Source organism: Uloborus diversus, chromosome 9 (genome assembly GCF_026930045.1).
Source record: "Uloborus diversus isolate 005 chromosome 9, Udiv.v.3.1, whole genome shotgun sequence".
Lineage (NCBI taxonomy): Eukaryota > Metazoa > Arthropoda > Arachnida > Araneae > Uloboridae > Uloborus > Uloborus diversus.
Genome location: NC_072739.1, coordinates 92,456,743 through 92,528,831, shown reverse-complemented (window position 1 = coordinate 92,528,831; position 72,089 = coordinate 92,456,743). Strand labels below are relative to the sequence as shown.

Here is a 72,089-nt window from a genome sequence, read left to right as displayed (position 1 = left end):
TCGGCGTGGGCTCTCACAAAGTTTTTTGCATTGTCACTGTACAGAACTGAGCATTTACCTCTTCTGGCAAAAAATCGTTTTAGAGAAGCTATAAATGATTCTGTCGTTAAATCCGAAACTACTTCAAAGTGAACCGCTTTAGTCGATAAGCACTCAAAAATAGCGACATAAATCTTGTTTAAAACCCCCTTTCTCAGACCCTTATATTTTACGTAAAATGGGCCGCAGAAATCTACTCCAGTATGTTGGAAAGGAAAACTGGGGTTTACGCGCGTTTCAGGCAGAGATCCTATGAGTTGTTCCGTTAAAGAGGGATTTGCCTTATAACAAGTGATACAACTATGCACAATTTTTCGGCACTGATTCCTACCATTCAGGGGCCAAAATCTTTCTCTTACAAAATATAATAAGGACTGTGGTCCAACATGTAAATTTTTTACGTGAAAATGCTTTATAATAATTTGAGTTAGCTTGTGCTTAGCAGGGAGTATCGCAGGATGCTTTTGAGAATAACAGAGGTTCGAATTTCTTAAACGACCACCTACTCTAAGGACGTTATTTTTATCTAAGAAGGGGTTTAGAGATCTTAATTTACTATTACCTGTTACGAAATTTCCCTTTGATAAGTTCGTTATTTCCGTTTCGAATTCTGTCCTTTGAACAGCCTGAATAAGAAATGTTTCCGCCTTCATTAACTCTTGCGTCTTGATTGGGCCAGATGTTCTTTGATCTGGGTACCTGCAGTTTTGAATAAATCTAAACATAAAACTTAGAGTTCTCACAAGTTTTGTAAAGTTATTAGAGATTCCTAGAATGTGATTAAGAAATGAATTGTTATCTATCGTAACAGTCAATGAAATGTTCGATAGTTCATTAGGAGTTTGTCTCTCAGCTTCAATCTTGTTCCCCGAGTGTCTCCTAAACTCTTGAGAGTATTCTGCAACATCAGCTGGGGTGCAGATCTTAACAGTTGACAGTAGGATAGCTTTACGACTTGAAAGTAAACAAGTGTCTCTGTCCTTCCCCCGCTCGAGTGAGGGGTTTTCAACACCTGTATTGCTTGAGGCAAATTGTGGCGAAAAAATTGTGCTTCGTTCGCCATGGGGGTTGAGGATGAATGCATGGGAATTTCCGGTCGAGCTGTCCTTGTGTAGTAAAGAGTGGTGCCTTTGTGAGCACTGTCGGCAGCTGTTCTTAGATTTGCAATCTTGTACTCGGTGAGATAATCCAAAACAATTTAAGCACAAATTGTTTTTCCGCACTAGGTCATACCTTTGTTTGACATTTAGACGCTTGAATTCTTCACAATTATGCAGATTATGTGAATCACTGCACAATTTACAACTGTTCAATGGCAATGGCTTATTTACACTGCTTATAGATGTTTTTTGGGTTAATCTGGGTTCTATTTGTGAAGTGTATTGAATTTGAGAGTTCTCCAAAAAATGATGCCTCTTTTCTAAGAGTTGAACAAAATTGCTCCATTTTGGGAGGTCTGTAGAGGTTAAGGACATCTCAAATTGTTTTCGTGATTCTGCATCCACCTTTTGAAGAAATATGTTGAGGAGTAAAACGTCTGTAAAATCATTACATTGCAGATCCATTTGCCGGAGTGCACGCAGATGCTTATGAATCTTGTCCACAAGATTTCTCAGCTCATCTGCAGACTCATGAGTAATTTTCTGGATGTTTAACAGCTCTTGTATATGACTGTTCACAATTAGTCTCTTATTTTCGAACCTCTCAGTCAAGGCCTTCCACAGGGACTGGTAGGTATCATCTATTGTTTCTATTTCTTTGGCGCGGCCGATAAGTGATGATTTCAGGTAATACAGTTTTTGTGAATCTGAGAGGGAAGAGTTGCTATTGATGATGGAGTTAAATTGTTCTTTGAAGAGGAACCATTCTTCATATTTACCGTTAAATTTTGGAAGTGATATTTCGGGAAGCCGGATACTGATTGTTGAATTAGGTGGTGCATTATTAAAGGAGCGGGAAATATTGTTGTTCAGCTGCTTGAACTTGCGCTTGAGGGCGACTTCTATTTTTTCTAATTCTTCTTCGAGATCAATGAAAATCTTTTCATTTTCGTCCAATTCCTCATCCTTCAGCACTGAATAGTAATCCAATTTCAGCTGCTCGAATTTGGTTTTTAGAGCTTGCACATGTTCAAGTTTGCACTCGATTTCCGTCGAGTCCATTGCGTCGATATCACTTCCTATAAATGATAGCAACCGCGTGACTTGTCCTTTGAGACCTCCTCGTCTTCGGTTCAAAATGTTGAGGTCCGTCATCTCGTTAAGTAGAAAGTCCGTTAAGAAATCAAATACGCTGATTCTCCTCCGGTGAGACTTGACCAAAAATGAAGCCGCCTGGCTTCAGGGGGAAAAACTAATTTTCCAGCAGTGGACTGTATATTGAGAATATTGACTGCATTGATGAGTCGTGGTTAAAACAACAACAATTAAATTTATTTACAATTAGAGTATGAGCATAATATTAAAGTAAGACAAGGATACGCATGTATCCTTACAAGGGATTGGGAGCGAGAGCCCTATGGCTGCATCCGCTAGCTACCACGTTGGAAGTGCATCTCCAAGGGGTGGTTTCCCACGCTCCTCTCACAATGGAGGCTTTAGGGTTGCTTGGCAAAGCCAAGACCCCAAGCGTTGCTCCTTATCGCTCGGGGACCCGCGCAGAGGCGTTAACATTGGTTAAAGTGAATATTCATTGGTTTATAGTGGATGATTGGAGAATCATTTTCAGGGTGATTCTGAGCTTTGAAAGAGATCGTGAAATTTTATTCTATGTACTTAGGATTTTTCTTCCCCAGCTAGTGTTAAAACCTAGTTTGATTTATTTTTTAAGTTCACAGGAAGTTGTTTTAGTATTGTGACTCCTAATCCTATGAGAGTTAAGAATGACTAACGCTGGTGAAAATCATTCTGAAACTTTGAAGCCTGAAGATGAACAGATGGCATGCAACGAACATGAAAATGAACATTGAGGCTTCTCCACAGCCTGATGATATGATACACTTGGGTGATTGTATTTTCACTTTAGGTGAATACTTTTCGGAAACGTACACGCGTGCATATTAGAAGATATACGTGTGGGAAAGATGGTATTCTTCGACCAACTATGGATGGTATTTCCTTAGAACCAGATGTGTGGAGATCACTTATTTCAAGCCTACGTAAAAATATAAATCAAAAATTAATCGAAGACCGTGATTTCGCTTTTGTTACAAAAAAGGAGAGTCGAGTGCGAATGGTAACATCTGTGTTAGTGTGCAAAGATTGTTCAAACTGAAACGAGAAGTGTTCCAGTTGATGCCTGATAGAGTTCTACTTTTGGAAAGCCAGATTGACAAATTGTGTTACGCGTCCCCTTGTATCTCACGTAGTGTCAAAGACAAACTTATGACTTATACTCTAAAAGAGTACATCCTTTCGGAAATTGAGAAAAAATATCCCTGTGATTGTCGATGTGATAAAATCAGCACATATACATCACAAGAAGTTGGTAAACTGGCTGATTCTCTACGTAAGTGACTATTTGATGAGCTCATATGCAACATAAACTACCTTTCTAAAAAGAATGTGTGGATTGTAAAAATGGATTCATTTTTTACATGAGAGTGCATGAACGTGAATCATTAACAAGGGGTCGAAAGTTCGACACTTTTTTCGAACAGGCTCTTTTTAATGTTAATTGGGAAAACTTGACTCGTGACTTCGTTACTTTGAATGTTGATATTCCATGTTTAAAATGTCATGTGTCTGATTTATTTGATGCAATCGATGTTAAAAATATGCTTGAAAGTTTTGAAGAGTTTTACTTAAAGATGTAAGTTTATTTAATTGTCTTTTACTGTGTGTGTGAATAAATTGTGTTTATCATTTTAAAAGAGACTTGTGTTTTTATTGAGTTGTTGAATATGGTTGATGGATTATACTTTGAAATCACTCTTACATATATTTTTTATATGCACTTTCTTGTAAGTAATCTTTATACTATCGGTGTTGTCTTCATCATGGTTTTGTAATTAAGACTGAATGAAAATATAATTTTTGTGATATTTCTATAGTTTAATACATGCGAAGGACTTCAAATAATGCTAAGTGGAAAGTCAAAATTAGAACCGTAAAGCTTAAACATGACAATGGTTTGAAAACAATACACAGTTATATTCACATACACAAACTCGTACGTATCAATACACTTACATTAAAGAGAAATATTAAAGACTTATAAATTCTCATATGAGATAAGAACGCTCTTTCTTAACTTAGTTGGTCACATGATCGATAAAAGATCCTCACCTATTTGTGATTTGTCATGAAATAATATACATCGATAGATATGTTACTAAGTGTGTAATAGTTTTTATTTTTCTTAAATTCAAAGTTAAAACCAATTTGTTAATTGTAGGATTATATTAAGTGCTAAAAAATGCGATATTTTCGCTTATAATTTCGGTTGATAAGTAAAGTTTTATTACAAGTTCCCTCACACGAATGAACAATAACATGCTAGATGGATATTTGAAAGCTTGAGTGAATGATTTGTAAGTATCTTAAACATTATTATTATTATTTGTAATGCGTGTGTGTTAATTAATACTTAGAGTGCAAAGAGTAAATGGTTAAGTGCTATTGGTTATTAATACTAAGAGTAAAGTGATATTGAGTTTTAAATTTAATTAAATCATTTCGTTTGAAGATTCAGTTGAAAAAATTTTATTTTGTAAGTTTGAAAATTTTTGAAAAAAAAAAAAAAAGAGATTGAAGAGAAAAAAAAATAATGTTACAAAAGTATTATTATTATTATTATTTTGTTTTGAAAAAAATATTTTTGCGGAAAAATTTATTGTTGTAAGATTAAAAATTTATTTTTATATGATTGAAAAAAAAAATTGATTTTTTTTAATTAGTGGAAAAATATTACAAGTTTGAGAAATTATTTCTTAAAAACATTTTATATGATTAAAGAAAACAAAAATTTTTGATTTCATTTTCTAAGTAGAAAAATATTACAAGTTTGAAAAAATACTGTTTTGAATCAAAAATCTGTTTTTGAAAGAAATATTCTTACAAGCTGGAAATTTTTTATATAAGTTTGAAATGAAAAAGAAATTAATTCGAAACTACGAATTAAAATCTAAAATTTTGTTTGGAAAACCAGACACCAGGCTATTGTCGATCTATGTGCTTGATATTTGAGAAACGTGAACTAATTTTAATTGGTCAGAAACAGTGACATCACTTGAAAGACGTAGGCCAGGTGGTGAATAATACTCGCACGTGGGGTTTGTTATCTGTTATCGGTAAAGGGGTAGATAGCAATATTGATAAAGTCATTTTCTCAATTCGCATCGGTGTGTGTGGACGATGCGAAGTTCTTTGGGATTACGGCTGTTTTTTTCAACAGCCGCGTTGATTTGCGATTTCACGGCATGCCTTCTGCAAATCGACGATGGGCAAACAGCCGTATGCAGCGATTTCAAATAAAACATGCGTGTAGTTGTAATTTGTGAGATTGAGTTATAATTAACAATCCACTTATTACAATTTCATTCACTGTTTTTAAATAACTTCGCGATAGCTGGTACTTGAGGGATTTCACCCCAAAAAGGTTAGTCTTTTGTACTTAATTTTAGTCAGTATTTAGCTATAACTTAATTTGTCAAAATTTAGATTAAGTTTCTTAATTTAACGTATAGCTGTCCATTTGAATGTATCGTTCGAAAAGGATAAAGACTAAAATAAATGATATCGATTTTGTTAAAGAAATTAGTTGTTAAAGTAAAATATTATTGGGAAAATGAAATAGTCAAAGTGATTCTAATTCATGAAGGTTGAAAATTTTGTTTTATTCTAACAAGAGTGCTTGTATGAAAAAAAAAAATAATAATAAAGTAAAACACTATGCGATAAAATGACTAAGTTAAATACTAATCAAAAAACAATTAATAGAGTTGATTAAATAAAATGTGATAAATTAAATGAAACTCTTGAAAAGCATATAAAGTGATGAAATGTAACTTGGGTGCGAAATTTGCTTACTGGAAAAAAATTAAATAAGTTGATTTTTTTTAAATCGTGAAAATTTATTAATGATAAGTGTTAATTACTACTAAGAGTAAATTGATTGCAAGTTTTTAAAATAAATTAGTTGGATGAAAATTGTAGACCTGATAATGTTTCGAAAAATTTGTGGGTTCGATTCCTGTTACTAATTGTGAAAAATTTCTAAGTTTAAAAATAACGGGAAAAAAAACGATAAAGTAAAAACAAGCAAGAAAATGATTAAGTTAAATACTAAGCGATAAAATGACTAAGTTTAATACTAATCAAAAAATAATTAAATAAAATGTGATAAATTCAATAAAACTCTTGAAAAGCATATGTAGTGATAAAATGTAACTTGAGTGCGAAATTTGCTTACTGGAAAAAATTAAATAAGTTGATTTTTAAAATCCATGAAAATTTCTTAATGATAAGTGTTTATTAATGCTAAGAGTAAATTGATTCCAAGTTTTGAAATGAATTTCAGTAGAAGTTATTTTTCGGTAAGTCTATTTTTAAAATTTGCTGACATGAAGTTTTGATACTCGACTTATAATTTTAACATTTCTCGGGTTCTTCATTGATGTTTAACTTTTTTATGTGATGTGTTTTATTTTACCGTAGGTAAAAATAATTAAATAAAAGTGAAATTTATAAATTGTAATGAAAATTCTGTTAATGAAATTAGTTGGTTGTAAAGTAATATTTTGGAAAAGCTGTAATGAATGATAAATAGTAAAACGCAGTAAGTAAAATAGTAAAGTATGGTAAAGTAAAATAAAATAGTCAGAGGGGATTTAATTCATGAAAGTTGAAAATTTTATTTTATTCCATCAAGAGTGTTTGCATGAAAAAAAAAATAAAGAAAGGAAAATATGATTAACTTAAATATCGATGATAAAAAATAATTATTAGAGTTAATTAAATGAAATGCGATAAATTAAATGAAACTCATGAAAAGCATATGTAGTGATAAAATATAACTTGAGTGGGAAATTTGGTTACAGTAAAAAATTATTTAAGAAGATAATTTTTAAAATTCATGAAAATATTTGATAGTGATAAGTGTTAATTAATACGAAGAGTAAATTGATTGTAGATTTTGGAAAATTAAATGGATAAATGTATAAAAATAATAACGTATGTGATAATGTAAAATAATAATAATGAAAAAGAATCAAAGACGATTAAATGAATCTAAATCGTAAATGAGTTGCTATTTTAGTAAACTCAAACTAGAGTGAAAAGCATTTTAGTAGGAACATGTTAATATCTCTTGTGCTAAGAAAAATAAATAACTTTTAAGCATAATTTTGTAACTGGAATAAATGTATGATAAAATGATTAAGTTAAGTATTAATGAAAAAGTAATTATTAGAGTTAATTAAATGAAAAAGTAATTATTAGAGTTAATTAAATGGTACGTGATAAATTCAATGAAACTCTTGAAACGTATATGCAGTGTTGGAATGTAACTTGAGTGCGAAATTTGCTTACTGGAAAAAAATTAAATAAGTTGATTTTTTTTAAATCCGTGAAAATTTGTTAATGATAAGTGTTAATTACTACTAAGAGTAAATTGATTGCAAGTTTTTAAAATAAATTAGTTGGATGAAAATTGTAGACCTGATAATGTTTCGAAAAATTTGAGGTTTCGATTCCTGTCACTAATTGCGAAAAATTTCTAAGTTTAAAAATATCGGGAAAAAAACGATAAAGTAAAAACAAGCGAGAAAATGATCAAACTCTAAAATATACTAAAAAAAAAAATCGAAATCACGAAAAAATAATTTAAGTCTGAAATGCTTGAAATTAGTTAAAGACTAAAAAGCTAAGAAAATAGTTGAAGACTGAAAATAATTGAAAAACGCTAAAATAGTGAAAAAAAAAATAATCAAAGTGCTAAATGACAGGAAAAAACGTTAAAGTTCAAAATGTATGAAAGAATATTTAAGTTAATTATTTCTTAGAAAATTTAACAAATAAGAAAAAATATTTTGTTGTATGAAAGTAAAAAAAAAAAAAAATAGTTAAGAAAATTATTTCTTCGAAATTTTTACAAGTTAGAAAAATTATTTGTAAATTTGACAAAGAAAAAAGAAATAAGTTAAGAAAATTTAACAAGTTAGAAAAAATATTTTGTTGTATAAAAGTAAAAAAGAAAAAAACATATTTAAGATGATTTTAAAAAATTCCGTGAAAATTTGTTAATGATAAGTGTTAATTAATGCTAAGAGTAAATTGATTGCAAGTTTTGAAATTCATGCAAAGAATCAATGTTGTAAAAAAAAAATGATAAAATTTGAAATGCATGAAAAAGAAAGTCAAAGTTTAAAATATATTTCAAGTCCACAAAGCATTGAAATAAATCTAAAATCTCGAATGGGTTGTATTTAAATAAATCTTTACTTAAGTGAAAAACATTGTTATTATGAAAAATAATAATAATGATGATAGTTTCAATTATGAGCTGAAATTTAGTTAATGATGTGTCTTGATTAGTACTAAAGAGTAAATTAATTGATGGTTTTAAAATTAATTAAATTGTAATATTCGTTGTCATGGTACAGATTCACATTAAGACTGAAAGAGTAATGGAAAATATAGCATAGTGGTTAGCATAAGTTTTTGCTAACTCAAAGTTTGGGTGTTCGATTCCCGACACTCTGTAAAATAAAAATAATTAAATTCGCAGAAATATTCTAAGTCCAGAAAAAAATATTCAAAGTCCCGATAGATGGCGCCACGAACGTTCTTAAAAGTAAAAATCGAAAAGTAAAAACATAGAAACAAGTGTTGCCACTCGAAAACTGGTGTTGCCATCCAAAAAGTAAAAAACGACAAAGTGTGAAAACGCGGTCATGTGAAAACGCGGCCGTGCGAAAACATGCTCGTGCGAAAACGCGGCCGTGCGAAAACGTGGTCGTGCGAAAACCTTCGTATAAGGTTAGAAGAAAAAACGACAAAGTCCAAAAACGCGAGAAAATATTCAAAAACGCGGAAAAAAATCCCGTAACCTTCTAGGAGTCCTCGCGGCGGCCCCAGGAGGCGGTGTTACCCAAGGTCACAGGCGGATCAACCCAAGGTCAGAGGGGCAATGGACGGCGGCTATGAGCCGGAGAGCCGCCGGCTGGCGTTGAACCGGCCTTTTTCTACTACTTATTTAGCTGTCATAAACTGAGGGACTGCCCATAAATGATGTCAGCCCCTTTTTTTTCAATAAATTTGTACTCCTTTCCCCACCTTCCCCCTACTTTGTCACAAAGTTTCACGCTTCACCTTTTTCCTTTTTTTTAACGGTACCTTCAAAAAATATTCACCCTCCCCCCTTAACTGACGATTTTCATATTCTATTGCTGATACTTCGAAATTCCGGAGTACAAAAGTATAACCGTAAGCCTTTTAGCTAGTCGCTGGGAACCGTGGAATTATCTTGCCTTTTCAAAACTTTTGTTTTTCAGTGTTTTTTTGAGCAATCACGATTGCTTATTGCTTTCATTTGACTGTTTTTGGCGTTCCTTTGATTTTATTCTCCCGCCAGCACACTCTGCCAGCACCACCGTCGCGTCGACCGGCATCACGATGCTGCTCCTCTTGTGAAAACCGTCTCCAGAACGCGCCTATATCCTACACACACACGCATACACACGCTCATGCCAGCGCACAAGCACAAACACACACTCCTACACACACACACATACATACACATACACACACTCATGCCTGCACACAGACACCAACACATATGCCTACATACACACACACACGAACGCCTACACATACAGCACTGCATACACAACACGCACACACATGCATACATACACACGTGCCTACACAAACACACACGCGCATTCATACACACACACGCTCGTGATTGCGAAAAACATAATTTGAATTCAAGATGCCAAAAATTCAAATTAATATATATATATATATATATATATATATATATATATATATATATTTCAAACATCTCTCTGGTAGAGCAGTGTCCCCCCCCTCCCTGGATGAAGTCACTGCCCTTCCCTAAAAACTCTGTTTACACTAACGTACACAGAAAATAAAATGAAACTAAACAAAAATATTTAAAAAAAAATACAATGAGCGAATAAAAATAAAATAAATGATCACAAAATCGAACCAAAACTTCGAAATTTGTCGGGATGTGGGGGAAAGGGGAGGGCATTAACGATGGCTTGCGATTGAGTTTTTAATACATCAATTTCATAAAAGTTCTGGGGTTGAGTCCGTGAACAAGATTTCTTCTCTTAACGTCATCAAGCCAAATATCGCCTACAGTTGCATTTTTAAAGCTTCAATTTTGAAAAATTCCAAGTAGGATCCTGAATCGCATTCATCTCCCTAAGGGGCTGTTCGTATAAATGATGTCACACTTTTTTTCAACATTTTTGGCTTCTCCTCCTTTGTCACAAAGAATCATACTTCAATTTACCCCCTCCCCACCCCCTTGTCACGCTGTTTTTCATAAGTATATTGTTCTAAAAAATGCAGGCTGTCACAATTTCGCGAAAGCACCTTCTTCCCTCAAAGCGTGGCATAATTTTAAAACAGTTCCTTAAACCATTTTCAAGAAGTGAGAATTGTCTTAGACCAACAGTCAAACAACTGGCAGACTGCGGTCCAGATCCGAACCGCGATCGGTCAAAATGGACAGCCAAAACTATTTTGAAAGTATAACTTACACGAATAAATTACTGTAAAATAGTCTGTAGATAACAATGGGTGCTTTAATTACTTAAAAATATTCTATTCTAGACAACAATACCTTTGGCTCCACCCAGGGACAAACCGGCATGTTGGTCACCCCCCCCCCCCCTTCGCCCCGTGTTTTTTTTTTTTTTTTTTGCGACCTCGAATACGTGTGCTTTTTGGGTGTCAAGGTTAGCGCTGTTTTTTGGGACCCGGTCCGCCCCTGGCATATTTTTTTCTAATATATGCTAAATTATTAATTTACTGATTTGAGGCATTTTTTTTGGCCACCATTTGAGGTTCACTTTCGTGCAGGAATCTTTTGAAGAACAAATACTGCTCAAAATAGATGGCTCCCACCTTGAATTCTTTCCTGCTCCTTCCGTGAACATCTCTTGAAAATCTCGAGACCGTAAATGTAATTTCTCCCGTTGATTTTTGAATCCAAATATTTCTTACGATGGTAATTAATATTAATTTGGGAGTGAAAATTAAAATTTAAAAAACTGTACGGCCTATTTTTTCTTTGGAACTCGATAATTACTTGAAGATCCCTGATTTAAACTTGAAACTTCCGTTTGTAGAAACATGTTGCAGTATTTCCAGAGGAGCGGCAAGTTTATCTCCTTGCTCCTCCTCCCCTCCTTAATCTTTTGCATGCTTTCATGTCCCTGAATTGAACAGTGCATCTTTGTTTTCGTACGTTATTGTGTTGAATTTTCAAATTCTTGAAATTGAACGTTTGCAGCTAAACCAGTGATTTCCGAAATGTGTGTTGTGTACCGCGACTTCCCGGGAGCTGTGAAGTCTTTCTTAGGCAAAAGAAATTTTGCAATAACTTCAAAAATAATTAAAGACTAATTAATTATGGGACCCTTTCAGTATTTTTCAGCACCCTCTGCAGTATAAATGAGCGCTATGCGGTGCTGGTACGAGTTTTGTTTCTTTTTGCATGTTACCTACTTGATTAGGGATCCTTTTTCTTAGGGATGTGCGTCACGGAAAAATCTTGATTCCAAAAAAGCACCTTGACTCAAAAAAAAGTTTGGGAACCATTGAGCAATTGATAAATTACTCAATTTAAATGCTCAATCGCAATTGCAATGTGTTGAATTTGCAATTGCAGTAACACTAATTCAATTTGCAATGTTGTAATAAATTGTCAATTGCTACATTTTGCAAGATGTAGTAGCTTATAAAAGTTTGATATTTTTTCAGTTTTGTATTCATTTTTTTTAGAAAATAAATTTTATGTAAAAGAATAGTTACTTCTGATCACGAGATTGCCTTTTAACGCTGAATCAGTACAATAAAAAGTAAAGTATTTTTTTAAAACCCCAGTTTGATGAACATATTAGCTTCTGTCAGCTAGAGATCTTTGTCTTGCACTCGTTGCAGAGAATGCGTGCAAAATTAAAGTTTGAAAATTTTTCTCCCGATTTGTAAAACTATTGCTTTACTTTTTGCTAAGTCGCAGGGCGCCGCGGGAATTACTTGGGGCTTTTCCTAGGCCGCTTTGTAAAGACGTCGCGACACAACTGTCCTGGCAGTTTGCCATTGACCTTCGACTGGCAAAAACATGGCTAATCAATATTCCCCGGGCCTAATCGCCAAATCGGTCGCCAACCCACTCAGGGCTGCCGCGCATTTCTGCAACCGTCTGCGCCTGTGAAGGTATTTTCCTCTCCCTCCACAATCGCAAACAGTGTGCGTTTCCACGTGTTGACAAAATTCTGTAGCTTAATGGAGTCAGGATTTATTTGAGGGGTGTGCGGAGTTTTTTGGAAGGAGGCATGGAACAATTTGATGATTGCGTCTCTTTGTTTTTTTCTTTAATTTTTAATTTACAGGGTGGTAAACTAGTTCACGGGACCTCGATTGGCGGGGGTACAGTACATTTATGTTGGATTCTACTCTTGAACTGGGCTCCCGCACTTCTCAACAATTAAAAAAAAATCGTTTTGTATGCAATATTAAAAAATCGTTTCGTAACAATCGTCTCGTAAACGATTAAAAATTACATCCAAAGCGGTATAAAAAATCATTTCCTGACAATTTCGAAAAGGGCAAAAAAATATATTAATGTATTAGCTAAGTGAAAGCATTTTGATTGGTTCAAAAATCTCTGTCTCATTACGCTTGTTTTTACAGTCGTTTATTCCTATAATTGGGGCAGAAGTTGACCTGGCAGCTTAGTAATATTGTGATCAGGATATGCGTAGCCTTCACAACGTTGCCAGGTTAGGTTTGCCTCAACTAGTATTCATGTTACTACCAGGAGGTCCCACAGCCTTTTGTAAATTTATTAAATGCAGGCCTTTTACTATCATTAAGAATCCTGCATTTTTATGTAAAGCGATTTAGGTCTTGGAAGTGTCTAATATTTATCACACACACCAAGGTACTTAGATTTCAAGGTAGCGGGGAAGAGGGGAATATCTTCCTTAAGGTAAAAAAAAAAAACTCATTGCAATATAAAGCCTGGAATTTTAAACTTTGGCCTATGTAAAAATAAACTCTTTAATTTAAGAGCTAAAAATAATCTCTTTAATTTAAGAAAAGGAAAATCTCCTTTTTTTTCTCCCTAATTTTGTTAAAAGCTTTATTTTATTTAAATGTGACAATCTTCATACGCTGTCAATATTTTCTTTAAAAATACAGAAAACGAAACAAGAATATCTTAAATTACTTAATTACTCCTTCAGAAGCTGCTACGGATAAAGTTTCTTGGTAATAGTTTTATAGAAAACGTGTTTTCTTCCCGCAATCTGTAAAAAATACAGGGTAAAAAAGCAACAATCTCTGTTAAAGTGTGATAATGTCGATTGCATACCACTTGCTGTTCCAAATAAGACTCTTAAAAGTCATTTAGACATTTTCAACATGCCTTTGTATGGAAGCCTAGTTTTTTAAATTTTTTATTTGTTTTAATTGCGCGTACTTCTGTTGGCATTTCCTTTTTTTTCCACAGCGTTTGAAGTATATTTTCGAATTTGCTTAGATCGGAGAGTTTATCTGTTTTAATTTATGGCTACACAAATTAACTAAGTGGAGTCACATGAATTGGGGGCCATTCGTTCTTGGTCAAAAAGGCAGCTATATTTTTTGCCGTATCACCCACGAACCTCATGTGTTGTATGAAAAAGGGTACCGTCATGTTGCAACCAGAAATTTTTGAACCCCATACATTCTCTGGGAATAAATCTTTTTCCAAAACGTCAGTTTTAGTGTGCATTACCCCAGTTACCATATTTTCCCCCATTCTCAATGAAAACTAACGGGAGTTTTCTCATTTTTAAACGGCCCCGAAATCTACGTGTTTCGATATAGCAGATCTTAATTCTCTTTCACAAGGATGTATTCAAGTTCAATTAAGAGAAACTGACCATATTCTATCTCATATTTTTGTTTCTAATCCCTAGTTAGCATGACAGAAACTCAAACCAACTCCATGACTAATAAACTCCCCAGAAAATCCAAAAACTCAAGAGGTTTTGCAAACACCTCATCTCATCCAATTTAAAATCCATACAATTTGAAAGATGCTCAAGTGAAACCTGAGCAATCTTAAACTTGTTGCATGTCTTAAGAATTTTCCATTCTTGTTCAAAAGAGGGACACCTCAAATGTTCACTGGAAAAAAGTGAAATACGAGCCTGTTGGTATCTGTTGCCCTCGAAAAATATAGCACCACCAGGACGGTTTCGTGAATTCTATAACTTTGGGGATTGATACTTCCCTGTAAAACGAATGGTTTCGTGTCTGAAAAGGAAAGCTCATCCACAGCGTGACAAGCAAGAATATTTTCTACTTCCCTATCTTCCTTTTCATCTTAGCAGCCTCTGAAATTTGCGAATTTTGCTTTTTCTACAAGTTTTGTTTCCTAGATCCTTTCTCAGAATGTTTAACTTTGAATCGCTCGATATTTCTCGCTCTCGTGCTAGTTTTCTTGCAAATTTTCGTCGTAACTTTTCCCTGACCTTTTTCATGGTCTCTTTTGCATGAACGAACCGAAATATGCCATACCTTCTTCTGTCGTAGACAGAGGTCATCCCACTAAACGATTTAGAGGAAACCTGGAATGAAAGTGAACCTACAAAAAAAAAAAAAAAAAAAAAAAAAAAAAAAAAAAAAAAGAGTGCTGATTCAATTTTCGTGTTTATCGCTCTGTTCTCAAAGCATTTGATTACTCCAATTATAAAGTAACCAAAAAAATACCCGGCGTTGCCTGGGTCAGAAATAAATGTAAGAAACAATCGCTACTTCCTTTCGTTTTCTGTTTTAACTGAAAGAACTCAAAACATATCACTCTGACGTGATTAAAAATCGAGCTTCTTCCTTACCCATTAGAGTAAAATAGCAATAAGTATGAAGAACGAACGAATATTCATTTAGAAACGAAAGCACGAATTTAAGCATATAAAAATTTGAAGAATTTCCAAAATATGCACTAACAAAAACAAAGATCACTGAAAAAACCGTGCGCTTTATTTAATTAAATAGTACACACTCAAAAGAAAAAACAAGCTCTCTACTATGTTTCTTTAAGGATGCAAAAAGTAGAGTTTCCAAATGTTTAAACGACTTTAAACTCATGTCTGCTCCGGAGAAGCCATGATTCAAAAATTTCATTATGATTACTTTTATTATTGCTGCTGTTAGGCAACGAATTTTTGTAACAATGGGTTTTATATTCGCAACTTCAAAGCTCGAATACACTACCTTGCGGTGATTACCAATACTAAAAAAAAATGTAAAACATTCCATTCCACGAGTTTTCTTTGGGGTAAATTTCCGGCTTCAAGCAGTTTGTGGTGTAATGTAATTTCGAAAGAATAAAAAAGAAAGCTTCGCACAAATACGATGAAAAAGTACTGTCATTCGCTAAACGTCAAAGCAAGTTATAAGTTATGGTATTTGTTTAATTCACCTTTTTTCTTCCGCCATTAGACAGTGGCTGCTGCGCCCCCTATAATTTATTGGAGTTGCGAATTTAATTATTTAATGGGGAAATGATATGAAATTTACTGTTTTCCACCATAAATTTTTACAACTAAGTTTTTAAGGAATAAATTACAGCCTAAGTTGCTCCCTCATAATGTATCTATCTATGGTGAAAAAAATGGTTAAAATCCGTCCAGTAGTTTTGAAGTTTTCCCCGGACATCCGGACAGAGATTAGCCCTTTATGTATAAAGATGAGGATGCAATTCCTAAGAAAGCAATGTCATGCTTGCTCCAGAGAGGCCTTGCTTTGAAATTTACATTATGATTACTTTTAATGTTGCTGTTGTTAGGCAACGAATTTTCGAAACAATGGGTTTCATCTTTAATCATTTGATGTGGAAATTACATGACATTCACAGTTTTCGATCACGACGTTCTTAAACTAAGTTTTTTAGCAATAAATCATAGCCTAAGTTGTTCCCCGATAATGTAGCTATCTATGGTGAAAAAATGGTTAAAATCCGTCCAGCAATTTTGAAATTTACCCCGGACATCCGGACAGAGATTAGCCCTTTATGTATTCGGAACTCCAGCGCTCGAATACGCTACCTTGCGGTGATTTATAAAACTGCGAATGCAACTAAAGCATTGCCACGTTGCGCTTCACGTGTATCTGTTGACGTAAACGCGATCAGTTTGTTCTGAGTAACGCATTCAACATGTCTAATAAGAACGCCTTCAACAACAGAAATTAATTCGTCCCTTAGTAGTATTCTCGAGCTTCTCAAAATAGTGTTAGTTTTCCTTATTTCTTTCAAAAAAGTATTAAATGGTGGAAGAGTAAACAAGAAAACTCTGGATTAACAAAATTGGATAACGTTATACCAGGTAAAATTTTTTATTGTTTTGTATGAATTTGTAAGAATATGAGTTTTTTTTAATCTTAAATTAATTTAACTAATCATATTTTACAGCAGCATTTAGTTGGAATGGACAGTATGCAAAATATTTTCTTGAATTTATTATCGTAGAACAAAATGAAAAATGTTTAACCGAGAAAGAATTTACTTTATTCCTTTTATTCTCAGCTGAAAGGTTTCGCCAAATTTGTTTAGGGTTATAGTTTTGGAATTGTGCGGGCAAAGTAGCCTTGGCAAGATTTCGCGTTTTTAGTTAAACCATTTTTAATTTTTATCATGAGTGGAATAAAATGATAGTAAGATTACAGAATTCGATAAGTAAAAAGAAATAATGGTCAATCAAGTGAAAAGAAAACTACCACCATATATAAACTGTGAGTACACATTTTATTTATTTTGTTCTGAGTGAATTTGAATAAATATCAGTTTTTCAATTCGATGAAAAAAAAAACGAACTTAATAACATTGACTGGACACTTTTCCTTAACCTAATTCCACATAAATGATTTAAATAACCTTTGTTACTACAGTATCCTACTGAAATAGAAAGTATGCAAATAAATTTTCTTGAAAATATTTATCGTAGAACAGATTGAAAAATCCAGAAAGAACGTTAAGAATTTGAACAATAAAAAATAAAAGTTCACCAAAAATCTGTTTATAAGGTTATGGTTTTAAAATGGTGTGAAAGAATAATGTATCTTGACAAGATTTCGCATATCAGGTAAATCATTACCATGACGAATGAATTAAATGCATGATTTCTTTAGATATCCAATCATATAGTCATAGAAATAAATTATTTAGTGTTAAACGTTACGCTTGAAAGTCTGCCACGTATGTGCACTACGTGACAAAAATGTCAACAAATGCCGGAAATGTCACGAAACTGAACTTAATATGTACTAATGTATAGAAAAAACGGTACAAAATGAAAATGCCGTTCGAAGCGAACCAAAAATTTATGAATTCCGAATTCAACATCGTGAAAATGGCTGCTTCAGAACAACTTACTGTGTGTTCTGCATTAATTGTTTACTTTCGTAATACTTTTTGGTTTCTAATCTCTTTCTATATGGGTCAGAATAACCAAAAGACTCTGAAAAATCTTTTCAAATGAATAAAGCGAAAAAATCATACATAACAACAAAAATCACAACACTTTTAGCATTTTCTTCGTTACCACATGCGTTTGTTTTAGTTTTTAATTCCGCCATTAGACAGTGACTGCAGTGCCCCCTATAGTTCGTTGGAGTTGCGAATAAAGATGAGGATGCAATTCCTAAGACAGCAATGTCATTCTTGCTCCAGAGAGGCCTTGTTTCAAAATTTACATTATGATTACTTTTAATCTTGCTGTTGTTAGGCAACGAATTTTCGAAACAATGGGTTTAATCTTTAATCATTTGATTGTGGAAATTACATGACACTTAATGTTTTCGTTCACGACGTTTTTAGACAAAGTTTTTTAGCGATAAATTATAGCCTAAGTTGCTCCCTCATAATGTATCTATCTATGGTGAAAAAATGGTTAAAATCCGTCCAGTAGTTTTGAAGTTTACCCCGGACATCCGGACAGAGATTAGCCCTTTATGTATAAAGATAAGGATGCAACTCCTAAGAAAGCAATAAATATTATGCTTGCTCCAGAGAGGCCTTGATTCAAAATTTACATTAAGATTACTTTTAATGTTGCTGTCGTTAGGCAACGAATTTTCCAAACAATGGGTTAAATCTTTAATCATTTGATGTGGAAATTACATGAAATTTACTGTTTTCGATCACGACGTTTTTAAACCAAGTTTTTGAGCGATAAATTATAGCCTAAGTTGCCTCTGATAATGTAGCTATCTATGTGGAAAAAATGGTTAAAATCCGTCCAGTAGTTTTGAAGTTTACCCCGGACATCCGGACAGAGACTAGCCCTTTATGTATAAAGATTTGCCAAGTTTTAAATCTATTATCAAAGAAAGTGAAATAAATAAATAAATAAATTGAGAAACATGGGAAAATCCAACATCTATGAGGAACTGCTATCAAACTTGGTACCCGTTTAAAATTGAACTCTTTTGTCAGTGTTACACCGCCAGTGGCGGCTCTAGGGGTGGGGCAAGGGGGGCAATTCCCCCCTTTGTCGGAGACCTCTTGCCCCCTCCATCGGGGAAAACTCCTAGTTCCGTCGGGGAACTTCAAAAAACGACAATGCAAAAAATTGAATTGCTAAAGAATTGCTCTTTCAATCACATGTTCGTTCAATGGGTATAACTTTGATATACACCCCCAAAAATTACGCACCAAATCTAGCATTTCCTACGGACTTTTTAGGGTTGCTTTTTCTTATTTTGGTGTTGCCAATTTAGGTTTTTTCCGCTTTTAGGTTTTTGCTGTTGCCAAATTTAGTATTTTCTTGTATTTTGTACCATTTTTTGAGTTTTTTTTAAAGTTTTGTGGCAACATAGTTTTGTGTCACCAAAAACAAAAAAAGTCGCCAAATTTCCGATTTGGGGGGTATATCAAAGTAGTTCCGTTCAATGTTGCTGAAATTCGCTATTTGCCACTTCCAACGAGTTGTGCATCTCATGACTTCCTTTTACACCAATTTAAAGGCATTATTGGCAATTTTAATGTGATTCAACAGTTAACTCTCTAAATATCACCAACGATGGCCAAATTGAAACCAGATTTATAAAAAAAATCACCAAATTGATCGCCGACCAAAAGCTTGGCGATATATTGCCAAGGGTTTGCATAAATTATAACACCACTTGAGTTTGCATTGAAATTAACATTGATTTCCCCCCAAAAAGGTGTAAAAGACCCTCTTGGAACATCCGAATGCAATCGAAAAGGGAGGTGCACAACTAGACAACACTAGGAGTCTACGTACCAAATTGGTTTTTTGTGCCGTCTCGTTGTTTGGCGAAACGGCACAACAAATATACTCTAAATATTTTATCTTAATATATAAAAATCTTCTGTGCGAACGTTTGTCACCATAAGGCTTTTAAACGGCTGGACCGATTTTCATCAAATTTTTTCTGTGTAATTAGGTTGTGGCAAGCATGGTTTCGAAGCGCGATGAATCGAATCGGAAACATTTTTGTTAATTAATAAATTAATTTAAACATTGGATGGTTATATCTCCCAAATGATTAATATTTATTTAAACCTTTTGTTGAGCGAGAACTGAAATAAATATTTATCCCGTTGACAAAGGACAGTAAGAAAGCCAGCTCTGCTTTTTGTAATAAAATTTCCTACTGTGATATGTCAATTGGTAATAGATAAAACGTAGAGAGAGAGAGAGTGAAACCTACATTTCTTGAAAGCAACGATTTTAGGTCCCGAGATATATTTTAAAGTATAAAGTACTGGAAGGTTCACTCAAAAGTGTTCTGTCGTCGTAGTTGAACTATGTGATCGGATCGGTGCTTCAGGTTTTCCTAACCAAATGATCAGAAAGTACCGTACCTAGCAACATTTGTTTCTCGGCTCAAATCCGTCTGAGATCTGACATCGATGTCAAGAATACTTTAAGGATTATCAAACTAATCAGTACATTATTAAAGGAAAAGATGATATACTTTAAAGAGACGGAACAAATTTTATTTTTGTCCAGATAAATTACAACGGGGTAGTTCTGTACGCAAAAGATGAGTGCAGTAGAAGATTGGGGATATTTCGATAATTAGGAATCTGGCGCGGTCATCTCATTTTTGGCGTTAATAACTTTATTTTGGTAATCCTGCTGATTTATAGTAGCCCTATGTAAATAGATGTTTCCGTTCTCTTTGTTTAACTTTGCAACGAAAAATACCTCTCGCGCAGGCGCTGGAGCCAGAAATTGACGCCAATGAAAAAAGATCGTCATATTCCCAATAATCGAAATATCCCCGGAAGATCTTTATCTTTGGTGGAAAGAACAAATTAGGCAATATATTAAGTTTTAAAAGTTTTCGTTCAAAAGATCGGACTGCTAATCGGTCAGAGTTGATTTCGCTCACTGATCGGCTGGATTACAGTAACGTGGTGGCTTGGCGACTTTGGCTATAAACAATAGAGTTGCATGATCATTTGTTTACATTTTAAAGCTACTGTTAATGTAATTTATTGTATTTTTTGTTTATTTTGGCGAAATATTTCAAATTGCAAAGAATTGTTTTTCGTTTATAAAGAGTTTTTAGTCATTTTAGTTGAAGAATGTTTATTTTACATCGGAAGGGGGGGGGAGGTTGAGTGATTTTCGCTCATTCAGAGAATTGTTTTTACCTTTATCATTTTCCTAAACGATATCCTTTCGATTGTTTTATTCTTTTTCATGTGGGGGATGTTGCATCGAGATTTCTCGTTTGTTCTAGATAGGCAGTTACATAGTTTTCTACACTTAATATTTTAGGACGCTTTTTATCGTTTGAGTATGGCTGAAGGAACAAACCATCAAGTACGGGGGAAAAAATAGTTAATAAAACAACTGCTCAGTGGGCATTAGATAAATCAAGTTGTAATAAATATACGCATTCTGACACCAAGCAGCTTAAATCATTTTCTTTTTACTTATTTTTTTTTTCAAAAAAAAAACGGTTCAAACACTTGATGGTTTATTGAAATTTTTTAACTTTTCAATTTACAAAGTTTGAACAGAACGACATCTGTCGAGTCCTCTAGTATACACTAAATATAGCATACATAGCATACTAAATATAGCATGCACTAAATATATAGAGTATACTCCCAACATACTCTAAATATAATATACACTAAATATTACTTGACAAGATAATATTTAGAAATTATATATTGTCTTGGAAATTTGCATAGAGGAAAAGCATAAATATGTTCCACGAATTCAAAACTATTTTCAGATACTTACATAATTATAATTGCAAAGAATTTTTAAAAGAAAGCTAAAACGAATAAAAGAAACCAACAAGATCAAATTTGGTCAAGTTTATCGTAAATTTAAAACCAAAGGGCTAATAAAAAGTAAACACAAACCTCTCTTGTTCAAGAGAAAATGATGTTAATATTGGAAAAGTATTGTCTCTCTGGAAAGAAAATTCAACTAGCTTTAAATTAAAAAAATAATAGAAATACGCACAATGTGAAAGAAACACACACACACAAAGTTTTATCCCAAAATGACATGCAACATACCGATTTTTTTTAAGACAAAATACTTTTAGGCAATTAAATTGGAGGAGATCATGCATTGTTAACAGTACCACCGACCTGCGTGAATTCAGAAAGAGTAGTTTCAACTGTAGGAAAGTTGAGCTTTAAAGTCAGTTCCAGTCTTAGAGACAATTCAACAGATGCATTATGTTTTTTATTATGACATTTGTTCCATTCATTTTATACTTGTTCACAATATGTTTTCATAATAATACAATTTTTGTACAAAATTATGAAATGTGGCGACGAAGCAATATGTTTTCAAGCCATTTTTGAGAAATTTCAAATATCGGTATTAATACCGGTATTCTGGTATCACGTTTTAAAAGTACCGAATACCGATATTGAATTTTTGGTCCGGTATTGCAATCCCTAATCGTGAGGATTAAGTTACTTGCAGTGGCCTAAACTACTAATTATTAGTCCCTCTAGCTCTCTAGGGACCAAACTCGGCTTAAAGCTACATATGCTTGACCTTTTGCAAAAATGTGCGAACTTAAGTCAAAGGTGACCCCCTCCTTAAGGTAATTGCGCACCCCCATATACCAAAAACCCTCTCAAATTGGAACCCCCCTCCCCCCCAAAAGTGGGGAAAATATCGCTCAAAACAGCCCACACCCCCCCACCCCTAAAAATTTCAATGGCGCAGTCTGCGCCATAATCCCCCCCCCCTAGGTGGGCACCCCTGCTTAAGTCACCCACAGCTGTATAAACGGGTGGAGTGAAAAAAAAAAAAAAGACTCCCATTTGACTTTGAATTTTAAGTAATTACGATGATTTTTCACCAAACTGGCGAAAATGGAATGATTAAATAGAATTGCCTCTTATTTGAAACTTTTGAGTGTTTGAAATTATCGCTTAAAATGAATGTAAAACAAAGTCACCAAAAACTAAACACTGATGGTTCTGCGTTGAGCTTCAACCACCTTTAAAAAAAAATAAATAAATAAAAATGGGATATTTCTGGAACAAAGAGGCCAAAGAGTGAGAGAGAGAGAGTTTGGCTGAAATTTTTCTGACACAAGGGTACATTTATATCTATTATCTGTTCATATCAGAAGTCAAATAAAGAATGATCTTTAAAACACCTTTTAGGGAACTGTCTGCGATTAAGTAAATGAACTTTTTTCTTATAGTAAAATGAGAAAGATATGTTGTTTTAAGTCTTCTTGGAAAGGATTACGAGCCTACCTGTTTGATAAAGATATATTGCCTGCATTAATCGTTTGATTGCTGAAGAATTTTCTTGTGCTATAAATGCGGAGTAAAATGCGTATATTGTAAAATAGTAGAAGCCTCTATCTTCAAAATACGCATTTACTCTACTTTTTACACAAAAGGTAATTTTTAACAAAACAAATATTTTTTTGCGCACTTACCACAAAAGACATTTTCTTCACAAATTTCATAAATTCCTTATTTACGTAGAGCGCAAATAAAGTTGCGGGGATAAATTCTGCGCTGATTTTTTTTTTTTTTTTCAGCGTAAACTTAACAGTGCAAAACTTTCACCCACGAAACCTTTTTATAAAAATCAATTTTTGATACTTCCTGTGGTTCTTGGGTTGCTAGCTATTCTTTCCTTTCTCGACAATAAAGCTGGAAGTAAATTGTAGAATAATGTAGTGTGAAAATTATAGCAACAAACAACAGCGTGATCTCACTTCTATGCATTTTTAACTCAACACAAGATCAGAACGATAGCTCTTCCTCGGACTCTAATTAATGATAAAGAAACTAAACATCAAAATATTTTATACACTCGCATATGCTCTATGTAATGCTTTCATCACGTTCAATCAATCTTTCCGATCAAAAGCTTCTGATTAAAAGAACGCTTTCAAATTATTTCATCTGAAGACATTGTATTCATAAGTAGAGTTTTTTCAGCATGACTTCAGGGCTATCATTCTCAATAGAAGCCCTAAAACCGGCGCTTTGCAATGACAGACTAAATTATTTAAATGTAAAATGTGTCAGGAAGTACGCAAATATTTTAATGATAAGAGTATCGGATATGCGAGAGACAAATAAATAAAAAAGGAGCAAAATTTGATTGCAACCGCTTGAACTTTAACTTTTTTGACTTTATCAGAAACGGGCATATTAAAACTCCGCCATTACAATATTTTTTTTCGCGAACCACCGGTTAGGAACCGCTGTTCTAGTTGGTTGTCTCTCTCTTTTTAAGTAGTTCATTTAGTTTGAAATATTTCAAACCATTAAAGTTATTACTTCAAATATAAATGAAGGCGCTGTTTTTACATATAAACAACTTGAAAGTAGAAAAACACAATTAAAAGTCAAAGTGTAGCATGGGATGATGACTCCGATAGATCGGCATCAATTCTTCTCAAAGCTGCTTTAAGGGGAGCAGCTAAATACTTTTTAAAAAAAATTTTATTTTTATATATTTTGAAACTCCATTTCAATACCTTTTTAATGATACAAATTTCTTGATCGTGCTCATATTAAAAGTAAGTTAAAAAGAGCTTTAAAAAAATGTAAACCTATTTTGATGAGGTATGATTTTCCCCTTTAAATTGCAATATCTCGAAATGGTATTTTTGAAACTAAATGTTCCTTTTTCTCAGAAACTAAATTGTGTTAGGCTTTGAAATTTTTACCACCTATTCCATACATCTAATTGCATATACTGAAGTAAATTTTCTCATATTCGAAAAATAGTTTTTTATAAAGCTGATTTCGTGTTGCAAAATGGCATTTTTTGAAAAAAATACAGTGACTTACACATTAGATATTTTTTTTTTAAAAAACTAACCTTTCTTTCTGGAACATTTTACTTCAGTATAGAGAAAAGAGTCTACTTAAGGTACAGAAAAAATTCATAATTGTATCTTTAATATATTTTCAGGAAAAGGTACATGAGCCTGTGCAAATAAACATTGACAGTATAGGGGGTACTGACTCCCCTTAAAAAATATATGAGTTTTGAAGGATCTCATCTTTAGTAATTAGTATGCTGTTCAGTTTCAGTCTTCTTCATAGGCGTCGGAACCAGGGGAGCTGGGGGAGCTTGAGCTCCCCCTGGAATATATCAAACCGGCTCAGCTCCCCCGAAAAATTCTAGCACTGCAGCTTATTGCCGTACATTGATTTCCTCAAACCTGATTTCAAAAATGTGATCTGCCTTATCTAGGAATTTTGGAATTTCCACCCAATAAGCAACAAAATCAGGGGGCAGATGGAGTGGTCAGCGCACTTGAATTCACTTTTACCCTTTTTTTTTTACTGTTAAAACATCTCTTGATTCCAGAAATACGGAAAAGTGGGCTCTACCCCGCGGCCTGCGAAAATCAGTACCAGTACCAATATGGATTTGCTCTCCACCTTGAGCTCGTGTTTCGGCTTTCGAGAGCGGCATTGCAGTTCAGTTCATATTCTTATTAATTTTGCATGCGGTTTATTTGTCCAATGCGGTGGCGAATCCAGAATTTTGTTCTGGGGACGGCTGAAGTAGTTAAAATTCTTGCTGAGGTCTCCTTGTCATTACCAAAGTTAATTGATGTAAACGAAAGTGTTCTGTATCATTATCTGCTATCTAGGGGTGTTAATGACTAATGAATCTTTCTGAGTTACATTTGAAATTATCTAAAATTTGGTATTCACTGTTAAAATTCTAAATTTCAAATGTATATTCAAAGTTTTATCATTTGTTTAGACATATTTGTTATGCAATTTGAAGGCAAAATTTTCAATTCTTGTCAAGGATGCAAAACAATTACGCTGACACAAGGTGATGTAAATGAAATAGAAGAAAGAAAAGCTGAAAGATGTTAAACGAATAGTGAAAAACAGCGAGAAAGAAGACAAAATTTTAAGAATTGATATTAAACACGAAAATTAAAGAGAGAGAAAAAAGAAAAACAAGTAGCTATTATATCTACACTTTTTTCTCCTTTCCTTCTTTCAGTGGAAAAATGTATTAATATTTGGAACAGGTAGGGAAAAAGTTAAGAAATTTGAAGGGAAATTTCGGAAAACTAACACTACTGTTACTATCGCAAATTTGTGTATCAACCTTACGAAGAGCGAAAACAAATTAATTGATAAAGATAGAATGGATGTAGGAAATTATATATATATATTTTTAAACATTAAGATGCATAGACAGAGGGTGAAAGAATTTATTTCTGGTATGGGGGTGGCTGCAGCCTCATAGCTGCCCCCCCCCCTCTCCCCCTGGATTCGCTATTAGTCCAATGATCACAAAAGACATGACTGAAAAAAGGTTACTAAGATTGTTTGTACTTGTTCAAATAATGTTGAACTTGTTCAAATAATTTCAACTCTCCAAAAACTTACAGTGACTCCCAAAAGTATTCGTACACTTACGATTTTCAATGAAATACATTATCAATTCGTTAAAATCAATATTTTGGAACGGATATTTAATTATAAGATCTATGATTTATTTTTTAACAAAACTACATGAAAATTGTTAATAACATAATAAAACTTGATTTTTAAGAAATCAGTAATCAAAAAATGCCAGAAACTTGATCTCACAAAAGTCTTAGTACACTTTGAAAAAATGTCAAAAAACTAGTAAATAATCTAACTTAAGTTATTATTTAGTAGAATATCATGCAGTATCAGCAACAGCTTTTTAAACGTCTGGGAATAGATTTCATTGTTTTTTTTTTCTTTCTTTCTTTCTTTCTTTCTTTTTTTTTTTTTTTTTTTTTTGAACAATTTCTGAGTAAGTGTTCAGCCGCACATCGAGTCTTACTGTTTCTAATTCGTTTTCCGTTTCATGAGTTTAAATCTGGCGATTTAGGAGATATTTCTAAGCTTAATGACAATATTTGAGGCACCAAACGCAAACGTGTGCTTCTGATCGTTATCTTGATTTAAAAAAACGAAGTTATTTCCGATTGCCAAATTTGGGCTTTTTCATCACTCAAAGGTGTATTTTTCATCATTTTTTTAAGTGTAAATCTCTGATCACGCTTTGTTAACTTTATATTTGACATTTTCTTATACCTTGTTTTCGATCCGATTCTTGTCTTTAAAGCATTTTATCAAGCACTTCACTATAGAATGGTATAAATTAACTAATTTAGAGACATTTCAAACCAATTTACGGCTACTGAGAGAGAAAAAACATCAAATTTCGAATAGTGTTTTTGGTTTATGCGCATTGCTGCCATTTTAAAATAATAAGCAGAATATTAGGGCATAAATAAACAAAAAATTAAAGCCAAATGACTTTACAGTGTGTCATCACAATGCAAAAATAATAAAAAAACAACTTATGATAACTTTAATGATGAATTTATTCGAAAATATTTCAGTGTGCGATGACTTTTGTGGCGTATTTTTTCTCTGACCCTTCGTCTTTTGACAAATTTCAAAAATAAAATCTGGCAATATTTTGGAAAAAACTACTGGGTTTTATTCAGAATGGCATAGGAATGGTGTGAAAAAAAAAAAAGGACTTCATATTCGAATTCAGTTTTGCGTTATTTTGATTTTACTACAAAATTTCAAGGTGTACGAACACTTTTGGTAGCTACTGTATCTCATTTTAAGTTATCTGATCCCTCAGATTATACTTTACGAAGTTACAGTTATTCTTGTTTTTTGAGCAATCACGATTGCTTATTGCTTTCATTTGACTGTTTTGATGTGCTATCATTTTATTTTCCCGCCAGCACCCTCTGCAGCACCACGGTCGACCGGCCTCACGATGCTGCTCCTCTAGCGAAAACCATGTCCAGGTAGCGTCAATATCCTACACTTACACGCATACATACACGCACGTACAAACAAACACATACACACACACATACATACACCTACACACATACACAAACACATACACACGCATACATACGGACATATACACACACACCTACACACAACTACCCACACACTCATGCCTGCACACAGACACAAACACATATGCCTACACACACACATACACATCCCCCCCCATCACAAACACTCATACACACAACTACCCACACACTCATACCTGCACACAGACACAAACACACGCGCCTACATACACACACACGCGCCTACATACACACACACACACACACACACACACACACACACACACACACACACTCGTGATTGGGAAAAAAATAATAATAATTTGAATTCCAAATGTCAAAATTCAATTTATTTATTTTTTTTTTTTGCTTTCTCAAAATTACGATTTTTTGTATCACTTACAGATATATTTTTATGCCAAAATTGTTACCTTTCATCTATTATTGCAGAAAAAAAGCCAACAAGCCAACAATATTTTATAGTTTCTATCAAAGACTCAAAGACTTTTAACTAAAAATTTATCTGAACAATATAATATATAGCGAACAATTCATTTTAACACATATCCAACGTTCTGTTTTCCCGCCCTCCTGTTTCATCTATTCCCCTTTTTCTAGTTCTCAGAAAATAAGAAAGTCTTCTAAATGCTTCGCTGTCGAAGCCTCCCCTTTCCTCCAAAATTATTACAGAGCGCCTCAAATTTTGTTTTCAAGGCTCAATTCCCTGAAAATTTCCGGAAGAGAGTCCTTTGAATGCCTTGCCCTCCATCAACAAGGGAGATTATGTAATATTCCGTTTTTGGGACTTCAATTTCAAAAAAATTGCTGGACCCCTGACGCCAACAAATATGATCCACAGTCGCGTTTTTCAGCAACTACAATTTCGAAAAAATTAAGAAGAAAACTCTGAACCTTTTCTGATTACATCATTGAAAAACGCTCTCTATTAGGACTTCAATTTTGAAAAATTTCCAGAATAGAGCCCTAGTACAGCCTTTTCCCCTGCCATCATTGAAGGTTGTCTACAATTACGTTTTTAGGACTTCCAATTCGAAATATTGGGACGGAGATGTAAATCGTTCGAAAAATCGATCGAGGACAATCCTTCGAGTCATATTTTCACTAAAGGCAACAAATATGGTATATAATCGCGTTTTAAGACATTAATTTCGAAAATTTTTCTGGGAATTTATATTTGGGGTATTCGAACCTTTTCTCCCCTTAACATTATCAAAGATCACCTATAAGTTCGATTTTAGAACAAGAATTTTGAAAATTTTCCAGGAGAGACCCCGAAACACCTCTATTTCTACGTGCTCATTTTCAAGTACTAACCGACTTCTTTTCAAAACCAGAAGTTTAATCACCTCATTCTCTCCATAAACAATTGTATATATACAATATTCAATAAGAGATGGAAGCTTCGAAGCCAATTTTTTATGGGGAAAAACGTTTCAAAGCCTCCCTCCCCCGCACCCCCCCCCCCTCAAAAAATTATTTTCTGGTTGCGCCTCTGCTTCTGCCCCTTAGATTCCAGACACTTCTTATACTGTGTCCCATGAGCTCCCCCTACTTCTACAAAGTTCCTACGCCTCTGGTCTTCTTGTCCGAAGAAAGGTTTTTTTTCATTGTAAAGGGCCCAAAGAAGGGCTCCTAGGCTAGTAAGAGGACTTTTATATTTAGATAATGGTGCCAGACTTAAAAGCCTTAATATATACAGTTGGCTCTCTGTTTAACGACGCTCTATTTAACGATTTTCTCTATTTAACGACGGCTTTTCACGGTCCCAGGTGGCCCACTATAGTGTTAAAAGCATTCTACTTAAGAACGATTTTTTGTGGTCCCTTGAAAGTCGTTAAACAGAGAGCCAACTATAGCGTGGAGCTAAGGAGAGTCAGATGGGACATGATTCAGAATTTATCATGAAATTTATAAATATGAAAGATGTTAATGAGTTTTAAATTTTTGCATGGAAAGCCGGAAATGGGGTCATTGTTTTAAGCTATTTAAATCTCGGGCTAATCTGGAAATTAGGAAAAATTATTTTAGTAGGGTTTTGGGCACTTGGAACAGTTTACCAAAAGCAGCTGTAATGAGTAAGGGAGTAGATAGTTTTAAGAGGGCCATTGATCTTCATTAGGGACTAACTGACCTAGGACCAGCCAAGCTGGGCCCTGTTGCTGGTCTGGTCGTCTGGTTGCCTGTTGCTGGTCGTCACATTTGTATTTGAATAATTGCCAAAGAAGATTCCTCCAAAGAAATCGGTTGTCGCAAAATCAGAAGAAAAAGAAGAAAAATACTCATTAACTTGAAAAGAAAAATGAGGAATAGCACTTTTCAAAAGAAAATTCTGTACTTTGACAGTCGAAGGAGCAATATTTTTATTCAAATTAAGGAATGAAAAAATAAAGCTAGAAAGACAACTGAAGATCAAATTGTTTTACTCTCATAACTTAAATCAAAGTATGGTATCCTTGTAAGTCTTGTGTCTGGTAGTTCTCATAACATTAAAATACGCATATTAACTTTTTGAAAGAAAATTATTGATATTTTTAAGCTGTAGGTTAAGTGCAAACAGTTGTCAATACAGGTTTTAAAAGTATTGTCATAAGGAAAATTGACATTTCTAATTGGACATTCTTTGCAATGGTTTATTTATTAATTTCATACAAATGAATTACAATTACGCCATTTACTCCAACATTTGAATGGAAATAACCGCTGGGCCAAAAGGATACGGTTTAGAAATTGGGGGAAAAACTAGAGTCCTTTGACGATATGGCTGCAGTAAACTTTTAAAAAGTAGATGTATCTTTGGCAGAGGTTGCCCCCTGATGAACTTCGTACAGATCAATGGTATATCTACAAAATGCAGAATGGATTTCTAAACGAAAATGTTTCATTCTGCTCTTGTTAAGAAGGACTACAGTAATTGTAGAAGGTTAACGGCAACAGACAGAGCTTTTCGGATTCGAGAAAATGCCCATCAGACAACGCGAAAGTTTCAACAGAATATGTTGTGAGAGTTGTAATATTAGATCTAAATTATCACGTCAGATTGGAAGTGAATAATTTTTCAATTTACAGTTAATAAAATTACGTAGACATTCCAAGAAAACATTCTGCTGTTAATGCTGGCCAACAATATAAAACGTGCGAGAGAGATGGGCCTTCAACAGCTTTAAAAGGAAAAAATGGCTAAACTCGATGACTATGTTTAAGAATTCAAGATTCCGTACAATAAATAACTATTTGATTTTAATTGACTAGAATTCAGTTGCACTTATAAAATTTGACGCTCATCTCATTTACGATGCCAAAGAAAAACCTTGACTTAAAATTGCGGTTTTTTCTTTTTTCCTTTCAAGGTTGTTTATATGCAAAAACAGTGTCTTCATTTACATTTGAAGTAATAATTTTAATGGTTTGAAATAATTCAAACTAAATGAAATACTTTAAAAGAGAAAGACAACCAACTAGAACAAAGAACGCAATGGATACCAATAAACGCAATAAGAAAGTGCGCTGGTAGAGCATGTGCGATTAGCGCGATTAATACTCGTTTGAAAGCAATTTCGCAATCGCCTAGGTCAACGGTTCCCAAACTTTTTAGGCCATTGAACCCTTAGTGCTTTGCCTTTACTTCAAGGAACCCCATCATTGTGTATGACTTAGCGACAAAATATTAACGGTCTGAGAGTCAAATGATAATGATAAAAAAACACTTGAGTGTTTCTTCTACATAAAAGAAACTATTCATCAAGTGAACATTTTCGTATTTTGACCGATTAACGCGTTTTAAGGTGTGCTGAACGCTGAACCTATTTTGATCATTTTTGGAAATTTATCTGTGAAATAAGATCTAGCTCTAACAGTGCAATTATAACTGCCTTTGCAATAAATTATATTAATAGAATTAATGAAGAACGAAATCTGCTCATTGTATTACTGATAATGGCTGTAAATTCTGGCTTAATGTCGAAAAGTTGAGTACGTACAACAGTAGCAGAATACAATGTACCGTATTCCCCCGCATTATCCGGCATGCTGGAAAAAAATGAGGTTGACCAGCTTGCCAGAAATTTGAATTTTCCGGCATGCCGGATAATTCGAGGTTTATTTTGCAGAAAAACAAAAGCAAAATTCCACATTTAGTTCTAAGTAGAAAGTAAACTAAAAAAAGTAAATAAACCCTAAAAGTAACCTTCTTTCTAAAAAAAAAAAAATGTGTATTGCATATAATATGTGCTTGTTATTTATGGTAGGTCATTATTAATGGATTTAATTATATGCCAATAAAGTAATCGATTCAGAAACAATCATTGTTACTGCTATTTATTCATAATTTTTTTAAATGAATTGTTTAGGTTCATTTTAGAGAGGTAAGTTTAATTTTTATTTATTGAATAGCTATATGGTAAATTATATAGCATTGGTTTAGGGGCGGTAACTTACTGTTAAAATGTTTGCTTACTTAGTTTTAATTTAGTTTTGATAAAATTATTCATTAGTAAACAATAGTTTTCTTGTTAAAATAACAAATGACATTGTTAGTAAAGATATTTTCAAAATTAAACTGTTTATTAATACTAATAAGATATGATAGAACTTGTAGGGGAGACCGGGGCAAGATGACGAGCCGGGCAAGATGACGAATACCTTAAATTTTCCGTTTTAAAGAAGGTAACAGCATCAACTGGATACCACTGGCTCTCCTATCCGCTGTTCGCTCAGAAATAGTATAGAGACGCTGAAATCGCCATATTTGTGTTAGTCCTGAAGCTCTGATTGTTTATAGTTGCCACGATGTAACTTTTGTACATATGTAAATAAGCTCTGCTATAGATACAGATAAGATTTCTCGTGTTTCTTTAGTATTTATGAGTAACTTAGTTTAAATACTACCTATTACCATGAATAAATGTCAATTAATCGCCATCTTTTATGGCAATAGAGACGAATCCGTTCAAACAGGCAGTCCGGGGCAGGATGACGGGCCGAAACGTGGGGCAAGATGACGAGCTCATTGGTGATGAAACTGAGAATAATAGTGCTAATATTCAGTCCTTGATAGTAGAAAACCAAATTTATAAACCCTCCAGACGAAGCAGAACTTACGGCAATTGCTGATTCCGACGCACCAAAGAAGCGTGTTAGTGTTTCAGATGTCAATGCATTGCCTAAAGCAACACAAGAGAAAAAAAAAAGAAAAGGCAGAAAAATGAGCTCAAACATTCTTACAAGCAGACCCATCAGAGAAATGTCAGAACAAGGAGCAAAACGGAAAGAAAAAATAGATTATTTAAAAAAAAAAAAAAAAAACAGGGAAAATAATCCCGTGAAGCTAAGCAGAGAGTAGAAACAATTCGAACTAAGTTCCTGTAGGTCCAAGTCTATAAAATTTTGTGCCAAGCAGTCGAGTTGCATCAACTTCAAAGTATGGTGTTATAATATGCCCTGCTTGTCCAGAGGAATATTGTGACCATCCAACAGATGAATGGATCCAGAGTTTTGTAAAAGCCAAGAGTGGTGGCATGAGGCATGTTCCAATTATGAAAATGGCATTTTTATTTGTGCTCATTGTTAGCTGCACTACTTAATACTTCAACATTACGCTGCAATGTATTACGCTTAATTTGATACTTTGTAAGATGTAAAAACACAGTTATCATTTGTTAAACTAAATAACTTATTCAAATCATAAACTATGTCCAACCTTTTTCAATGTTGTCATCTTGCCCCAACGTCAAAGTCATCTTGCCCCAGTACTGGGGCAAGATGACGATTTGTTAAGGTTATGAAAAACTTAAAAATATCCCTCATTATTTTTATCTTAAAAACTAAATGATAATATATTTAATGCTACAAAGGACTACTGTAACAGTTAATGTAAAATTAATTTTACTATCCTTAATAATAAATTAATGAACAACGAAAATTGTTAACATAGTCATCTTGCCCCGGTCTCCCCTACTCATTTTTAAGCTGAACATATATTTATTTTAGTATTATTTTCTTCCCCAACCTCTCGATTTTTCTGGCATGCCGGAAAAGACCAAGCACGTGTTATTGAAAATCTGGCGATCCCCGAATTTTGCGGCAGGCCGTATAATGCGGGGTAATACGGTAGAACTGAATTTGTTTTTTGTGTTAACATAGGCTGAAAATCTTATACTATTGCATTGATAAGTTGTATGTGCCAAAGCTGTTTTAAGATATGAAGTTTTGAGCTTTCTTAGCCAATAACTAGTATTCCTTTCAACACCACCTAAAATTCATTGATTGAAACAGAATCAAACGAGTTTTTTAAACCAGATAATTTCGGAAGCTCAATTATTGATTCATACTCTGTCATAAACAGTTGGCAAATGGATTTTCACACGTCGATTCAGAGTCGTTATGAGTGAGCGGGAAGTATTCCGCATGAATTTCATAAGGTCTCTCGAATGAACAATAGAGTTTTTTTAATTACCACGAAATAGTTGTAATGCATTTTCTTCACAAAAATACCTTTTGGAGAGCATCACTTAAAAGAAGAGAATATTCTGCAATGTTTCTTCTTAGGCAGAGAATAAAAAAACGGATTTTTTTTTCCTTGTATTAACAGTAAGCATACTTTTTTAGTGTTACAATTACATTGAAAGCATTAATAATGCATTGATTGCGATAAATGAAACTGCTTGTAGTTTCTGGGGACTGGTGACCGATAGCGAGTAGAGGGCGGTGACTCCCCATAATGGGGTCGTTTCTAAAATTTTCTGAAAGAGTATACTTAAAACTATAGGATCTGACCATTTTTTGATAAATTTGTTTACGTTTAATATTTTTAAAAAATTACTTAAATCGGAGCGTTGTCATTATTTACGGCTTCTGCCGATGACATCACAAATGATAAAATACCATTCAGTATTGCCATTCACAGCAGTTGCAAAATATTTAATTCGCATCTTTACTCATGTGTATTGGCAACGATATGATTGATAGCAAACGTAGAGCGCAATTTTAATTGGCTTCTTGATTATCATAGCGTGGAAACACGGTAGAAGGACGCGCTAAAGAGCATCATTTGTGACGTCATCAAGACCACGCCTTGTTTTAAAAATCGGACATTAAAAAAAAAATAATTAAAAAATAACTGTTGGGAAAATGTAAGTATTTTCTGGTTCCATGTTTTTTTTTTTTTTTTTTGCTCATTCTATCCATTTTAATGATTAAAAGTAGTACTTTTGAATGAAGGAAACTACTCCATTGAGGCAAACTTAAGCAGGCAGCAGTGTGATGGCCACGTAGATCCTAATCACCGCATTACGACGCTGCCAGGGTAGGTTTGCCCGAACCATAGTTAATAATCAAAATTATTCTAATACGTCATAAAAATACGACTCATATGAAAAACTAACACACTTCAACTAGGCTAACAGTGTTTTGTTCACTAACGTCAAAAGTTCATTTTTGTTAGTAAAGTAATTGTACTTTTTGTAGAAATTTGGTGATAGCATTTTTCTTCCCAATTGAATTCCAAATAGAATTTTACTTTTATAACTTAAAATAATAATGCAAAAAAGGAAAACCAGACAAGAGCTCTAAAAAATATACAGGACAATGAATAAATAAATTTGAAAAAAAAAAAAAAAGAGCAAAAATATATTAGAAAAAAAATTTTTACTGTGTCAAATCTTTTTTTTTTTTTTATTTTATTTATTTTTTTTTTTTTTGCACGCTCTGTGGGAGTGGAGGGTGTCCACGAAGTTTGTAGTTTTCTGGAGGAGATCTATGGAGATCTGAAGTTTGGGAACCTCTGTCCTAGAGTAAAAAATTTCATATAAAAACTACAAGGAAATGTCGACATCTTAATTTTCGATATGTGTCCTTCTGAACGAAAACCTGAATGTTGAGAGTTTTAATTTCACCGAAACCCTAATATTTCAAATTTCACCACCATATATTCTCATATCTAAGTACTTGAACTTAAATACCTATATTTACCTTTGATTAAAATAGAATTTGCTCCGTTTGCACTTCTTGAGAGTAAGGGAGTTGATTAAGGTCATCTGAGGGATATAGAAAATGCCATAAAATGATTTTTTTCTAAGAAGTGCATTTGTTTCCTTTCGATTAATTACTCCTCAAATCATTTTGTTTTACTAATCTCTCTGCATGACAAAAAATATTATTCATTTATGCTATCATCACCTAACTCATGAAAACCTAAATTTACTGCTTCAAAGAAAAATCAGTTCACTTATACGTACTTGAAATTGAACAACGTATATTATTTCCTGTGCTTAGCGTCGCGGGTGAAGTGGTCGTTTTTCCTGTATTGACACTGCGCTAGTAGTGAAACTCGTTTTACAGAGGTTTTCTTTTTCTTTTTTTTTTTTAATCAGTATAGGTAGGTACGCATAAGAGACATGTTGACAAAACCAGGGTTCGAAATAGGCGGTAGTTAGTCGTATTTCGCAATTTGAAATTTCACTTTAGCGACCATGACTTCACGCTCAGTCGTCATTTTTGAGCTCAACTTTTCATTAAAAAACTAAGATCTTAATGGGGTCGTTTCCAAAATTTTAAAAGTATTTTTTTTCTGAAAGAGCATGCTCAAAAACATAGGATCTCACTATTTTTTAATAAATTTATTTACGTTTAATATTTTTAAAAAATTACTTAAATCGGAAAGCTTTCATTGTTTACATTTCTTGCCGATGGCATCACAAATGATGAAATGCCATTCTGTAGTGCCATTCACAGAGCAAAATATTTAATTCGCATCTTTACTCACGTGTATTTGCAACGATATGGTTGATAGCAAGCGCAGAGCGCAATTTTAATTCGCTGCTTGATTATCATAACGTGGAAACGTAGTAGAAAGATGCGGCAAAGTGCATCATTTCTGACGTCATTAAGACCACGCCTCGTTTGAAAAATCGGATATTTAAAAAAAAAAAATTTTAAAAAAATGTTGGGAAAAGGAAAGTATTTTCTGAGTCTATGTTATATTTTTTGCTCATTCTATCCATTTCAATGACTAAAAGAAGTACTTTTGACTGAAGGAAACCACCCCATTCTATGCCCAGTCGCAATATTTTCCTGAGTTTATTTGTTGAAAATGTGATAGTTTGCGCGATCACACAGAAATGTATGTATATTTTGCTTTACCCAAACGCTTTTTATGCTTGCCTATTGTAATAGTCGGTGTTAGTGACGTTCTGGGGTGCAGAATATGTCCAAATGCCTGAATTAGGTTCGGAAGAAATTTTTGCACTTGCAGGAAAAGTTTTCGATTTTAAAAAAATAAATAATAATAGCGATTTTTCATTAAATTTTGATGTTCTGGAGCGGCGATTCTCCAAACTGGGGTTAGCCTTGGGTATTATTTCCTTCTCTTTTGAAGACTAAAATGTTGTGAAGCTATGATTTTCTTAATTACATAATATTTCATAGTTAAAGTATTAATTAATTTATAAAAACTCAAATGAGTTAGTGTTTATTTATTAACCTTGCCCTCATGTTATAATCATAATGGGAGTGTTCCTAATTTAAACTGCTCATTTTATAGCATCTCGGTGAAATTATATAGGGTTTAGTATTAATTGGCTTGGAATGTTAAAGATATTTTACGTCCACATTCAAAGTATATTAGTGCATAATATTTATGTACTTAAAAGTAGCTTAATTATCTTTAAAGGGATCCTAAAAAACATTTAAAAATAAAGTCATGAAAACTTTGTTATAAAATAAGATGTGTGTGGTGGGAGGGGGACGCGCTTTACAATTTCTGGGGACCCCTCCAAAAGTTATTTCTGTATCCGCCTCTGAGTTTTATTTTAAATATCTGCGTTTCGTAAATATCTTTTCATACGTGGTTTATTCCTCATTTGTATAAAAATCAAAATTCTACCAGTTACGTACTTAGAAATGTGATTTCGAATCGATAGCCTTTTCCGCTATTCTGTTCTAAAAATATTCCGTCCACCTCGACATTTTCCGGAACAATAACCCCTCCTACACCCAGTATCTTCAAGACCGTAACATTCAACTCTCAACATTACGCAGGCGTTTCTGGAAAAATGCGCTCCTGAAGAGTTTCTGGTTGGCAATTTGCTCTTCTCCTCTTTGGCGAGCAATTGCGCAACTAAGGGCCATAAGCAACCTGTCCTGGCAACCCTGCTGATTTAAATTTCTGGAAGTGTGGGGTAAGAGGATGTTCGCTGGTTGTTACGCAGCATTCGAAACACCGGTTGCTGCTGGATGTTTTCTCTTTAAAATGTGCGTAGAACTGTCATTAAGTTTTTATTCGATTTGATGGACTTTGGAGTGACTTAATTAATTCTCTTAAATCCGGTGAAAATGCACATCGTTATTTTGGGAGGGGAATAGTTTTTCGGTGCATCATTTTTGCCATGACTTGCATAAGCAAACAGATGGATCAAAATACGATTTCAATATTTACAGGTTTGTTGACATGAATTTGTCATGCTGTAAAAGGTTTAATAAATTTGCAAAGTTGATTAACATTTAACAATTTGGTTGATTATTGCGATTTGCAGGGTGAAGATTTTATTACTTTTTTAATATTTACATTCTCAATATTGATGGTGACGCATGCAAAATCCATTTTTAATTTTTTTTCTCACTACAAATAGATGAAATGTTTTAATTATTTGCGTGAGTTTTCGGGGTAAAATTTCAAATAGTAATTGCTTTTATTGTAGAATTAAAAAATGTATATGTTTGCAGCTTTAAAAAAAAAAAAAAAATATTTTATTGAAATAAACTGCTTTCTTTCCTCCTTTTTTTTTTCATTTTTTTTACTTAAAATAAAATTGTTGCAATAATGTATTATTGCAGTAATGTTGTCATTTTAAGGACTTTATTCTGATATAGCACGCTTAAATTTGTTTGTGAAATTTTTATGTTGGCTTGTTTTTTGATTATTTACATCTGTATAAATGAATACATTTTATTTTTCAGCTTATTCTCCTTCGTTATGGCATCACAAATATTATTATAATGATTTGTAAAAATTACATTTCTGTTTTCATTAATTATTTAAGTTTTTCTCACCCTTTTTGTTGCATTTGTGTTAGAAAACTAATGCTGTCAATTGTTTCAAATTAATATTTTATTCCTTAGGAAATATAACTTTTTATGTTCTCCTGTTTATGTGAATATAAGAGTATTAATGATGACAAAACGAAATGGTTTCTGCAACATCTGATCTAAATCAGGAAGAGAACGCAACCTCAAATGAATGTTTAGACTCGAGGATGCAGTGGTATGTATTAGTATTTTTTGAATTTCTCGAGTTCTAAATCCTTTTGTATTAATTTGATACTTGACTTTTTAAAACAATTGTTTAACTCTGTTAGGTTTCTAAAAAGGTTTAACTGTTGACTTGTTTCATGTTATGCTTTCTTAAATGTTTTTGACAAACTCTTTGTGACATGTAGTATTATCTGCTACGTTCTATCAAAACAATGGGGCAGGGCGGCGTTGGTTGGAATGGGACAGCTGCTTTTATCTCTAATAATAATAAAGCTGAAAGTCTTTCTGTATGGATATCTGTGACGCGCATAGCGCCTAGACCGTTCAGCCGATTTTCATGAAATTTGGCACAGAATTAGTTTCTATCATGGGGAGTGTGCACCCTAAAGCGATTGTTCAAAAATTTGATTTTATTCTTTTTCTGTTTCAATTTTAAGAACATTTTACCAATCAAATTATCATATCGTGAACAAGTAAATTACCAAATTATTGTAACGTGGAACCGTAACAAGGGTGAGAAAATTAACATAGCAAATTTGGGAGAAATTTTACATCCATTAATTGTAGATATACAGACGAATCAAACGACTTTTTAATTTTTTACTATGGGCAAAGTTGTGCAGGTACCGCTAGTGCTTAAATAAAATGCAAATATATTTCAAGTTTGAGAAATAGGTAAAGATGGCAGATTAGAGTTAGCAAGAGATCAAAGCTGTTGTTACATTTACTAGACAAGCTAGAAATAATTTTTTACTCTTTAATATTTTAGCATAAATGCATTTGGGGAATTAAGGGATCCTATCACAGTCCCGGGCCTCTCTACTCTGCTCAACTGTTCTTTTTTTTTAACTTAATTATTTTTGTTATTATTATTATTATTATTTTAAAGTAAAAAAATGGGATGGTTTTTTTCCAATAGTTTTGAATTTATAATTTTTTTTTTCAAATTAATGTTTTTTTTGATAAATTAATTCAAAATTTTAACATTACATTTCATTTTTATAAACATATCTTTATTGAAATTTAAAGGTATACTACAGAAGAAAACTCTGTAAACTATTCAAAATATTTTACCGAGAGATGATAATGAATAAATATATGAAACCAGTATCAGGGTTGGCAAGGTTTTGGATACTATGGTAAAAACCAGGGTTTTTACCATCCTGTCCAAAACCTTTGTGTCCGAAAGTGTTCAAAACTATATTTTTGGAAAAATAGTATTTTGTGAGAAAACATCAAAATCAGAATAAAATGTATCAAAGTAATGTTTTATATTGAACATTTATTCAATGAGAACATTCAACTTATTTATGCAGCTGATTTTAAACTAGTTGCATAGAAGTTGAATTCTTGATTAAAAGTTCAATTTGTATGCATGAGTTCATTTATTTTATTATTATTATTATTTTGATAATAGTAACCAAATTTCCATGTAAATTGTTTGTAAATGAAAGCAGGGTTGGCAAGGCTTTCACCATCCTGTTCAAAACCCTTGTGTCCAAAACTATTTTTTGAGAAACTATATTTTGTGAGAAAATATCAAAAACAAAAAAATGTGCCAAAATGTTTCTTCTTTTTTTAACTATTTAATATATTTATTTATTCAATGTGAACATTCAAGTGTAAAATTTTTTGTTACTAATTTATGCAGCTGATTTAATCTAGTTACATAGGAATTACTTCATTAAAAACTTCAATTTGTATGTAATAGTTTTTTTCTTATAAACTAAATCTTTTGACATTTATGCATGTTGTACAGACGATGTTCAAAATATAGTGCAATAATTGACTTAAATGCAATAAATTACAATTTTTTGTAGTTTACAGATTGGTATTATGTTATAATTATGAACTAAAATAAGAATAACACAAGTTTTATAATATAAGTGTTAAATCATCTTATTGTTCTTTAATCTATGACTTAAAAAACGATTTTTGAAAAACATCATGTAAAACTTATTTGCAAAAACCGTTTGAAAAATTAAGCTTTTTTTTTTTCTTTTTTTCTTTCTTTCTTTCTTTTCTTTTTTTTTTTTTTTTTTTTTTTTGCACCTAAATATTGCACATTTAATTACATTCCTTTGAGTTAATAAATGGATTTAAAATTAGTTGTCTTGGTAGTGTTGTGAATTTCCTTTCATAACTCTATCAACTGTTACGTAAGGAAGTTTTTATATAATAGTTAATGACAACTTTTTAAATAAAATATTTTTAAATGAACATTTTGGAGAAAAATATAATTAACTCATTAATTAAACCTCATTAATATCTATATTTATGCATTACGCATATTGCAGTGAATAAGAATTGATTGTATTGCACCTCTTTAGCTTTAGCATAGTTTTGGACAGTTTTAGATGGTAAAAACCACCTGTCCTGTCCTAAACCAATTTTGGACAGCCCAGAACCCAACCCTGACCAGTATCCTTATTTAGACATTCTGTAAGAAATACATCATTCAGTTAAAATTGCTCTAATTCTTGAAAATATAACTATCACAATTTCTCACTTATGTGTCAGCAGCACTTGTATCAAAAAAGAAAGACGTAAATGCAAGAGAAACATAAATAGTTGTAAATGTGTGTTCGTGTGAGGCAATGCCGGATCTGGAATGAGCTGGTATCCTTGCCCCTGGTGGCAAATTCTTAGGAGTGGCGAATTCATCTTCTATCTCTGTAGGATTTTTTTTTCTTTTAATTTAGTTATAAAAACGTGAAGGAAGTTAAGTAAGGGCGTCAGTTTCAAGATTTAACTTGGCTCAAAAAAATCCAAGATCTGGTTCTCATGTGAGACACAGAAATGTGTTAAATAAATGTATTTATTTATGATCAAATTGAAAAATAATTAATGTTTTAAAGAAGACTGAAGGAATTTGAGTTAATGATGTGAGAGAGAGACATATGCCCATAGCTAATGTCCCTTTTTTTTAAACATTTTTAACCTCCCTTGGTCACAAAGTGTCACACTTACCCTTATCTTCCTCCCTTTTGTCACATGTCATGCTATTTTTCATAAACTTATTCTTATTTTAAAAAATGCATGACATCATACTTCATGATATCCTTTCTCTTTGTCAAAAACTCGTAATTTCACAAACCCCCCTCAAAGCGTAATACCACTTGCGAATAGATCCTTTCATTGTTCTTAAAATACACTTCTTGTGATTTTGTTACACCAATTCTAATTTTTTACCTAACTGGTCATTAGGTCAAAACAAGCTTAATTTTAATGCATTGATTATCTTTAAGTGTTATCACACTCAAAGATGATTGTCATGATTGATAATAATCTTTGAGTGTGATGCCACTCAGAGTGATATGTATTCTCAGCAGGGGTAAACTGGGCCCATCGGCCCTCTCGCCTATGCAAGTCATTGCAGCCTCAAGCTTGACACCTTTTTTTTAGTTGTTGAATTTCCCCTAGCTTTTATTCCCCCCCCCCTTTTTTTTGCACTTTTTTCTTTCTTTTTGCACCTTTTTTTTCCAAGGTTGGCGCTCTCTCGAGGAACCCAGTCCGCCCCTGATTCTCAGTCATGTAATAGTAATGTTACTCTCAATTATTATCATGATTAAATGTTTCATTAATTTTGTGGCTCAATCAATTCATCTAAAACAAAATTGGATGAAATAAAAGTGAAGTTCATCACGTTAGACACTAGCAAGTTTTCATATAACAAAAGATTCATGCATAACCCTGTAGTCCTGTTTGAGTTTCAAGAAACGATGTTAACGAGTGACCTGCAATGTGCCAAATACACTTTTAGGCTCCCTTCTTATAAGGAAACCAAAACCACAAAGTAGTGTAAAAACAAAAAAATAAAAAGCAGTCAAAAGAGCATAGCAAAACATGTTTTTGAACTCATAAATTTTGCTCTTGTGCCCCCCCCCCCACCCCCTGCCTTGTCAAATATGCATTGAAAATGGCTAGACTGGATTAAAAATTAAAAAGCAAGCTCTAGTAATTTTTTTTTAACTTTGATTACGTACAGAACAGTTGTAAAGATCTGAATGAAAAATGATTTACCTTTGCATTTTGTTCTTAAGGCGATGCATAAGTATGTGTTAAAATTATTCATACATAAAACAATGTGCATATTAGCTACTTTAAAAGCAATAAAAATCACTCTGTTTCTCCATTTAGACATATCTTTTGATAATATCTTTTGATTTGATGTCATTTTTATAGATTAAAAATATCTTTCCAACTTCTATATAACTACAGAGCAGTGTTTTAATTTTATCCTATGCTGATTCTTTTCTTTTTTCACAAATTACATTTCTATTAGCCAAATCTTTTCCAGGATAAGAAATCAAACTCTTCTCATGTATTCTTTTACTGCTTTAAATATATTTATGCGTGGAACTTCAAATAACTATTCTGAAAAATGGCATGTTTTTGCAGTTAAACAGTCTCAGATGCTCCAACTCATCAAGTCTCAGACAAATGCTGTAATTCAAGGTTGCTTGTTGCAACCCCTTACAACCCCCCTGGCCTAGAAATTGTTTTTATTTTCTTATTGGCTCCTGGAGAGGGTAGTATTCATTTGAATAACATTACTATCAATATATTGCCCAAATGTTTGGTTTTATTAACATGTAAAGTTTTCCTAAAATTAAAAAATTGAAAATGTAGGGAAGAATACGCAACCTTCATTCGTTTTTTAAAATCTACTGTTTTTAGTCATTTATATGCAATCAATGCCATATCTAAGGGGAGAAAGCCTGCAACTGGAGGGAGGGAGGGGGCAGCAAGTTCACTTATTTTCGGTGTTTTTTCCAAAAAAATTTGATATAAAAACATGGGAGAAATTGGTAAAAACACGTTTTGCTCCGACTAAGAAAAATTGAGAAATCAGCCGCTGTTTGCACTACCGTCAAAAGAAGCAATTCCTCAGCAGCCCCCCCCCCCCACACTAAAATGGTAGTCTGTATCCACCCCATTGGAGAAGAGATAAAATGGAAAGAAGACTTTTATTCATGAAACTAAGACCCCAAGTCCCATGCTAGATTTTAAAGCGAAGCTTTGGAAGAAATCGGGTTACTTTCGCTTGTTTCACGCAAAACGTGCCAACCATTCGTCGTTTCTGAGTCACGAGACTTGAGGTGTTTGGGTCAGCTTTTGCTTAGCCAATGATTGGACTCGCTCCCTCCATTTTAATTCCTGCTCTAAGATCCACCCCTGGCTTGTGTATCTCATGTATCCCATTATAATTGTCAACTTCATAGTGGCAGAAAACCACTATCCATGCATTACAATGTACTGACCGTTTGGTCAAACATACCCATTTCAGTATTTTTTATTCTAATTGGATTATTTGTTCCGTAACTATTTATTAATTTCTACAGGTATGCCCGTCAAGTGGCAAACAATCCATGCTCTGTAATTCTGTTTGTGTTAGCGGTTGCCCTTGGCTGTGCAATCCTCTGCATTACTTTGAATGACTTGCCAAACTTCAAAGAACCTTTGCTGGTAAGAAGTTTTCTGAGGAAATATATTTCACCCTGTGATTTTTAGTAGATTATAATATTTTATTTATATAGTCCTTGAAAATATTTCATAATTAGTTTTCAGTATGATCCCATTGCTGTCCCATTCTGAAAGGTTTACTATGTGTAAACCACATTAGTAAGCAAAAAATATAATTTTTCCAAATTACAAAAAAAAAAAAAAAAAAAAAAACTATTTAAAATATTCAAAGCCAAATAATGATTTTCATGACCTTAAATTATTAATGTCACATAACCTTGCCAAGTAACATATCATGTGAAAGCCTATTAAAAGAGCTGTAAAATGATACCTAGTACGACACTCTAAAAAACTATTCTTTTCATTTATCATGTGGGTAGACTCAAACCTTTAAATTTTAGCAGACTCAATTGACATGGCTCTCAAAAGTGTTTTTTTTTTTAAATCCTTTATTTGACATGGAATGACCCATTTATGTACTTTTTAAAAATTTTGTACCTACCTAACTGGCCATTCATTCGTGAAAGTGCTAATTCTATATTGGCTACCTAATTCTCTTGGCTTCCTTAAGAGATTTTCCACCTCCAGCTCAGTCACTTCCTATGCCAGGCTGATGAATACTAATAAGCACAAAATTGCAATCCTCAGCTGGAATGACTGAGCTGGCGGTGTATTTTACGTATTTCTGCCTTAACCCTAGCTATCTGGCGGTAACTTACTGAACATGGCCATTCATTATTTTTACTTAAATTATAATTTATTTTTGAAACAGTCATTTCTTTCTTTGGGTACACTCTTTTTAGTGTCAAAAAATCTGAAGTTCAGGCATGTTTCATTCACCGTTCTGTTTCATTACCTGATAAAAAATCACTGATTCACTTTCTTTTTACTAACTGTTAAAAATCCATAAAAATAAAAGATGACTAAACTAAAATTGAAAACTCATGAAGAGATTTTGTTTGGATTAAGACAAAAGTTTGTTTTTAATTCTAATGGATCTCTTTTTATTGATGCCATTTTGAAGAATATTTTATTAAAAATTTCTTTGCTTTCATATGACTTAGAGCCACTATGTAAGACAGGCCGAGACATAAGTTTAAGATAAGTCTTTTTGGATTGGATGTTTCAGTGGGTTATCAGCAAAGTTTTGAGACATTGCCAAGCTCTGTAAAATTCGTCAAATTTAATATTTTATTTAATAAACAATTCATTTGCCGCTAATACAGTATACTGTTGTGCTAAGCACAGATGTGGTATCTGCACATATTATCAAAATTGAGTTATTGTCACCAGGTGGTCGTTAGTAATTTAATTTACCTAAATCTCAAGTTTTTTTGGCGATTTGTAAACGCGAAATATTAAAAAAAGCTTTAAGAAAAAAAGTCGTAACTGCAAATTTGCTTAGTTTGCTAAGGCAATTTGAACGTAAGTGACAAATACTAAGCCTTTAATGTGGTATCTGCGCAGTTACCACTTTTTTACGTAGTAATTTGTAGATAAGACTTTTATACCTTAGTAAAGCAGCAAATTTAATAATGTAGCAGTTTATTGTAACACAGAATTTTAAAATTAGTTTACCATTGTTTACCGTTACAGGTTGATAATAAAAAAGTAAATATTCAGTTTTTTCTATTTAAATGGTTATTTAAAATGCGAATTCTAAAGATGAAATGCATGTAAAATAGTCACTAATTCTTTCATGCAAAAAAAAAAAGGCATTTCATTCTACGGCCAGTAATATTTTTATTTAAGTATCGTCTGCTGCCAAAATTATCTTCATGCTCGGTAAAAATGAATCTAGAAAATAAAACATTATTAAAAAAAACATTCTTTGAATATAAGAAACAGAAAATTGTTATGGATTACAGTTTTAACTGTCCGGAGTTTTGAAAAAGGTATCTTTCAGAACATAGATTTTGTTAGATTTGTATTACCAAATAAAGCAAAACAGCTAAGTCCAAAGAAAGCAGATGTTTTCAGTATTATTTAATGATACATTGGGCACGTTTTTCTAAGCTACTTTTGTCTTATCTGTGCAGATACCCCTAAAAATGCCTAGTAATTGTCACTTACGGTGAAAAAAGCTTAATATATGGAAAGGTTTTGAAAAGAAAATTTGTCGTAACTACATTTATTAGTTTTAAATTAAGATTTTTACAAAAATACTCTCTTACAGTTTTTAAATAAGTTCTGAAACAACTACCGCAAGTTGAGCGTTTAATTAAGTCATAAATCAAAGAAACGACTTGTAAAACTTTAATCATCAATTTCTCATTTTGAGCTCTACTGCAGATACCACATCTGTGCTTAGCACGGCAGTATAACTTTGATTTAATGATACCCGCAAAAGGGGTTTCCAAAAATTTAATTATATATTTCCCTGCTCCAGATTTAGCTGCATTGAATGTATATGCTCCTCCATTTAAGGATAACTTTTTCCAGTTCCTGGCCAATCATTAAATCAAGGTTATACCGTAATTGCTTGCAGTGAAAAATCACCAAATCACAATAACTTGCCGTAAAAGACAACCGCTGAAACACGCTCTCTGATGGAAGAAGGCTGATCTTAAACTGTTGCCTCGACTCATCTATATGGTGACTTTAATATGACTTATTATAAAAATTATTGTTTTCTACGGTGGTGCATCTCATACATTATACGTTTACTCTTTGAAAATACATCAAAATGCCGAATGAGATTGAAAATCATATTGTCATTTATTAACATTCTTTGTTATCCTTCTCCACATACAAGTTTTTTAAAGTTCTCCAGTGATTCATGGCTACAATTTGATTTACTTTATTAATAAGTATTGCAAAAGAAACCAACTATTTATTGTATTCTTCTTAGCTGTTGCAGTTGGTTCTCTATTCAATGATTTAATGACTTTCTCTATTTAAAAATGATTGTCCACGGTCTTGAACCCTCCACTGTAGTTTTAGAAAAATTCTGTTTAAGAGTTCGTTCTATTGAGGGACGATTTTTTGTGGTCCTTTGAAATTTGTTAAATAGAGAATTAACTGTACATTTTAATTTTTCTCAAATAGGGATTTGAACCTCGAGGAACTTTATTGTCACAGAGGGCAACAGCGTGGCAAAATCTCCTCAAGAGCACCAGCTGGAACGGTCCTCTCACCTTCTATCCCGGCAGTATCGTAACAGACATCACCAACGAAACATTAGAAGCTGCTCAGTGGCAGAAACTATCTAAGAGCGGGAAAAATGTCACAAATAACTCGAACGAAATTGAAGAACCTGTGGGCCCGTGGCTCCAATTGGAAACAGAAGAGAGGGATTTTGGTCATCTGGATGAGGATGATGAAGACAGCTCTGGCCGCATTGTATTTGAAAGACCATCTCATCATTCTAAACCAAACAAGATATTCATCGTTGAAAGAAAGAACTTTTTTTGTAATAATCCTTGTAAGTATTGTGCTTTCAAAATGTTTATAATAACATTCACAATCCTGTCCCTTTAAGCAATGACAGATACAAGGGAGGGCCGATTGGTGCGATCGCCCCTCCCTTGAGGCACCTGCTAAGGCAATTTTTCCAAAATGGAAGCCCTGAAACACGAGCGTTGGCCCTTTTTGATGACATTAAGAAAAGAAATGGGATTGATATCTCCCTCCCGGAAAAATTTTGGAGTTCGAGTTTCAAAAAGGCAATTTTGGTGATCTTTGATGATGTTAGGAGGAGATGTTTGGAGGTCTTTACACTGACATTTTGCAACATTTAAGTCTCAAAGACGTGATTGTAGACATTTCAGATAGTGATAGGGAAAGAATGGGTTCAGTGACTTTGCTCCGGTAATTTCGTGAAACTGGTCTCATATAGCGCAATTTTAGACGACCTTCGATGTAATTAGGGGGAGAGAGTTTTGAAACATTCCCCGGTAATTATTACGAAATTGAAGTTCTAAAACGCAATTATAGAATTCATTTTCAATGGGAAAGGAAAGAATGAGGTTTGAGGACCTCCTTGGGAAAAATTCTACATTTTAGTTGTTTTAACTTAAAATGCTGTCCACCCCCTCCACTCCTCTCAAGCATGTATAATCAGCTACATAGTAAAAGGTAAAAAAAATCAACCGCCCCCTCCTTGAAGCATTTCTGGATTGGTCCTCGCCTTTAAGGGTCATGAGCTCTATGATGTCTGCTTGAATTTTGAATATAAATTTGTGTTTTGTTGACCAAAGCATTTTTTTTTTAAGTCTATCTCTTCTATCAGCTAGTGTGATTAATCAGTTTATTGGTTATTGTAGCCTTTTTAAAATGGAATGGTCCAATTATTTTGCTTTGAATATTTCTTTTCTTTTTTTTTTTTTTTTTTTTTTGCTGTTTTTATATGCTTGGTTTTTTAAAGTTCAATAATTTTGCATCTCCAGTGGGGATTAGATACATTTTATTTTCAATGGGTTTTAAGAGCTATTAAACATTTACAATAAATGCACCGTAAGATCTTGCAACTTGTTAAATGCATATTTAATTTTGTTCTGTTTTTAAAAACACATTTTTAATTATAGTTTCTAATTTAATTTTAATAATCATAATGGTCTAGATCACAAAAGAGTGTTGCATCCAATAAATATTAAATGCTGCATTCATTAATTTGCTGCATTTATATCAGTGGTGTACATCTTCTAACTAAATTAGGGAAATCTGTCTTTTGAAATTCAGGAAAGAGGTAGTAGGACTGAAAAATTACTTTCACAGGGTTTGTACGCTCCTTCAAAACTCCTCCAATACTCCTTCATTCAGGAAATTTTTTTGAAGGGCCCTTCAAACTCCTTCATTTTGGTTTTAACTCCTTCAAAGCTCCTTCTAGTTCAAGACTACATAGTTTTCCTCTATGACAGTAACTTAAAATACTTTGATCGACAACTTAACATCGTCACAAGTCAAATGTATATGGACGATTTTGATGTAGTAATTACAAATATTGTTTTCAAAAAATGTGATTTACAAATCGAGCATAGAAGTCTTAAAAGTTGAAGGTGAGAATATTATTAGATGACTAAGTCATTTCATAAGTGTAGTAAAACATGCTTAAATGGTGCTTAGCTATTTTTTCAAGTTTTATTATTATTGCTTTTCCCTCCCAAACTCTCAGCAGCAAAAGTCAGTTTGTCTAATTATTATTTAAATGTGTAACAAGAAGTTCTGTCTAGAACTAGACGAGCCTACTTTCCCGTATACACATACTACTTTCTAGTACCTGATCAATATTCTCAAAAATAGCTAAAATCGCAAATGTTTTCAAACATATTTTTAAAATACTTTAAGCTGATTTCTAGGAATAAAATATTCCTCACTCATCTAAAAAAAAAAACCGAACAAATAAAATAGCAGCAAAAAAAAAAAAAAAAAAGCAGCAGCACCTTTTAAACAAATCAGCTTATACACTTTTTTCCATTAAAAAAATCTTTAACAGCTTTCAAAACGAAAAAATAATAATTAAAATAAATAAGCTCATTACAATAAATACATCATATCAAAAAAAAAAAAAAATAGTTTCTTTTTCCCCTGTTGCCAAAAACAATTTTTTAAATGAATTAATGCACTTACCAAAATAAATAAAAAGAATAAAATGTCAACTTAAAGAAATAATTTTCATTGTCATAAAAAGAAAAGAAAAAAATTGTTTGCGCATATCTTTATGTAGAAGCATAAATGACTTCGAGTTTATTTGCCGAAAACTGAATACCTAAATTAAAACTTTAGCGTAAAAATAAAAACAAGTCAGATCAACAATAATTATTTCACAGTCAAAACCATAGCTGCAGAGTCGGAGTCAATCTCATTTTGGGTTAAAGGAGTCGGAGTTGAATATGTAAGAATCAGAGTCAGTTATTTGTCCTTTGTGTATAAATTTTTGCCAAAGCTATGAAGTCAGGGAGTCGGAGTCCGATTAATTGTTGGGCACCGGAGTCGGAGTCAAGAGCCCCTAAATTCTCGGATTCGAAGTCTGGAGTTTGGCGTCAAGAGCTATTTCCAACAAAATTTGTTTGAAGTAAATCCGCCTTCAAGTACGGAATCTACATTGACTTTCAGTTTCCCCGTAGGCGCTAATGTTAAGGGTTTTGATCTGTTCAAAATTGAACGGAAAATTGTTCAAATGAAAAAGATATTTTATAGACAAGTTTTTCATCAAAAGCTTTTTCCTACAAAGTTTGTTTGAAGCAAATTCGCCTCACAGTTCGGAGTTGCCTTGAATTTCCCCGTAGGTGCTAATGTTAAGTTTATTTATTTTATTTTTGACTATTTTTTGTTTTTTGCAATATTTTTAAGATGTATTAAGCCTTCTTTCATGCTTTTTTCTTTTTTTTCTGACTTTTACTGGGAAAGTAGGCTAAAAATAAATAGGAAAATGTACTATATTAAGTGATTGTGTTAAAAAAACAATTGTTTAGTAAATCGGTGTTATTTTACAAAGGGTCATCCAAAAGTGATGTCATGCTTTGAAGGGGAGACGAGTTCATGAAATTGTGACAAGGGGATGAGAGAAGATGACAAAAAGTGAAATCACACAGTTATTATATGACATATGACAAGAGGAGTAATAAGGTGAAGTGTGACACTTAGTGACAAAGGGGAAAGGGATCAAACATGTTGGGAAAAAAGTGCGTCAACGTTAAAGGATAGCCCATTAGTACTCCTTCAAAATCTCATTTTACTCCTCCAAAACTCTTTCATTGTATTTCTGAAATTGAGTACGAACCCTGCTTTCACTGTGGTAAGTCAATCACATGGTCAAAGGATTAATTTGAGAGTTGCTCAGATATGATTGAATCTTAAGGCATGTTAAAGTTTCATGGCTCATCTTATCTTTCATTTGCAGTATAAATGAAAAATAAAGAAAACAGAGACCTGTCGGTTGAACTGTCAGTAATTGCTTTTAGCAATCTATTTCAATGTACAAATTATAATTTTATCAAACTTCCATGCTGTAGGAAGATAGTCGTGTGTAAGAGGGGCAATGTCGTTCTTTTTAGTGATCTGTTCATCAGAGGATCGTTCATTCTTTTGATCCATCCATTCAACTCGTTCATTTAAAAAAGCTGCATGACATACTCACGTGCAAGTACATTCGAGATGTTTCATTAGATCATTAACATTCTTTGAAGGAAAAATAATTAAAATTATTTAAAAGAACCTAAGAAAATAGGCCTATGAAAAATGAATCAAAAAACTATTTTATATGGGTTCAGACGTAGAATGTTCAGATAAGCACTATTAAACTTCTCCTTTGTCATTGGGTGGGAGCAGCATACCCTAAAAAGAGCTGCATAGGTTTCGGAACACGTCATGAGTCATAAAGTAAACAAGGAAAGCATTTCTTGCTGTATTATAAGCAAATGTTGAAGTTAATATAGAACTAATGTTCTTTAAAATAATTCAGAATATGATTTGAAAAAAGATAAGATGACATTAATTTAAAAAAGAATTATCGTAGTTACAGCCAATTTATTGTAAACTGGTTTCAAAACAAAGTTTGTTTTTTTAAAAGTAAGCATCTGCTTCTTAAATAAAAACTGGTGTAATTTGTCAAAACTGACCTTTTTTGATCTCACAACAAACATCTGTCAACCATGACAGCTAACCAAAAGAAAGAGGCGTGTTCCTTGAAATATTTTTTTCTAGCTAATGCACTGTAAATATTTATATATTATTATCAATAAACCATGTATAGCAAAAAAAGTAACAACAAATATATTAGTAGCTCAGCCGGAGTACCAAATAACTTAATTTAAAAAAAAAGACTTACCTAAATATTAGGGAGCTTCAAAATTATTCTACAGTGCCGATGAGAACAGAAAAAAATTAGGGAGCTTCAAAATTACTCCGCAGTGCCGATGAGAACAGAAAAAAAAAGAAAACGCAACACTTTTTCAAATGGAGAAAAAAATAAGACGGTAATAATCCTTATGAAAAATCTCTGGATAATGAATGTTAAAATAAGCGACTTGGAAGTTGCTAACCAAGCTAAAAATAAAGCCAAATCAATATGGTTGGTAGTTGATAGTTATGTTATAAAAGGAACAAAATGATCACCAAAAAGTAAAAAAAAGTATTTTAGAAATAATTTTGGCAGCACAAAGCTTGAGAAGGAATTTAGCAGGTGCTTGGAAAAGGAAGTGGAAAATTCAAACATTTTGTTAGTGGCCAAAACAAGTATTACAAAACACTAGCATTCCCGTACCCGGCATTGCTCGGGTAATGGAATTAGCAGGGGTTAACAGTGCTTGGTGCACCTAGTTTCGAAAATCCCCTATAATAATTACTTATTACCTATAACTTTTTCTAATTTGGGGAGGCTCCCGGGGACCCTGGACTCCTTATATATATATATATATATATATATATATATATATATATATATATATATATATATATATATATATATATATATATGCCCTTGTCTTTAACTATTATTAACGATCCTTTTAAAGTATTGATTATCTTTGCAAACACAGGTCATCCACATTTTATTGTTATACCTATGTTTAAGCTAGAACTTCTTTGTATACAACATTTTTGGTTTTTTTTCTGGTGCTAAAATTATTAAACTGCTTGATGAACAGGCTTTGGAGCAAGCTACATAACATTGGTCGTGTGAAAAAAAGTCTTCTTTTAAATCGATCACTGCTACTTTTAATGTCTGTCCTTGTGACTTATTAATGGTTATTGCAAAGCAAACTTTAACAGGAAACTGCACTCTTCTAAATTCAAAAGGATAGTCCTCCTGTGATGATGTTCTTAAAAACTTCGTTTCTAGTTTTGAAAAAATAAAAGCAAAAGACAGAAACATTATGATTTGACTTGAGAAAAGCCTCGAAGAATCACGTGAGAAACAAAAACAATATCAAATTTATAGTTCGCTATTGACCAAAAGTTGAGATGAAGTATTGAATAATGATTTGAATGGAGGAAAGCCTTCGAAAATAAGGGATTTGAATTTCAATGACAGGTTTTTAATTTTGCAGAAATTAAGGGGTTTTAATTAATTTCTCCCGAACTAATTGAGATTTTAAAAAATCCTTTCTTAGTGGTTACTTTTGTAATCATGCGGACATGCCTGCCAAATTTCAAGTCTGGAGCTTCAGCGGTTTCGGCTGTGCGTTGATATATATATGTATATATATATATATGTTATCTCAGGACATTGATTTTTATATATTAAGATTACTAATATATACATTGGAAAACTGCAAATGAACTGCAACAGTTAAAGAAAAATTATCAATAAAGCAGAAGTAAAAAGGTTCAAAATGAATATATTGTACTGCGCTCAGAAAAAGGAAATTTGAGACTGATTGAGAGTTAAAAATTTGAAGATGAATGTAATTTTTTTTAAAAAAAAGTGACTTTATCACAAGTACATCAATGCAATTTTCCAAAACTGCTCACCGTTCAAAAGAACGAATGGAACCGTTCATTTTAAGGATTCGTTCTTTTTGACCCGTTCGTTCCTGAATGACACATCCCTAGTCGGGTGCATTCAGGATATTTTCAGTCTTGAACTGGTCTCGCAATTTACAGTTATAATTTTTATCATTTTACTACATTAATTACTAAGATTAGCTCATTTATCACTAAAGATTCATCACTAGAGTTTTTTTTTTTTGGTCATGTCATCATTGGGAAATGAACTACATATGTAACAAAAAATGCCTTTGTGCTTGAATTTAAATGAATGAATTAGTAATGTTTTAATGCACAAAAATTGCAAATTACTAGAGACATGTTTTAGGGTTACAAAAATTCGGGTTCGGGTTTGCCCTTTTTCAATGAAAAGAAGCTGGAGCATTTAGATTAAAAGTCATCCAATAAGGAGACTCTTTCCTCCGATGACTTTTCATCCAAAAGCTCATACTTGTTTGCATTAAAAAGGGGTTTCTTGTAACCCCAAAACATGTGTTTGTAGTAATTTGCAATTTTTGTGCATTAAAACGTTGCTAATTCATTCATTTAATGAGCAACATATGGTTTTAGAAACACTTGCTGTTTGACATTTGTTCATCAGCATGCACAAAAGTTTTGGGGCCTGTCACAAAATGACTTTTCCAGGCCCTCCTCCATATTGTTTACCCCTATATTTCAAGCCTTGTTTTAAAAATATTGTGCCCCCTTCAGGCTTGGACCCGGGCCAACAGGTATCCCATCTCCCCCCCCCCCCTCCCTGTGCATGCCCCTGCCTCAATCCCAGCATAAATGATTAGTAAATTAATGCATTTTTTATTTATTTAGTACAAACATGGATTATCAGCATATATCAGTAAATGAACCTAAAGAATTAATCCAACCTCGAAAAATACGATGAAACATTTCATCTCATGACAATTCTGATGATTAAGAAAAGTGATTTTCTTGAAATTTTTGGTATGTCTTTGTAATTGTATCTTCCTAACCTCCATTAAAAACTTTAGTTGCTAGTACTACAATAAATTATTAGAGAACACTTCTTGGGATGATAGAAATTAGTTCCCGCAATCTGCCGTGTGCAACTACTGGCAGGTGGTCAACCACTAGCGAATCACCCTATACCAAAACATTCTTTTTATTATACTTTTTCTGAAAAAAATTATTACTATTTTATTCTTTATTTATTTATTAATTTTTCAATTCACTTGAAAAATAAAAGTGTTATTATTGAAGATTGTACAAATGCAGTGCTTTACTTACAGTTTTTATCTTTATTGTAGTTATTGCAAACATCCTTTCTTATGAAACAATACAGTGTTTTCTGTCAAATTTTGATTCCTTGATGAACAAAAACATCAAAATTCTTTAAATTTGAAAGTGACAAACTCTATAGTTAATGAATCTTTTTTAACTGTCAAAAATTATGATTATAAGAAGTATTACTTCAAATGTGCATATATGAGTACATGCATTGATTCATTTGAACTGTTAAAAAGACATAGAATATTTAACAGGTGTGAAGCTATGTAATGCACACATCATATTTTTTTCCTTCATTTAGAAGCTGCATCATTTTTTATATTTGGTCATGTTAATGTCCTTAAAATAACACCCCCTCACTTAAATAAGCTATTGTATTAAAAATCAATAGAATATACAAAAATGAAATCAAATTTTTTTGATTGTATAGATTTCACGAGAAATATGTTTGGTTAAACCTCCCCCCAAACAGTAGTCTGCTTATGGCCCTGCTACGGTTTCGTCCTTGTTATGGACTCATCAGTCTGGAATAGTTAATAACCGAGCTGGAGACAGATGGCACATCTTATTGAAACTGAGAGTGCCAACAAACTGGTAGATAAAGCAAATTTGTCTCACCAGAGATAGACTGCAGCATGGTGCGTTTCTCGCTGGGACGAAACTGTAGTCTCTGAATGTAATAACTGGGCTGTAGGTATATTGCAAGTAGTTCTGTCTTAGCCCTGGCTTAGGGGTGGTAACGTGCTGCTTTATGTTTCTGAATATGTTTGAAATACAAACTTTTAGTCTCTAATTGCTTATATTTTTCTTCCTTTCAGCACGTGATTATGCCCATGTTATAATACAATCTGTATCAGGAGACAATTTATTCACGGTGGAAGGCCTCAGAGGTGTCTGTGATATTGATGAGAACAAACTCAGAAAATCAAAACAATTTCCTGCACTATGCGAACAGGAACAGACCACTTGGAGAACATGCTGCAAAAGCTGGTCCATTTCCAACTATGTCATACTCTTGAGGAACCTTTCCTCTTGCCACGAGATCAAAGAATCGGACGTAACGGCCGTTTTGGATCTGTTGAAATTGTGTGCACAGTTTTATCATGACATGAAGCTCACACATGACTGCAGTGTGGACCCGGTCCTTTGCCGCGACATTCCCAAGCAGTGCATAGAGTATGACGCCGTGTACAATATCTTGCACTTCTTGACCGATGTCAATTTCTTCAACACAAAATCTCCAAATCTCAATGTTCCTAAACTGACATACACTACTGTGTTTCTCCCTACTGCTCAAAGTTCTGAGGCCTTAAGTTATTACAGAGATTTAGAAAATATGAAACTGTGCAATGATGTTGTGGAAGTTGTTGGGATGGAGTTGGGGTTGAAGTATAAATTATTTTCTGACTGCTTGTTGCATGACACCATATACATCGGCATGGCCGGAGTTCTCATCTTTTTATTTTTGTGGATGTATTCCTCATCCTTTTTTGTGACGTTCATGACTGTTTGCAGTGTTGTGTTCAGTGTTGGGACTGCATATTTCATGTACAGCACTGTCTATCAGATCACTTTCTTCCCATTCATGAATTTGCTCACTATCGTGATTATCATTGGTAAGCATTTATTTGATTTTATTCCTAATTTGACACATCAGTGTACAATGCTGTAGTTGGAAAAATATATTAGGGGGAACTATAGTTGAGCAAGCCTAACCTGGCAGTACTCTGAAGTCTGTGCAGATCATAGTCGTAGCATTAAGACTCTGGCAGGTTAGGCTTGTCCCAACTATAGATTTAACATTTCTGGAAAGTCAAAAGTGTTGGGAAAAGACAATTGCATTCCATTTTTCCCCTTGGATAAAATGGAAAACTTCATCTTTAAGAAATAAAATGAAGTTTAAGATTCATAATTTCTTAAATGACAAAGAAAGTGTTTATATTTTTCAAAATACATGCAATCCATGGTATTTTATCTTTTTAATAGAAAGATACATGCAACTTTTAACAGTTATTTTGATATGCTAAAAATGGTCAATTTAGATTATTTAGTAAGTTTTAATTAAAAAGCAGACATTTATTGTTCAAAAGGGGGGGGGGGGTCAAATCCAATTTACATTAAACTTCCATTATTTTTACAACATCAAATCAAATGAGTAAACAGCTCCCTGACCCTCTCCCACACACGACAGCAGTCTGTGTATGAATTTTTTTTTAAAATGAATATGGGTAGTTTTTTTTTTTTTTTTTGAGCAATCACTATTGCTTATTGTTCTCACTTGACTGTCTTTGATGTCCGGTTCCTTTTTCATCTTGGACCAGGTGCCTCTTCAGCACCACCGCCGCCCGTCGGCTTCTGCATCCTCTGGTCCTGAGCACGGTCCCCCGGAATCCACTTCTGGGCGGTGGTGTCCATGTCATACACACACGCACGCGTCTTTTCACACATACACGCCTATGTGCATACACACAAGCCTACTCACATCACACCCAAGGGTCCTCCGTTCCTATCACAGTAGTGACTTTCCCAGATTAGAAGCGCACACACACACAACTATACACACGTAACCGCCCAGGAGGAGGGGCAGGATTGGAGGGGGGGAACAGGAGCTGTTTCTAGAATCAATAACCCCAATGAGTAGGGTTCTGTTGCGACTTGTGATTGCAAAACACATAATTTGAATTCAAAACTTAAGAATTCAAATTATTATTATCATTTTTTTTATGAACCAGGATCGGTTGTGCTGCAAGTCCTCAAGTGTCTTTAATTTGCAAGAAAAAGATTTTAAGCCTTTGAATGTCCTTATATTTGACAAAGTTTTTTAGTTTTACTTGAAACTTTTTTTTTGCTTTATAAAGAACCTAGCTGTGTTGCCCAGCTTTGCGCGGTCTACCTTGAAAATAAAAATTGTATCAAGTGACGTATATTCAACTATTAGGTGTAAAAAATAAATAAAAAAAACATCATGATTTCCCTTCCAAGCAATGACAACAGATACAAAAATACTTTTAAGAAATTAAATCCAGAAAGATGGATTTAAAATGCGTAACCATGGAAACACAAAATAAAATAAGTTTAAGGAATTAAAATGCTAAAGAAAATGGTTCACAATTTGAATGGAACCGAGATTTCTTAAACTTGATTTAAAAAGGCTTGTAACTTTTTTTCCTTTCAGATAAAAGCTTATTTTTTCGACCATAGGTCGAGTTAGACCTGGAGTAAAAAAGGTCGCTTTTTCTAATGCCGTCAAAAAGAAAGCTGTGGGACAATTCCTTCACTTTTTATTGATTTATTTAATGAAGAAAGTAGTGCCTAAACTTCAGCTAAGCCTTAAAAAATTCGAGCTATAAACGCAAATGACTCCCTCTGTAATAAAGTTATAGCAGTGAAACAAATTGCGTAGAACGCAGAAAATTCTACCCTTTCTAACGATATGTAATATTAATATGTGCAAGTAATTTTTCACTCCCATATTTGAGAATTTATGTGAAAATTGGAGGTAAATTGTAATAAAAAAAGAACTATTCATCGAATTTTATTCGAACTGGTATGCAAACCTTTTCAGGACTTAAAGGAACAAATTGTGAAAATTTCAGCACAGTTGGCCGGGTAGTTCTCGAGTTTTGCGAGTTCAAACACACAGACGCTTTTTGGGGACTTCATTTTATACTATGTAGAGATGTAAAAAGAATGAATCATTTTTTTAAATTTATTTTTTCAAAATATGTCAAAGTAGTTGAACAGTGATTTTGTTCTGTTCTGTTTTGTTTACAACATAGCAGGAATTAACAAATTTTTCAGAGTCGTAGCACTCTTTGAAGAATTAGTGTTTTCTCACTGCACTCTGGTTCATCTTTTACGTGTATACATTTATAGGGTGGGGACTTTGCAACATCCCTTGCCTCTTTCCGCAGGCAGTATCCATTTTGGGAACTCGTACAATGTAGCGAAGTCACAAATTGTAACATAAAAAAAAATATTATTTAGAAGTCAGATTAAATAGTGTTGGAGGCTTAGTGTGTGGAATTACATGTAGTTATTGAAACTGTCAGTACATAATGACCAATAATTTTTCAATACTAAATTTTTAAGTGAAACTGTCAAGTACTATTCAGTACTATACCTACTTGTAGCATAATGTCTAAATTTTAAACAAAATTACTCTACAAAATCCTATTTGAAACAAAAACAGAGTAATATTTTGATAGCATAAATTATTTTACAATTGTTTCAACTTTTTACTCTTGTAATAAGTAATCTTATGGCCTAAAATTGCTTGGATTTTTCAAAAACTGATGTCCTTAACGTTGATAAAAAGGTCAGTTTATAACTAGAAAGATCAATTTAAATACCTCCTTTCATTCAAGTGAAAGGAAAGCTATTTATCCCCATCTTGCTAAAAGTTGAAATGCATGTTGTTTTATTCGTTTGAATTTTATCCCAAACTTCACCACAGGTTTTTTTCGCTATTCTTACCAGGAAGCCATATAACAGTGTAATAATAAAAAATATTAAATTAGTAGCAATGGAAAGAGCATAGTAAAACATATCTCTGGATGCATAAATTACTTGCCCTTGTGTCCCTTTTATCGAAATATGAGTGCTTAAAGTCTGCAGAAGTTTGAAGAAAAGTCACCAAATTTAGGGAGTTTCAGTGAATAATGGAAAACATCTTTCAGGCGCTTTGTAGATGGATGTCGTGCCGCATGCAAGTGGTGTTACTTGGTAACATTAATCTCTTGTCAAGCATTTAAAGTTTGTCATGTGGTTCCTTGTTTAGCTGCAGAACTACAGGGCCATTCTGTGTGACGGGACAGGACATTTGGAGTAGTTTTGTTACTAGATTTTATTCCATAAATACAAATAATACAGGCTAGAAATTTTATTTTTTATAGCAACAGTAAGACTTTTTTCATAAGAACTATGTTAAACATCAAAAGTTAGCCAGTTTGAATAAAATAATTGAACAGCATGCAATAAAATAATCATACGAGGTCCGTTCTATCACAGGCATTTTATCTCATATTCTTCAGTTATTTTACTTAAAAACGATAACTAACCCAATGATGTTCTACATAATTCTTAAGAGAAATCCTTACTGTTGCTATCAAAAATAAAATTTATAACTTGTTTAATTTGTATTTATCAAACAAAATACAGTGAAACCTTTTGTATAACAATACTTTCTATAACGATAACCTGTCTATAACAATATTTTTTTGGCCCCAGCAAAATGTCAGCATGAACGGTGTATAACAATAACCTGTCTATTACGATACTTATTTTTAGGTCCCAACAGTATCGTTGTAGACAGGTTTTACTGTATACTAACAAAACTACTCCAAATGTCCCGATCCGTCACATTTAATGGCCCTGCAGGGATAATTCTTCTTCTTCTTCGGCACTACAGCCTAGGGCATGCCAAGACCGTCTCAATCAGTTTCCTCCATCCCGCCCTGTCAGAAACAGATTTCCTCCATCCACTGAGGCCAACAGTTTTTAAGTCTTTTTCGGCACAGTTGAGCCATCTGGTTGGTGGGCGGCCCCTCTTGTGCGCACCATCTGGATTTGTGAAGGTGACTTTATGGGTTGGGTCCCTACTACCTAGACTAAAGAGGTGCCCCAGCCATCTGATGCGATTGGCTTTAATAAAGTGGATAATGTCTGGCTGTTTATATAATTTTCTATATATCTCAAAATTATAGAGAGTGCGACATCTGTTGTTTTTCTGGACAGCACAAAAAATTCTTTTCAAAATGCAGGGATAATTCATAATTTAAAAGGAAAAAAAATAGAATCTCTGAACATTTTTTTTTTTAAATTCAATAACCACACAAATATTTTAGCTGCTTTGATGAATTCTTATCTAGTGTGAATCTAGGGGTTATCACCGTCAAAGAGAGTCTGAATTTTGCATTTTAATAACGTGAATTTGGAGACATTATTTAGGCCCTACTTTATTGCAGTTTAATATTACTCTGCTTACTCCCCCCCCCCCTCCCTCTTGATTTGTGTGCTCATATTTTAATACGATCCCCTCCAAAACCAAAAACTGGATCAGACTTAGATTCAAATCCATAAGGTTAAGTGCCCTAAAGCTGGAACCTAAAAAATAATTTCTAAAGCCACCATTTTTAGTTGGAAAAAAAAGAATTACCAATTTTTTGAAATGGATTAGAATGAGCTTCGCTTCTCATTTCAAAATAAAAAATTCATTTTTAATTAATTTAGAAAATATGTTAAATTTTGTCCCATTTAAAGATGTCAGCTTTAGAAGTTGTTTCATGTGTCATCTTTAGGGCACTTTATCTGTATTCAAAAAAAAAAAAAAAATCGTTCTTGAACAAAAACCATTTCTTTTTTTCATTTGTAAAACCTTTTTGAATAATTGTTTGTAATGGTTACTAAATCATAATTCATATGCCATCACTTTCTGAAATCTTTTTTTTTTCCTTCAGGTATTGGTGCAGATGATGCTTGTATATATTGTAAAATATGGGCTTGTGCAAAAGCAGAAAAGAATAACGGAACGCTAGTAAAACTGGTTCGTGATACTCTTCATCATGCCTGTATGTCTATGTTTGTTACAAGTATTACTACAGCTGTGGCGTTTTTTGGCAGCATTGTTAGCAATATTACTGCTGTTCGTTGTTTTAGGTAATTTTTCACTCTTTATATGTTAAGCTGTTTTAGTTGTTTTCCACAATATAGCTTTGACTCTTCATTTTTATGTTGAATGCATTTTATTATAGATAACAAAAACAGAATATTGGCAATAATACTTTTGTCTTGAATTCTCCCAAAATTATTATTAAACTAACTGCTTAGTAGAGTGCCAAAGCTCTCAACTAATTGTGGACATAGGCGGCTTGTACGAGGGAGCAGGGGTTGGGGCAACTGCCCCCTCTTTTTAAAAGTAAAGGTGCCTTGCCCGCTCACTTTTCAGAGTTAAAAATTTAGGATTGATTAAAAAATTATTTTTATGCAATAAATTGATTTATTTCATGATAATAAATGCTAAAAATTCCTAATAAATGGGGTTTTGCTCGAGTTATTTCATAAGGAGGCAACTTTCAAATGAAAGGGAATAGTTCAGTGGAGGCTATCCGTTCTAAACTTTTGAGGCTATATTCCTCATTTTTTAGCAGTCATGTAATAATTAATGTTAAAATTCAAATTTGGCACCTAATTTTGCAGAAAAAAGCTTTAAGATCCCAGCCCCCTAACCTTTCACACCTCTTTCAACGCCCCCCCCACCCACTTTTTTTGTTCACCAGCTACCTATGATTGCTGACATAGGTAGTTCAGATTTTCAAAAATAACCCACAAAATGATGGAGAAAAATAGTATACCATTTAATCAAAAGTTCTACTACATTGTGTGTGCAAAACATACATAAAGCTACAAAATGATTTATTTCATTTTTTTACAAATTTAACAAAAATGAGTTTAAAATGAACATAAAAGAGAAATTTATTAAAAACTTCATGGTTGTGCATTCGGATTTTTTACATTCTACTGTATATACTTCTTATTCTCCTTCTGAAAATGATCAGGAAAGCTGTTTATCAATTGAGGCAGTGAGAAGCTAAGTGGCAAAATTAAAAATTTGGAGATAACCAGTACAAATGGTAGGTATACCTCTCCTCTGTCTTGGGGCAACTTGTTTTACTCAAAGCTTGAAAAATGTCCACTTACATCCCTTTACTTCATTAATGCATGGGGGAATTTATGTGGGGAGGGTTCGAGGGGGGGCTGTGCCCCTCCAGTCTTGGAAAGACTTGATTCATTTTAACAATACAACACACACACCTTCCAAAATCTTTTTTTAAAAAATCATGATTTTTTTTTTTCTTTTTTGAATAGTTCAGAAGTCAAAATAAAGAGAATAGCAACTGCCCTTTTCTAATTGGTGGAGGGGGGGCACCGTACACTGTATTACAAGCAGTAAAGCTGTCACTGGGTTGTTGAAAATGTGTTGGAAACGACTACTTTGAACTGAAAAGGGCAAGTATATACTTGAAAATATCGGGCTGAATGAGCTATTTGTCAGCTGTAACACTTAAAAAAGGCAACGATTTTTTTTCAACATATTAGAAACTAAATACAAAGATTTAAAAAAAAAACGAATTTACCTATAAACTTAAACAAGCTATAGCTCAGGGCACTTGCTTTGTTGATGGCCTTAACTCCTGACAGTTTCATGATTTGTTCCTTAAAAAAAAGCACTTGAAAAAATAAATTTCATTTTAAAGTGCTTGAGAACCTTGAAATTTGGAAAAGTTTGAATACAAACCATACATTTTAAAATTTATAACAAATAGGAGAGGCTAGGAAACATGCCTAGGAAATACTGAAACATATCAATTTCAGCTCTTTACCACATACTGCATCAAAAATGTAAAAAAAATGGTTTTCATGTTTCTAAAACATATTACTTGAGATAAATTTTTGTGACTCGCATGTTTCATATCTTGCTGTTTATTTAATCCCAAATGCAGTATTTTGGAAATTCATCTTACTTCTACTGCATATTGTTAATCTCTTAAAAAAATATGCTACCTAACTATATACTACCTATATACTAAAATATATATGCTAATAAATTTGAAGGAACTTTGATGGTGAGTGATAAACTATTTGCTTTACAAAACGAAGGCTTCCGGGCATTGTTTCTAAATTTCGCAAATAGTAATAGTCAAGATTCATTACAAAGTCACCTGTCAGGACTATACAAGTTAAAGAAACTATACATATAAAAGCATATATATATATATGTGTGTGTGTGTGTGTCTGTGTGTCTGTTTAAAAAAATACATTAAAGCTCTGTTCATATCTATATATCTCTTATATATACTTTGTTATAGTTAGACATCAGTTCATCACATTCACAATCTGATTGATCAACTAACCGTAATATCTGCCTTGCAACCCAGAGCCCTCAATCTTTTTAACATGAGATGGACACAGTACAATAGGCCTTGGCCCCCATGTGCCGTTGTGCCACTGAGTTTTAGTTTGTTTCCATTTAAAAGACGCACAAGCCTAAAGGGGGGGGGGGGCAATAGCTTTCCAAAACCTTTTTTTTTTCTTCTTCTTCTTCTTTTTTTCCTAGTTTTCATGTTAAAAATATAGTTACTACTGCTACCCCTAAAAAACAATATTATTACTTCTTTTTCATACATTTTAGTGCCCACAAAATTAAATTTAGTAAAATTTCAATTTACATCGGTCCCTGGAAAGACATATAAATGGTTCTTTACTGTATATATGTCATAACTTCTATATTGGTCTTGTACAATTTCCTTCCATGATTCTACTATCACCTTAAGTGATTTGCTATGCATTGCTATGTATTGATATTACCATGGATTATTTTAGTGTAAAACCTTTTCTTTATGTGTTGATGAAATGATGCTACAAGTAAAGCTTCTCAGTTCTTGAAATAATGTTATTGAAAAACCCAAAAAGCATAATTTTGTTACTGGACCAAAACCACGAGTATTTATTTACAAAATGATGAAAAACTCCTTGCCTAAAAATCCAAATTGTTGGAACAGTGCAAAATAATGGGCACGCTTATTGAATCTAAATCAAAGAATGTATAAAGATGCTGTAAAAACCCTTATTTTTGTGAGCTGTAACTTTCACAAAAATGAATATATTGGTGGATTCAAGAGTTTTATATGATTTTATCATTTTTGATTATTCGATGATTTCAAAGATTTTATTAGTATTTCAATGATTTAATAATTTTATATGAACAAAATTCCATCTTTAAAAAAGTTTATTTTGCAAGGTTTAAATTTTTGCAGTTATTACAGGTTCATAAAAATTGTGAATATTAAAGCCTCTCAAAAATAAGTGCTTTTACAGGATTAAATTTTCTTAACTGTGAAAAAAGATTTTATTTTTTCAAAAAAAAAAAAAAAAATCTCATCAATATATCTTTTTCTCTATTATTGCAGGCATAACCAGATCTAGATATTGATATTTTCATAGATAGTAGCAGGAGAGCATTTATTAAGATAGTAATACTTACTATGCAGACTTGTGGGAAAGGAGTTAATGACTTAGTATTGAGATTCAATTCATTTCAATCAAGGGGATTTTTTTTTTCTCGCAAAAATTCACTTTACATGCAATGTAAAAGAAAATAAATTACAGACACATCAATATGTTATTTTGCCCTGTCTTTTCGAAACTCCTGATTGAATAAATAGGAGGGAAGGCTATAGCAATAGCTTGACTAGCTCTCCCCACTCAGAAAGGAACCATAAAGGTTGACCATATTAACTAAATAACATTCTTAATAAATATCTTTTTGATGCTTTAAATCACATAAATGTGGTTCTTTAGAGCTTTTTATTCCCTTATTTAATGTTTTAGCATTTCATCTGTGTTTCTGTGCGCACCTCTCAAGTTCAATGAAATTAATGTATTTTATTTTTAGCATTTTTGCTGGAACTGCTGTCTTGGCCAATTTCATTTTCACTGTTTCATGGCTTCCAGCATCAGTCATCATGGCAGAAAAATGGTGCTCTTCAACTTGTTGTCTCTGCATACCGCCACTTGGATTATACTTACCGCAGTTCCAGCATATATGGTGGTGTAGCTCATTATGCAACGCCATTTGGAAATTACATTATAGTTTCACCGATTCCTCTCGGGTATTCTTTGAAAAAATATTGCCTTGCATAATTGTGAAATCACGGTATTTTTGGCTCGTAATCTTCACTGCTGTAGCTGCTGGAGCTGCCGTGATTGTTTTCTACTACCCCAAGCTCCAACTTCCAAGTTCAAAAGAGTTCCAGATATTCAGTGCGGAACATCCCTTTGAAAAATATGATCTCTTTTTGAAAAAATACTTTTGGTTTGAGAAAGCTAAAGAACAAGATTCATACAGAAAAATGCCAGTGCGTATTGTTTGGGGTGTACTACCTGTTGATAATGGAAATTATTTGGATCCTTATGACAGAGGGGACATTGCATTTGATCCAGACTTTGATTTGGCGTCTCCAGAATCACAGCAATGGCTTTATAACTTCTGCATACAGCTTCGAAACCAGAGTTTCTATCAATCAATGCATGGGCCCTTGATGTTCAATTGCTTTATCGAAACATTTCGAACTTGGATGGAAAGACGTTGCGTTGATGGAATCTCAGACATGGATAGAACACCATGCTGCGAAACTTCTAAATTTCCATTCAGTGAAAAAATATTTAACTACTGTATTAAGGAAGCTATTGTCATCTTACATCATGCCCCAGGATATTTTGTTATACCCTCTGTAGAAGGTTTACGGTTTTCAAAATCAACTGGAAAAGTTCAAGCAGCAGTTATTCAGTATGACAGCTCTTATTCATACACAAGTTCATACCATGAAATGTATGAATTTAAAACTGCTGTTGATGAATGGGTTACATCAAAACTGGAAGAAGCTCCTGTTGGGCTTAGAAATGGGTGGTTTATCAGCGACCTTGATTTTTTTGATTTGCAGGACAGCTTGTCTAAAGGAACTATTGTAGCTATCGGTGTGGCTATTGCTGTATCTTTTGGTGCCCTCTTGCTGACTACGCTCAATTTACTGATCAGCCTGTTTGCCATTCTCACAATTTCATGCATAATAATAGTAACTGTTGCATCATTAGTTTTAATGGGATGGAAATTAAATATTTTGGAAAGTACTACTGTATCTATTGCTATTGGCTTGGCTGTGGATTTTACTCTTCATTACGGAGTGGCGTACAGACTTTCAGCTCAAGAAGACAGAGAATCGTCCGTCATTTTCTCCCTAAGCCGGGTAGGGAGCCCCGTTGCCATGGCAGCATTCACCACATTCATGGCTGGAGCCCTCATCTTCCCTTCGGTCATATTAGCTTATGTGCAAATAGGAAGATTTCTAGTAATATTAGTGACAGTAAGCTGGTTGTATTCTACGTTCTTCTTTATGTCATTACTCAGTGTGGCCGGTCCTCAGAATGGCCAACTGCAACTGAATTTTCCATCCTTCAACTGCTGTGAAACAACATCTGTGCCGGTAGAAAAGAACCCATATGCACTGTCCGAGTCGACATTATCATCAAGTAGTGCGAGCTATCCAAATCAAATTCCGACCAGCGAAAGCCATGAGCTTGAGCCACTGACTACGCTAAAAGCTGGCCGAATGGATGTGCCAAAGTTTGTGAAAAAGAAACATGGCCACAGATTCAGGCAAAGGTCTGGAAGTTTGTCTTCTGCCTCCACAAGGACCAGAGATCCTACGTTGCCCTCTAAGCTAAACAGAACTCCTAGGAAAATCAGTTTGCCTACTGTCAATGTGACTTTCCATGGTGAATCTGGTGCTGAATTATCCATGGGAGCTGCAAGTTCATCTACCATTATCTGTGCTGAAGAAGAAAAAGATTCTGCGGTACAACCATTTTCGAAAGACGACGTGCCGGAACTGTGGACTCCGAAAGAAATAAGTGTGTGATTGACGTGTTGTAAATTCTAGTACTTGGTGCTTAAAGGCTTAATTTTTACATTTTACTGAAAATCATTTTTGCTAAACTTTACATTTGAAGTCATGTATTTTGTAAAAATTATCATTCTTATCTGTTCAATCTAAAAACAAAATGGTTTTACCTTTATTATCATTTCTTTTATCTTGATTGTAAGAATATTAAGTTAATAATGCTTTATTTTTAGGAAAATTTTAAAATCATCGAGTTTGGGAATAACTTATTTTGATCATAATGAAAATTTAGCTTGTACTTCTGGTGAAAATCAATTGTTTAATGAAACTGACATTATGAAACTCATACATATTTATTTTGTTCATAAGTTTTAATTTTGTTTTAAGCTATAAAATATTTCATATTTGTCCCATTATTGGTATTTTACAAAGTTATACTTGAATGACTATAATAATATTGCATGGCTTTTCTTACGAAATAAAATGCATGCAAAATATTGTATAATTATTTATATATATATAATTATTTTGATATTAGAGAGCACAAGTCTTATAAATATTAAAATATGCATAAGAGTAATTCTAATGTATTATTTAGGGTTGGTTGGTTGAAGTTGGCCACTGGGGTAAGTGGGTCACCCCCTAAAACTGAAATATGGATAAAGTTTTCAAACTTTTTTTGCACAGATCATGTTGACTTTCATCACAGTGATTGGTTTTGCACATATTTGGGATTGGTGAAATTTTTTTCTAGGTCATAGCACTTAGTCAAAAAAAAAAAAAAAAAAATCTGAAATTTTTCTTTTTGCGAGTTCAAGCAACATTTTTCCAAGAAGAGTTTCCAGGTTAGTTTTCAATATTTATTTATTATAATTTATTAATTTTTCACTTATAGTTTAACTTAAAGTACATACAGCAATGAGAATTTTTGTATAAAATATTATTCATAAGTGTTTAAGAGGAGGGGTCCCACTTACCCCGTATATATTTGCTATACGGGGTAAGTGGGTCCCCCTATAATAATGGGGATTTCAAAATCAAAAGCAACTCTGAATAAATATTTATATTGGTGAAATACAAGACAACTATGATGACTTAGTAGGAATTGATAGTTCAGCTACAAAAACTGCTAAAGCTGGTGATTATGTATTTGAAACATACATGAAAGAAAATCATTAAGATTTAAGTACGTCTAATGTTGGAAGTTGATGATACAAATTAAAAAAAACTGTTGAATTTGCAAGAGCGAATTGAAATAGTGACAGCATAGTGCAGATGATGTAGGAATAATTACTGAGGATGAAGTGATTGGCAAATTTACTCAAATTGATCTTAATCAACTGTATTACAATCATTAAGCACACCTTTACATGTAAAAGTAAACTATATCCCTATAGGCTATCGTATACCTTCATACTACATATATATATATATATCTTTATATATAGTATCAAGGAAATTTTCCATGATACAGATTTAAAAGATAGTAAATATCTCATAAATGGATGCAATTACAAAAACATAATTCACACTAAAAATTTACATACTTTATCATGTAAGACCCCCTTAACACTTTTTTAGATATGCTTCATTTTAATTTAAATAAAAGGCAGTTGAACCACTTTTCCCATACTTAGGGGTAAGTGGGACACCCATCCGATTTTAAAAAATATATAATAGTTAAGAATATTTAAAGCATTATTTCAGAAAATAATAATAAACTAACTTTGTGTTCTTAATAATGCCCAAGGTAAAATAAGAATAAGTTTAAATGTTTTTGTTTTAAAACCGTTTCTTTTTATAAGATTTTCAAAAACGAACCTATTCTCAAAAGGGGTCCCCCCTTACCCCATTTAACCCTAAATCTTTCATATCATTCCTCAATTATAAAATAAAATTGAAAATTCAAATAAGTTATTCCCTATCAATATTTTGTCTTCACTGCAATTTTGAGCTTGAAGTAGTGTTAAAATGTGATATTGATATACAGCTATTACAATTTTGTGTTTTATATGTTTAAAATGCATAAATAACGCATAATTCTTCTCACAGGTCATTACAAAAAATGTTGCTCATTGCTTAAAAACTAAAAAGCTGTTTTTCCCCCTTGATTCCCTCCCTCTAGGGGGCTATATTTCTGGGAAAAAGGGGTTACTTAAACTCCCCTTTCTTCTATAACTGATTTGAACTTAATTTTTAACAATTATTGACTGTGAAACTGTGATTTGCATTAAGCTAGTTTATTAGCAACTATGATTAAGCCATTTCAAGTGCAATTTTTTTAAATTTGTTTAGTTCCCTTCCTGTAAAATGCCTAATCAGTTAGATTCATCATTTCATCTGATCAAATCTTGCTCAAGTTTGCTCCTGGCGATTTTTAAGATATGAATTGCTATTAAAGGTTCTGTGAATGTTTTAAATACAGTTTTGTGTTTTATATTAGCATTTCTTTTTTTCAGTATTTGTGCTTAATATAAAGGTATTTGTTAGTATAATGCAGTATCAATTTTCTGGTATCCTGCAATAAGATAGATATACAGAAAATACTTTCATATGTTTGAAAAAGATGCATTTAAAATTTATTTGGATTCTTGGTATCTTTTCTCAAACTAAGTTTGTGACAACGGCGACTGATATCCTTTGGAAATAACATAGAATTGATACTTATGCAAGTATTAATTTTTATCCTTTTGCAGTTTGGATACATCATAATTTGATGGGCAAAGGTGTAAGACATATTTTGCTTACTTCTTCAAAGAAAAAATTGTGGTAAAGGGAGAAAATAAATAAATGATTTTATTTATTGAATCCAACGTAATTAATAAGTGATAAATATTTTCATTTTTCGATGTGAAGGTAAATATTTCTGTATAAATTAGATTTTAATAAAATCATTAGTTTTGAAAAAGATTTTTTTTTTTAAATGCTCCCTGCCCCCTCCCCAAAAAAGGAGGGGGGGATTTTTTGCGCAAACTTTCAAAGGAGAAGAAAAATAATCAGTATTCCTACTATTGTTTAAAGCAAACTGAATTGCCTTTTGTTCAAGAAAGTAAAACAAAAATCATTAAGCTCTACATTTTGGGAAACTAACTGGATTTAAATTTTATACAATTCAACTATTACAAGTGCAATTTTATGACATTTTTTAACATCTATTGATAAAAAAATAAATAAAAATGTGCAGAGTAGATTAAATGATAAAAGTATTGGTATTAATGCACCAAAGTTGCAATTTTCTGCTTCTTTAATGTTGACTTTATTGTTTTTCCCAAGGGTTCTCAAAGTGGGGGCCCTGCACCCTGGGATCCCATAGGGAGAGGTGAGGGGTGCCATGAAGTATCATTGATATCAATATATGCATATATAACAGATATACACTAAGGTTCAGTGAGGAAGTTCTAATCCTTCAAAAGGTGCCATGAATCAAAAAAGTTGTGGAACCTCTGACTTATCGGTTTGATCCACCTAAATTAATACTGGCCAATGTTTTCTTTTAATTTTTGTTTTTATCAAAGCAAAAAAAAAAAAATAGGTTTTTTTTTTTTTTTTTTTTCTCAGCTGATCTATTTTTACAGTAAACTTGATTTTTTTCCCCTCCTGCTCTAGAAACTTGCCCTGGTAGTCGTTTTGTCTTAGCATGCGTTTTTTTTAGCACATATTGCTTTCGCTCAATTGATAAGTTTTCTTTATTAATTTATCTGCTTATTATTGTCTCATTTATTATGAAAGGAAAAAAAAATCACAGTTAAAAGTAATCCGATGTTACGATGTGTTTACAATGAAGGAATACTATAATAACTCAAAATATGTCTAATTTTCTGAAAACATCATGTTTTATATTTATTTATATTAAAGTATTCATATTGTTGGATATTTTTGGAAATTTAAAAGATGTTTTAAAATATTTTAGCCACATATTTATTTGAACATCTTAATTAACTCAATCAAAATTGTTTATAATCACAAAAAGATGTTCACTTCGCAATTAATTTAAGACACACAACTTGTGTTCTGCATATATGTTTGAGATTTTGCGAAATTCCAATCGATTTTTTAAAAATTTTTTACCCAGAATTCATCTTTTGTGTTTTGCGGGGTACTCCAATTATTGATATTGCATTATGTTTTGTAAAAATATTATAAAAAATCAAACCTTGGAGTTCTCAACTGATAAATTATAATTTTTAATGTAATAGATTCATTTATATATGTGTTTTCAAGTCTGTTTTGTTTATTTATTCTGTAGCTTGTTTCTTTCTGTGTTTGCATTATAGTTGCAATGTAATGAGCATTAAGTTATTGCCTGTTACTTATTATTATTAGTTTTGGAGTTGGTTGTAGAGCGTAGTCATTAAGTTTTTTTTTACAATTTCAAACTCAAAACTGATTGTTGTTTCACCCTTGTCTTTTGTTTCTACACTTGGAATGTGATAATATCTAACATTTATTTATATATTCATTGTAAATATTCATGTTTATCATGTGCTGAAGAGTAATTAAAAAAAAATTATTTTATTATATTGTGTCATAATTTTTGCAATTCTGCAAGGCATAATTTTCTGTATCTTTGTCGCTAAATTTTCCACAAAGC

The 72,089-nt window shown here is 33.0% G+C and overlaps 2 protein-coding genes across 2 annotated transcripts; one reads left to right on the top strand and one right to left on the bottom strand.

Annotated features, from left to right (window-relative positions):
- Positions 1-691: 691 nt before the first annotated feature.
- Positions 692-2,294, bottom strand: LOC129230374 (uncharacterized). The gene is made up of 2 exons (XM_054864772.1): positions 1,592-2,294; positions 692-738 (listed from the first exon to the last, which is right to left on the bottom strand). Exons 1-2 carry the CDS (start codon positions 2,292-2,294, stop codon positions 692-694), a joined length of 750 nt encoding a protein of 249 aa, XP_054720747.1.
- A 36,551-nt stretch (positions 2,295-38,845) lies between these two features.
- LOC129230069 (protein dispatched homolog 1-like) lies at positions 38,846-67,617 on the top strand. Its single transcript, XM_054864457.1, has 6 exons — positions 38,846-38,898; positions 44,234-44,357; positions 47,403-47,778; positions 55,859-56,656; positions 61,499-61,697; positions 65,494-67,617. Exons 1-6 carry the CDS (start codon positions 38,891-38,893, stop codon positions 67,514-67,516), a joined length of 3,528 nt encoding a protein of 1,175 aa, XP_054720432.1. The 5' UTR covers positions 38,846-38,890; the 3' UTR covers positions 67,517-67,617.
- The last annotated feature ends 4,472 nt before the right edge of the window (positions 67,618-72,089 follow it).

Coding starts and splice junctions, on each gene's coding strand:
- LOC129230374 (XM_054864772.1), bottom strand. CDS start 2,294: ATGACGGACCTCAACATTTTGAACCGAAGACGAGGAGGTCTCAAAGGA. Junction 739..1,591: donor CCGGCAAATGGATCTGCAAT/GTAATGATTTTA, acceptor TCAAAACTGCAG/GTACCCAGATCAAAGAACAT.
- LOC129230069 (XM_054864457.1), top strand. Junction 44,358..47,402: donor ACTTCAAAGAACCTTTGCTG/GTAAGAAGTTTT, acceptor TTTCTCAAATAG/GGATTTGAACCTCGAGGAAC. Junction 56,657..61,498: donor CACTATCGTGATTATCATTG/GTAAGCATTTAT, acceptor TTTTTCCTTCAG/GTATTGGTGCAGATGATGCT.